Source organism: Hylobates moloch, unplaced genomic scaffold (genome assembly GCF_009828535.3).
Source record: "Hylobates moloch isolate HMO894 unplaced genomic scaffold, HMol_V3 SCAFFOLD_16, whole genome shotgun sequence".
NCBI classification, from domain to species: domain Eukaryota; kingdom Metazoa; phylum Chordata; class Mammalia; order Primates; family Hylobatidae; genus Hylobates; species Hylobates moloch.
In genome coordinates, this window is record NW_026652291.1 from 54,268,821 (window position 1) to 54,340,909 (window position 72,089).

A 72,089-nucleotide genomic window follows, 5' to 3' on the forward strand; every position below is an offset into this window, starting at 1 on the left:
GCCTCCCAGGTTCATGCCATTCTCCGGCCTCAGCCTCCCAAGTAGCTGGGACTACAGGCACCTGCCACCACGCCTGACTAATTTTTTGTATTTTTAGTAGAGACGGGGTTTCACCATGTTAGCCAGAATGGTCTCGATCTCCTGACCTTGTGATCCACCCATCTCGGCCTCCCAAAGTGCTGGGATTACAGGTGTGAGCCACAGCACCTGGCCAATTTTTTTAAATATAGGAAAACTGGAAAGGCATGTGTAAGAGTCATTCTATGCAAATGAAGTACTGGCAGTACCATCTTTCACACCTTTGCAATTGCTGTTCCAGATATTCAAAGCTGACTAATTAGCATCAAGACCTCAATTCTCATAGCCTTCATCTAGTCATTTGCTGGAATCAACGTCATATGTGGACATTATCAGTCTTTAATTGTTTTTAATGCCACTGCTTCTCCAGGTACCACATGACTTTGTCGACTTATGCTCACACCCAATAACAAAGAAGAAAAAAAAGGAGAAAAGGATCAGAAAGAAGAAGATGAGGCAGTGGCAGCAGAAGAGGAGGTGGCTGGAAAAGCTTCCGTCTTTTGTTGCCTTATATATACCAATCCAACCTCGCTCAACTCTGCCTGAGCTTCATGGTCACCTCTAAGCTTTCCCAAATCACAGATGATTGGAGGCCACCCCAGAATTACTGAGTCTGAATCTGCTGCAGTTGTGCCTAGGTGTGTGTGCAGTGTTTAAATTCTCCCTGGACCATTCTAATACACAACCAGATTTGAGCAAGACTGGATGGGGCAGTTTACCTTAGAAAATATCTTATTTCATTGTCATGACAACCACAGAAAGTATATACTTTGATTTTCATCTTACAAACAATGAATCCAAGTCGCTGAGAAGTTAAAAACTTGCTCAGGATAACACAGTAAGTGACAAAACTAAGGTTCAAATTCAAGGCTTTTTTAGCTATACTCTGTCTATAGTTATGGACCACTCCAAATCCTAAAGCACCCTGTCAGTGACAGGCCACGCTGAGTCCCCTGATGGAACTCAGCCATCATTCACTCTCAGAAACCTCGAAATGCCCATTGGAATCAGCATCTTAAGGACTGTCCACTGGGCACAATAGGCCCAGCAATCCTGCTCACCATCGTAGGCCCTTGTCCTTGGCTGTAGGCTCAGTTCCCGTTCCTGAGTCCTGCCTTCTAGCCCATCTCTGAATAAAGGTATGGGGTGGTCTCCCTCATTATAGGCAGATCTTTCAGGGAAAACTGCCTATTTCCTCAAGGTTGTGAATGTTACTTCCTTGTCCTGGAATCCCCATCTTCTTGCTCCACCTCACAATGAGACTCTGATATGTCATCTTGTAGAACCACTCTCCCCCACCCCAAGCCTGAAGGTTCACATTTTATCTATTTGTTTATTCATTCATTCACAAAGTATTTATCGAGCACCCACTAAAAACTAGAAACTAGTAAACTCGACAGTCATAGTACCTTCATGGAAGCTATGGAGGAGACAAGAAACAAGTCAACTCGCATTCATGCTTCCATTCTTGTAGTGTGTGTTTGGTCATTTGTTGTCAAGGCCATGGACTCCTCCACAAATATTCATCCATGGGTAGATACATGGTAAGTGCTTTGAAGGAAACAGGAGGGAAACAAGCAGTGGATGGGGAAATTTACCTATGAGAGGCTGGTACACAAAGGCTTTGCTGCAATGGGCTCATCTACACTGGAACACAGGATGGGAGGGAGTCAGGTATGGGAACAATGACAGGAAGAACATTAGAGGAAGAAGGACAGGGTGTACACATCTGCTGGGCAGGAAGGAGCTCCGAGTGACAGTGACAAGATGACCGGTAGGCATGGGGCTGGAGTCCACATGTGGCTTTCTGAATAAAGAACAAGTGCAATATGTATGTTTTGCCAACAGATACTACATTTAGACTATTTGACTCATACCAAGACATGAACACCAAAATGGGGCAGCAGGGAAGAAAAATAGGTAGGCAGGACGAGGCAAAAATAAAGCCATGGACTTCTTCAAACTCTTCATCCAAAAGAGAAATCCTTGAGCAGTGCTTTTAAAATCACGTTCTACAGGTTCTTTTATTCATCCTTTCAGCAAATGTCTGCTACATGCTTGCTCTGGATCAGGCACTGTTCTAAGTGCTGTGGATTCAAGAAAAGTCCCTTTCCCTCTCTCTCATCTCTAAATAGATTCTGAGTGCCCAGCTGGGATCTTTCCTTCCCTCTCTTTTCAGATTTCTCCCTGGGGGTATTTAAATACAGAATGAGGAGCAGAGGATAGAAGGACGAGAGAGACACAGGCTAGGACTAGTGGAGGATTCCTCACCCTGCTCCACAGGATTTCAAGAAAGAAATAATGCCACAGTGTTTGAGGAAAATGAATGGGAGAGAAAAGCAAGAAGTAAGAAGGAACAACATAGCTGTATTGAGCCCTTACTATATGCCTGGCAGTATTCTCAATGTTCACGTTATCATCTCATGTAAATCTTATAATGACACTATGAAGTGGGAACTATTATGACATCCACTTTACAGATAAGAAAACTCAAACAGAGAGGCTAAGTGATTTTCCCAGGGTTACACAGCTGGTAAGTGGCAAAGCTGCAATTCAGACCCCACCAGGGTGGCTCAGAGCTCACGCTCATTACCATTCCATGATAATGTCTTGACACAACTGCTCTTCACTAGTTAAGCCCTTTATGGCATTCATAAAATGTAAATTTAAAAATTGGTCTTCTTTTCTTCTACTCTCTTAACCCTTTCCATTATAAAATAAAACACAGATTAGGAAAACCATACAAAGTGAATTCATAGCTCAATTCATTGTTAAAAGGTGAACACCTTAGAAACCTCTGCCCAGGTCAAGAAATGGAACTTTGCACGGCACCCCCAAAGTCCCCTGTGTGTCTCATCCTGTTCAATATGGCTCCATTCTCACAAAGCTAACCACTGCCCTGAAGTGTTAAGTAACCATTCCTTGTGTTTCTTGTAGTTTAATTACCTAGGCGTGCATTCCTAAACACTATAGTGTAGCTTTACCCATTCGTAAATTTGAAGTGTCTTTTAATTCTCTTATATTCTACAGGGTCTCTCCTCCATCCCTTTCTTTTTTTCCGACTTGACTGGTAGACCTCCCATCATTTGGCCTTTGCTGATTGTATACTGATTGTCCTCTGTTTTTTCTATATTTCCTGCAAATGGGAGCTCGATCCAGAGACTTGGTCAGCCTCAGGTTTGAACTTTTGGCAAGATTCTAGGTGGTGATTTGTTCTTTCATCATGAGACATGTAGTGTCTGGTTGTCTCTTTTGTTGTGATAATAGCAGCTGTTGATGCTTGATGCCAAGATCTGTTCATTCAAAGGGGGTTGCAAAATGGTAACATTCTAGTTCTATCATTTCTTTTCCATTTATTAATTCGTCACTGGAACACTTTTCTAAAAATATACTTTCCCTCATCTACTATTTGATTACTCAGTGGCACGTTCACTTAGCAGAAGTAGAATAAATGTTTGATTCTTTCTTTTCATATACTAATTTTAACAAAGAATGGATTATTTCCCTATTATCCTCTGAAGATCAATTTTTAACTTACCATTATGAAGTCATGGATTTCAATTTATTTGATGGGTTTCATAATGATTACATTTATTATCCTTTTTGAAGCTCAAATTTCCCCCTCATCAGCCAGTGGAAGCCTCTTCGAGGTGACCCCTGAGTGTTTTCAACATGATCCTGGTGGTCTTCAAGACCTTCCTCATTATCGGGTATGGCATGGTGTTCCAGACACATCTTGTACATTGCCCATCCCAAACCTAGAAATAGCATTTTCTCTAGTTTTCGTCAGTGGAAAAATGGTATTTCAAAGCCACACCTGGGCACGAGGGATGCCCATTGCTACTGGGTCGGTCGTGGTTTCCAAGCCTTTCCAGTGAACAGAGCTAGGAAATACACACACACACACACACACACACACACATACACGTGTGTGTTCCCACAACTCGTATGCATGACATATCTTTTTGTATGTATGTCATAGTCAATAAAAGGGGATTTTGTTGTTGTTAAAATGATACATTTTGTCTCTTACTTTGCTAGCCTAGTCTCCCTCAGCATAGCCCACTGAGGGCTATTGGTATGCAACCCTCCTCAGTATTTTGAAGGCTTAGGGAAAAAATAAAGCCGTTCTTCAATGCAGGTTTGGGGAGTCCGCTCCCATTTCAATGTTATTTTCTCATTATATATTAATTCAGAAAAATCTCTGCTTGTCTATACCACTTTGCAAAGTGTATTTATATTTTCCACATGCCAAAACTTCATCAAATAGTCCTCTTGGGGGACTATTTGAGATGCAAGCTGTTGCTGAAAAGAAGAGGAAGCAATGTCCTCTAGGCCAGCCCACCTGAGCTTGGCTCTCGCTCCAAGAGTTTGCTAGCTGCAAGTCCAAACTAAAGAATGATCTGCACAGATTGCCAACAACGCACCTTCATGCAAAGGGAATTAACAAGCATATGGCCATGAATACTAATTTTAGCTTAAATGCTAGGATATAAAAGAAGAAGTACAAGGGGCTTTGGAGGAGCACTGGATTGAGGAAGAATTTAGTCTGTGTTGAAAAGCAAGAAAATAGGATGGTATCTGCAAAAGAGATCATGGCAAATATTCCATTTCTGTCACTTTTTTAATAGAAACAGAGGGAGACATTTGCTTTAACACTTGTATAATCATAAAAGAAACAGGCCCAATGTTTCAAGTACTATATAGCATCATACATGTGGAAGTCCTTTGCATGCTGCCATACCCTGTGCAAATGAACCAAGTATGTTATTACGAAGTATTATCTAATTAAATTCAAAAATTCTTCTTTTAAAATTATCTTGACCCAGTCTATGTGCCCCTACATGTTGTTTTCAAATGAAAGGCAAAGGAATGTGAGAGCGTTGGGCTGGCTGCCTCTGAGTGCCTGCAGGGAGGCCAATAATCTGACTCTGTGATCATCATTATCTTCATAAAAAGAAAGATCTGGAGGTTGAAACAGGGCCAGCCTCCTGGGCTTCCCAATGAGAAAAAGCACAGAGGCAAAACCTACTTCTGCCCACAAGTCCACACATGCCTGTCATTATTTACCAGAACTCAGGCCACAGAGTGTTTAGATAAAGGCATTATATCTCAGGAAAGTTCTAGAAAATGTGCTGTAATGCCCTGTGGGGGCCTGAGAAGGAGAGGAAGGCAAGAACATGTATGATATGCCAGGGAAACTGAACAAATGAGAGTTTTTAAAAGACAAACCAAGAGAAGGAATGTGAATCTCCTGCAGGCCTCTAATTATGCAGGTTTATGGGTGGGAGTCCCAGCCACACTGGAGATAAATGAGAGTTATCCTATTAGAGATGAGTCTTCTTTAGATGGGACAAAATGATGAAGTAGCTTTAAAATAAGTGAGGAATGCTATCATTATATTTATGAATTAAGTTGGAATAATATCTTTAAATGAGGCTCAAAAATCATTTTCTCTACATATGTATCTTTCTAATCTGTGGACCAGTGTGGCCTCTTTTTCATTATGTCCAGAGATCTATGCTTTAAGTTATACTAACAACTACTACCTTTTGCATGTACACAGGGGTTCACTGAATGTATCTATTCTAACGCTTTTTTTTTTTTTTTTTTTTTGAGGCAGGGTCTCGCTCTGCCGTGCAGGCTAGAGTGCAGTGACACAATCACAGCTCCTGCAGCCTCAACCTTCCAGGCTCAAGCAGTCCTTCCATCTCAGCCTCCCAAGTAGCTGAGGCCACAAGCATGTGCCACTGAGCACAGCTATTTTTTTAGTAGACACAAGGTCTCACCACGTTGCCCACGCCGGTTTCGAATTCCTGAGCTCAAACCCTCCCATCTCAGCCTCCCTAACTGCTTGGATTACAGGCCTGAGCCACGGCGCCTGGCTCTAATGCTATTAAGAAAGAATTGGCAAATGTGTCACCCAGGAATAGGAAATGTAATTATTCCATTTATACAACTCACTTGGCTTTCCTCTACTGTGAGAGGAATAGCAAATAAGATGGCTAAACCGAAATATCTGACTCATAAGACAGATCCCCTTCCTTTCCTAAACGGAATGTTAAGGAGACAAGCGGCTACACAAATGGCTAAATTTTAAAATATGTATTTCAGAGATAGGTTACCTCAGCTCCACAGCATCTCACTCACTTCTCTCTCTTTCTCTCGCTCTTAGTTCAATTCAGTGTACTGGGAACACCTAAACTCCTGCTAAAGAAAATGACATAAACATGCTGTCAGCACTATCACTTATGATATGAAGAACCCCTCATGCTGGCTCCAGGACAATGGGACCCTTTAATCCTCAGAGAATGGGGGTCAACCTGTCACTTCAGAAAAGCCATTGCTCTCTGAGAAAGTATCAGCATAGATGTCCCTGAGCCTCATAATTCTGTGTCTTGTAGCCTGCGCTTGAACCCACATCCAGCTTTTCCCTTGGCTCTCTACCTCTGTCCCCCGTCCCTCTCCTGGTTCCAACCTGGCCATTATTTCCTCAGTGTCTGTGCCAGAGGCCACCAGGAGCCACTACCTCTGTTTCTGACTGTAGGGCTCTGCTCTGAAGTCTCAGACTTACTCTGTCAGCTCTTTCCTGCCTATACTTGCCTCCTGACAGTGACAGCCCAGTCTACCCAGGACTAGCAGGACCTAAACCTTCAATTCTAGCAGGAATTAATGAATTGGGTTGTAACAGCTCTCCTTTTCTGTAGGGTAATATTTTTTATGCTACTTCCTAGTTACCATGCTATGGGCACCTGGTATGATGGGCTCCATGGATTCCTGGTATACAAGGGGATACAAAGACACACAGAGAAGAAGTTGAAGTGTGCCTCCGCTCAAAGGAGGGGCTATGTTAAAGGGCCAGTTGAAGTCTGCTCCAAAGAGAGACGTGCAGAAAGGCTTGTTTAGCTTTAGGAAGATTTCTTCAGTGACTTACAGGAAGAGAAGACAGTCCTCTCAAAGTTAAGAAAACATTTCACCAGAATCACTGAGAGCTTACAACTCTTCAAATTAAGAAGTTCATTGAAGTCATACTTAAATGAAATGAACAGTATTGGACTTTGGTTAAGGAACAAGATATGTGAAGAGAGTCAAGGTAATCTTATGTACAAGTCAGGAGAAGTGAGTCAGTGTATTTTTTGTATGGATAAAAAAAAGCCTCAAAAGTCTATCCAAAGCCCTCAGTCTTGCAGTACAGTTTACATCAAAAAGGAGCCGAGAAGGTGAAGAGCAGCCCCCAGCATGCTGAGCCCACCAGGATGTTTCCTGAGACCCTCCAGAGAAGGGACAGGGCACAGAAACATAGCACAAAAACAAGTAGGGGCCACATGTCGGGGTGAGCAGGAAAAAAAGGAATGATGACAAATTAGACACTAGAACAGAAGCCTCAGCATCCTGAGAAAAGAGGATCAGCCAGAAAAAAATCTAAGACTGAAGAGCTTTGCTCCCTGGTGGGAAGCAAAGAGCCACGGGCTCTGCTTCTCAGGGTAGCATCCTCAAAGGCAGGATTAGGGGATTTCCATGCTGTGTGCCCTTGTAGATAGAAGCAGAAGGAGAAATTCCCAAGGCCAGCAGCAGAGCATCAGGAATGGCTGCCAGTCAGTGCAGCTGAACAACCTCAGGGGTCATCTACTATTTATGGTGCCATTGAGGGTGTGGCTCAATTTCCTCATCTATAAAATGGGGATAATCATAGCACTTACCTCCTTTAAGATTGATGTGAGCATTAAAGGGTTTAGTACCTACAAAGTAATCCCTGGCACATAGTGAGCACTCAGTAAATATGAGCATTATAATTATGACTATTACCAACATTCACAGCTGGATCATGTACATAGATTACGGTATTTACACAAGTGACCCCATGGGTTAGTGTTTTATAGGTCCTCTCTCCAGCATTGGGTGTGGAAAGCATGAGCAGAAAGGGACCAAACTGTATAAAATGGCACTATAATAGAACAGGGTCATCTCTATGTGAGTTGAAAAGGGCAAGTACAGGAAAATGCTGTTTGAATCTTAAAGTATCAATGAATTAACCTTGTATGATATTGGAACTCTGACATGCTCACTAGTTAAATTCTGAATCGATTCTTAAATTGTGCAAAGTTAGGAGTGAGTCCCGTATAATTTTAGCTGGAGAGAAAAATGCCCAGTGGCTCAGACTCAGCTCTATGTAAGGGAGCCGAGCGTGTTATTCAACAGGCAGAGACAGCTGGGTCCTGAGGGTCAGTCGCAGGGTTTTCAGTAGGGGAATTCAGGGGCCAAAGTCTAGGCAAAGGTCAAAGCCAAATTTGGGAACCAAGCCAAAAAAGTCTTCCTTGCCATCCCAGATTGTTTTTATGAAGCCAATCATGGGTTTGACCATGAAGTATATTAAAGGCTACCCATCAATTAGTCAGGGTTCTCCAGAGAAACAGAACTGAATGGGTGGGTGAGTGTGTGTGTAGAGAGAGAGAGACAGATTGATTTTAAAGAATTGGCTGGCTCACATGATTATGGAGGTTAGCAAGTCCAAAATCTGCAGGGTAGGCCTGCAAGCTGAAGACCCAGGGACAAGATGTTGCATCTCAAGTTGAAAGGCAGCCTGCTGGTATAACTCCCTCTGCCTCAAAACAGCTCAGCCTTTTTTCTTTTAAGGCCTTCAAGTGATTGGGTGAGGGTCACCACATTTTGGAGAGCAATCTGCTTTAGTCAAAGTCTGCTGATTTAAATGTTCATCTCACCTAAATATAGCTCACACAAGCATCTAGAAAGCTTGACTGAATGTCATGGCCTAGCCAAGTGGGCACATAAACATAACCATCACAACCCACTCTCAAAAATTAACAGGCAGCCCTCCGAATCCCATCACTGAGACTTCAGTCTCTACAAATGATCTCAGGCAAAAGAGCTAAGGAAGTTCCTGTCTCTGTACCATTGATAGGGCAGAAATGTCCTATAGCAACACAGCCTCCTAAACCATATGTGTATTTCGAACTGCTGGCTCTGGTATTTCAACTTGAGATGCTGCAACGAAAAGGTTGGAAGAGGGCCAGGCGCGGTGACTCACGCCTGTAATCCCAGCACTTTGGGAGGCCGAGGTGGGCGGATCACAAGGTCAGGAGATCGAGACCATGTTGAAACCCCATCTCTACTAAAAATAAAAAAAATAAAAAAAATCAGCCAGGCACATTGGCGGGCACCTGTAGTCCCAGCTACTCTGGAGGCTGAGGCAGGAGAATGGCATGAGCCTGGGAGGCGGAGTTTGCAGTGAGCTGAGATAGCGTCACTGCATTCCAGCCTGGGCGACAGAGCGAGACTCCATCTCAAAAAAAAAAAAAAAAAAAGTTTAGAAGAGGATGGTAAAATGTCAGCTCAGCATGGTGATAAAGAAATTTTTTCATTTTTTTAGAAAATTTGTTTCTGAGTAGATATTGTCCCTTAACATTTTTAAATTCCTATGAATCTAGCTTAGTTTGGTGTCATTTACCACTTGCCAGCCTGGTTAGTCCTATGAGTTTAAGAAGAAAGGACAGATTGGCTCTGGCACATGTTCAGTCTACAAATATCCATCAAATATGGGTGAAAATTATTCTGGAAGGATGAAAATATATATTTACTTCTTGCTTATAGATCAAAAGGCAAAATGCATAGCAAAATGTCTTGCACATATTCAAATATTGAGTGAACCAAATCAAAATAATCTTTAGCAAGTTCTTTCCTTCACTGTACCTTAATAAATAGGTATTTACTAATAAAAAGCTTATCTAGAGGTGCCAGAATATTACATTTCTTTACATTTATTTATTTATTTGTTTACTTATTTATTTATTTAGAGACAGAATCTGACTCTGTCGTCCAGGCTGGAGTGCAACGGCGGGATATCGGCTGACTACAACCTCTGCCTCCCGGGTTCAAGCAGTCCTTGTGCCTCACCCCCATGAGTAGCTGGGATTACAGGCATCCGCCACCTCGCCAGGCTATTTTTTTCTTCTTTTTTTTTTTTGTATTTTTAATAGAGACAGGGTTTCACCATATTGGCCAGACTCGTCTTGAACTCCTGACCTCAAGTGATCCACCTGCCTCAGCCTCCCAAAGTGCTGGGATTACAAGTGTGAGCCACCGCTCCTGGCCCCATTTCTTAGAGTAGAAGTCACCCTGTGGGAAACCATTGTTTGATTTAAAATATGAAATATGAATGCATTAAGGTACATAGCCTTTTGTTCTAATTTCAGCAATACAGGCTTCCTGTGCCAAATTGTCAGTTAGGCCTTAAGGAAAACTTACATAGGCCTGGCACCAAGGAAAACACCGCTGCCCCATCTCCTGAGCCGCGGAAGGCGTGTGGAGGAGGAGCAGGCCTTGGCGCGCGCCTGCTCTCCACCAGTTTGGGGACGTTGCCGGGGCCCTGCGTTGCCCAGAGGTGCCACCTCTTTGAGCCGCAGCCGGGCGAGAAGATCTGCAAGATGAAGAAGCTGCGGAGAACTTGGTCGAGAGTTTCAGCCGCATTGCTTTGAAGAAAGATGACACCACCTTTGATAAGATGGAAAGCATTTCCTGTCAAAAGGTGCTGCTGCTCTGATAGGACTAAGAACCCCTGTTCTCATGAAGCAGCATGGAGTCAAGGCTTTCTACATTCTGGCCTTTGCTTATTTCTCTAGGCTGCTCAGCTAACTTTTCTGAAGTTGCTACATTATTACTGATAAGGGGCTCCTCAGAAAGGCAAACCGTCCACCTTCACTTGCATTTTCAGTTAGGGAGGACAGACCAACGTGGAGGAAGGGATTTGGCTATTGCTGAGAGTGATTAACAACCAAACCCATGAAGACTCGGAGACTGCGGAGACGCGTGTCTCGTTCAGCAGTTGGCTTGCATTAGGCTGCAAAGCGCAAAGGCTAAAGGGCTAAGTGTACACAGTTGGTGCTAAGAAAGGCTCTTGGCGGCCGGGCGCAGGGGCTCACGCCTGTAATCCCAGCACTTTGGGAGGCCGAGGCAGGCAGATCACGAGCTCAGGAGATCGAGACCATCTCGGCTAACACGGTGAAACCCCATCTCTACTAAAAATACAAAAAATTAGCAGGGCGTGGTGGCGGGTGCCTGTAGTCGCAGCTACTCAGGAGGCTGAGGCAGGAGAATGGCTTGAATCCGGGAGACAGAGCTTATAGTGAGCCGAGATGGTGCCACTGCACTCCAGCCTGGGAGACAGAGCGAGACTCCGTCTCAAAAAAAAAAAAGAGGCTCTTCACCAGGAAAGGTCGAGGCTGCTGTAAGCAATGGTCTCAAATCTGCACTCCAGCCTGGGTGGCACAGCAAGATGCTTCCTCGAAAAAAACAAAAAAGAAAGAAAGAAAGGCTCTGGGGACTGAGAAATGTGGTACCACCATGCCCAGCTAATTTTGGTATTTATAGTAGAGATGGGGTTTCACCATGTTGGCCAGGCTGGTCTCGAACTCCTGACCTCAGGTGATCTGCCTGCCTCAGCCTCCCAAAGTGCTGGATTACAGGTGTGAGCCACTGCGCCCGACCTATCCTGGAAAGCAATTTTTAAGACAAAACACTAGAGATGATCAGACTTCCTCACCAGAGAGAGAAAACTTATGTGTTTTATTACATTGGGGAACAACCAGAGGTTTTTGACTCTGAACCTTTTAAAGGCCAGTCCATGTTACAATGGAGAGTGTTGGTTTGGCTTTTCCACTTAAAAACTTTATTTAAAAACAGAAAAACTCATTTTCATATTTTTTTCCAGCATTTGGGGCTTAGAAAGTATGTTGTCATTAGAAACATGGTCAAAATTTGTTTTATGGTCTATATAGGTATGCACAGTTATGTAATATCATATCCCAAATTAACAAAAATGTGTTCATTTACATATGTACAGATACCTTTGCATTTTGATCCATAGAACATAGGAGCATGTTCTTAGTCTATCTCAAAGCTCCATGTGTTTACATATTATTTCAGTAGGTTATTTTCAGAAGTGAGTTTTGCTTCCATGGTAAGAGTGAGTGTTTTGCCAAGAATACATGCACAAACACTCAGAATCACACCACTTGGATTCACACATAGACACACCCAGTCCCATGCACAAAATCCCGCACCACCTAAAGGGAACACAGTTGATTCCAGGAATCTTAGAATATGGCCATACTTATTTATCTCGAAAATCAATTTCCACCATCCCAAGCTCAGTATTCCTTCATAGCAGGAAGCTGGATTCAGGGTGCTTTTCCACCTGAAAGCCAAAATAGTGCCACATTTCCGATCATCTAGATTATTCATCAACTGAGGGATTCGACAATACATATTATTTTCTGTGATGCCTGAGTGTGCCTGTAATTACAGAAAAGTCTATGAGCAACAGACCATGCTGTATCCTGTTTGCACAGGTCTTTTGTTAACTTATGACATTACAAAACCCATTGGGAAATAGTGGTCAAAGTAATGGCCCCAAATAAAGCAGACAGGACACTTGTGGAAAAGGCCCAGGATTTTTGTGCCAGATTTTGCAGTCCATTTGGTTGCAAATTGCAAACTCTTTTCTGAGAAGAAAAAATGTTTATGGTAGGAAAAAGCTCTCTTCCATACAGTTTGTAACTGATGTGCTTATCTATGGATGCCATCTTGAAATCTTAGTTGGTGATGAACTCCCACCTTATATCAATATAGCCCACCAAGAAATTCTATAAGTCATCTTTGATATACATGGGAAGATTGTCATATCCTAATTCAATTGGACTAGAAAGAAACAATAAAAAATTTCTGCCTCAGATAATGAAGAACTTACCTGGAAAAGAGTTTTGATGGTCAGCTCCAGTGAGCTGGTTGCAAATATTATCTTTTACTTGGACCTCAGAGCCATCTAGAAAAATGTAGAGTAATGGTCAGTACATTAGTGCTGTTAAAGAATCCTTCAGGGATCCTTGGTTGATGTGGACATTGGGTAGAGGGTATAGAGAAGGTGAGTTAAAAAGCATAGGCTGAGCTGCTGCTGGGCCATCCTCCTTGGTGAATAAGGAAGGAAAGGAAAAGATCAGGAAAGAAATGACAGAACCTCGTTTTTCTAGCTAAGGCAACTTAGTCAATGTACACATAGGTTAATACAAAAATTCATTGTTTGATTCCATGATAGTGTGTCTTGACTCCCCTGGTCATTTTGAAGCCCTGGAAAATGAACTTTTTCAATAATATACAATCTCTAACTTTCCTACAAAAAAAGAGTGAGCATTTTGGCTTATGTATAAGTTAGAAATAATTGTTAATTTTTAATACGTACTTCATGGTAAAATGTCTTAGACATATGCAAGCAATTAAATACCAAACTTACGGCCCGGCACAGTGGCTCATGCCTGTAATCCCAGCACTTTAGGAGGCCGAGGTGGGTGGATCATGAGGTCAGGAGATCGAGACCATCCTGGCTATAACGAGGTCAGGAAATGGAGACCATCCTGGCTAACACGGTGAAACCCTGTCTCTACTAAAAATACAAAAAACTAGCCGGGCATAGTGGTGGGCACCTGTAGTCCCAGCTGCTTGGGAGGCTGAGGCAGGAGAATGGCGTGAACCCGGAGGCAGAGCTTGCAGTGAGCTGAGATCGGGCCACTGCACTCCAGCCTGGGTGACAGAGCAAGACTCCGTCTCAAAAAAAAAAACAAAACAAACAAACAAAAAAAACACCCAAAAAAACAGACCAGTGGTGTTAACTAGTTTCTAAAATTTGATTTTTATTTGTAACAAGCCATTTACTTAAGGCCCAATGAACATAAATGGAATCACATTGGTTTATGTTTAAGGAATACACTGAGATTGCTGCTGTTCTATTTACTTCACATAAAGAATAGCCAGATTTTACTTTGGAACTTCCTGGAAGCTCTTCAGTGGTCTTTGAGCTAATATAATTTATCTTTCATCACTAAAAGACCATATTCTTATGTCATAATGAGAATAATCATTTAAGTACCTGGCATAATTGAGACTACACAACTGCGCTCCAGCCTAGGGGACAGAGCAAGACCCTGTCTCAAAAAAAAAAAAAAAAAAAGAAAAAAAAGTAAATATTTGGCATACTTGGCATAATAAATGCCTAAAGGACACCTTACTTTATAGATCTATTTTTTCTTGCTGTAATGGGAATACTGTAAATTATGCATTTGTATTAATGGTATTTCTTAAAGCAATAGATGTAACTGTGAACTAAATCAGTCTGCAAACTATTGTAGGCATCTGTATTCTGTTTTAGGTACTGTAAACTTTGTTGGAGTCTTTAGTTGGCAGATTATGTTGTAAATGTATTTGTATATGTTAAAACATTTTAAAATGTTTTGTTTAATAGAATAAATATCTTTATTGGAGTGATAGCTGTGAAGGTATAAAACTTCACATTTGGATAAAACTCTACTGTTTACAAAGTTAAAAAAATGAAGATCAAAATATTAGGGTTAATATAAACAGAAAGTTTAATTAGGACTGCATCTTTTAGACAATAAACAGATAATCATTGTATTGGTCTGTTCTCACATTGCTATAAAGAACTACCTGAGACTGGGTAATTGATGAAGGAAAGAGGTTTAATTGACTCACAGTTCCACAAGCTGTACAGGAAGCATGGGTGGGGGCCTCATGAAACTTACAAAAATCATGATGGAAGGTGAAGGGGAAGCAGGCATGTCAAACAGCAAGGGGGAAATCTGCTCCCATGATCCAATCACCTCCCACTAGGCCCTTTCCCTGACATGTAGGGATTACAATTCGCTATGAGATTTGAGTGGGGACACAGAGCCAAACCATATCATTTCACCCCGGCCCCTCCCAAATCTCATATCCTTCCCACATTTCAAAACCGATAATGCCTTCCCAACAGTCCCTCAAAGTCTTATTTCATTCCAGCATTAACTCAAAAGTCCAAGTCCAAAGTCTCATCTGAGACCAGGAAATCCTTCCACCTATGAGTCTGTAAAATCAAAAACAAGTTAGTTACTTCCAAGATACAATGGGGGTACAGGCTTGGGTAAATGTTCCCATTCCAAAAGGGATAAATTGGCCAAAACAAAGGGGCTACAAGCCCCACACAAGTACAAAACCCAGCAGGGTGGTTACTAAATCTTAACATTCCAAAATAATCTCATTTGGCTCCACGTCTCATATCCAGGGCATGCTGATGCAAGGAGTGAGCTCCCAAGGCCTTGGGAAGCTCCATTTCTGTGGCTCTGGGGTATAAGCCCTGTGGCTGCTTTTACGGCTTGGCATTGAGTGCCTGCAGCTTTTCCAGGTGCATAGTGCAAGCTTTCAGTGGATCTACCATTTTGGGGTCTGGAGGATGGTTGCCTTCTCACATCACCACTAGGGACTGCCCCAGTGGGGATTCTGTTGGGGCTCCAACCCCACATTTCTCCTCCACACTGCCCTAGTAGAGGTTCTCCATGAGGGCTCTTTCCCTGCAGCAGACTTCTGCCTGGACATCCAAGTGTTTCCATACATCCTCTGAAATTTAGGTAGAGGCTCCCAAACTCTTGCCTTCTGTGCACCTGCAGGCCCAACACCATGTGGAAGCTGCCAAAACTTGGGGCTTGCACTCTCTGAAGCAACAGCCTGAGTTGCACCTTGGCCCCTTTTAGCCACAGCTGGAGCTGGAGCAGCTGGGAAACAGGGTGCCATGTCCCAAGGCTGCATAGAGCAGCAGGGTCCTGGGCCTGGTCCATTAATCCATTTCTTCCTCCTAGACTACCAGGCCTGCAATGGGAAGGGCTGCCTTGAAGATCTCTGAAATCCCCTGGAGACATTTTCCCCATTGCCTTGGCTATTAACATTCAGCTCCTCTTTACTTAAGCAAATTTTTGCAACAAGTTTGAATTTCTTCCCAGAAAATGGGTCTTTTTTTCCTTTTCTTCCTTTTTTTTTTTTTTTTTGAAATGGAGTTTCACTCTTGTTGCCCAGGCTAGAGTGGAATGGCATGATCTTGGCTCATTGCAACCTCTGCCTTCTGGATTCAAGCAATTCTCCTGCCTTAGCCCCCCAAGTAGCTGGGCTTATAGGCATGCACCACCACACCCGGCTAATTTTGTATTTTTAGTAGAGATGGGGTTTCTCCAAGTTGGTCAGGCTGGTCTCAAACGCCCACCCTCAGGTGATCCGCCCACCTCAGCCTCTCAAAGTACTGAGATTACAGGTGTGAGACACTGCACCCAGCCTGGGTCTTTCTTTTCTACCATGTAGCCAGGGTGCAAATTTTCCAAACTGCTATGCTCTGTTTCCCTTTTAAATATAAGTTCCAGTTTCAGATAATCTCTTTGTTCACACATATGAGCATGCACTTGCAGAAACAGCCAGGTCACATCTTGAATGCTTTGCTGCTTAGAAATTTCTCCTGCCAGATACCCTAAATCATCTCTCTCAAGTTCAAAGTTCCACAAATCTCTAGGGCAGGGGCAAAATGCTGCCAGTCTCTTTGCCAAAGCATAACAGTGACCTTTACTCCAGTTCCCAATAAGTTCCTCATCTCCATCTGAGACCATCTCAGCCTGGATGTTATTGTCTATATTACTATCAGCATTTTGGTCAAAACCATTCAACAAGTCTCTAGGATGTTCCAAGCTTTCCCACATCTTCCTATCTACTTCTGAACCCTCCAAACTGTTCCAACCTCTGCCTGTTACCCAATTCCAAAGTTGCTTCCACATTTTCAGGTATCTCTAAAGCAATGCCCCACTTTCCTGATACAAATTTTCTGTATTAGTCCATTCTCACATTGCTATAAAGAAGTACCTGAGACTGGGTAATTTATGAAGAAAAGAGGTTTAATGACTCACAGTTCCACATGCTGGACAGGAAGCATGGTTGGAAGGCCTCAGGAAACTTGCAATCATAGTGGAAGAGGAAGAGGAAGCAAGCACATCTTACCATGGCAGAGCAGGAGAGACAGAGAGAGTGAAGGGGAAAGTGTCACACACCTTTAAACCATCAGATCTCGCGAGAACTCACTCACTATCACAAAAACAGCAAGAAGGAAATCCACCCCCATGATCCAATTACCTCCCACCAGGAGCATCCCCTCACATATGGGGATTACAATTCGACATGAGATTTGGGTGGAGACACACAGCCAAACCATATCCATCATAAAAAAAGAGAAAAGCTTCTATAGAATTGTGGTCTGGCATCCTGACAGCAAATGTCAGTTTCCTTATGAAGATAAAATCCTTTTAATTATCAGAGTAAGCACCCTCCAAATGCCCCACCATACAGTCTTCAAGTGTGGAAATATATTCCTTTTTCATTCTTTATGGAATAAACAGAGAGAGCAGTACAAGTTGTTGAGGAGTGGCCTTTGGTCCTCTGTGTCAGGAATGCAGAAAGGATAAGACTCCCAATTGTGCTATCAAGTCAAAGGATGCTGATATAACTTGTGGGGGAGACACAGCTTTCACCCTTGGGTTACTGATTCATTTTGCAGGAAGATGACCATCTTTTACTGCCCAACGACATCTCTCTACCAATGTGAACAGAGAATAGCAGCACAGTGATCACCTGCAGATAGACCTGCCTTTATCTGTGCATAACACCAAAAGAAAGAACCTGGATTCCAGAAGAAAATAAAGATTTTCAGTCCCTGCAAGAATTCTCAATGTTCTTTACATAATTTGGAGGTATTGTTTCTGATATATGGGTTATTTTAATGGTGGTATCTGTTTTTTACCCATAAATGTTGAGGGCATCTTATGCTTCTCCTATGTAATAATTTTCCTTGGGAAAAATCTCATACAGCCGTCATTCATAAAGTGTGTTCCAAGGAACACAAAGTCATCAGGAATCAAGGTTACCTGTGATGGTGGGGGAAGGATTCTGAGATCAATTGGAGAAGCACATGATTAAACAAAACTCAGTAGGTCTCTATTGTAGGACTTCTCAGAGACCTTAATATGCTTGCAGGGGTTGCTGTTTGTGTGTTTTGCATGTGTGTACTGTGGGTGTTTTATGTATTATGTGTCTGTTGTGTGAGTATGTGTATGTTTTCTATGTGTTGTATTGCAGAACTTTTTCAGAGCGTATACAGAGTATAACCTGGAAAATCTAATTTATTTAACATTAACTTTTCAGACATACTTCTTAAGCTGTATTTTGGTTTTTTGCACTTTAAAATGTCAATGTACTTTTACAGCAGATGAACTGATTCCTTATAACATAGCTTGTTCTTGTTTCTCAGAATTTTAGCTAAGATTGTGCAAAAGAGACTTCTATTAAATAAATATAATTCCCTATCAAGTCCGTAATCAACTTGAAAAGCGTTCATCTAGAAACTGAATACATTAGGCCTTGATATTAATAATACAACATAATGTGTATTTTAGATAATATTCAAAGAGGAAAAAAGCACTAATGAAAGAGTAGCAATCATACTTCAAATATTATAATTTTAGATTAAATGCTCTTATTTTATTATACACAAAATAAATTACAAAATAAGAGCATTTTAATATAGACACAACATAAATGAAGCATATTTATTCATTTTACCATAATTTAAATGCTGACATTGCACAACAATTCCTAAAACTTTTGTGATTCATAAGTTAATTCCCATTCATTAAGTACCTAAATAATGTTAATATTTTATCTTCTTTTTCTTTCTGGGCACTTCCCTCCTTCACTTGAACTAACAATTTTCTTTTCAGCCATTCTCACCCATCCAGCAATACCTGAGCAAATATGCTGGCATATAAAGGCAAATCATGATTGCCTTGCTTAGCTGCAGAAAGTCACCCAATGCCTGTTTACCATCAATCAGCGAATGCTGTGGTTCCAAATGGTAGTCTGGCAAAGTTCAACAATTCATTTCTTAAATTTCAAAAGTTAAGGGAAATTCTACTAACTATAACACTAATGTCTGCTTTTAGCCAAACTACATTAATTATAGTTAATCTATTAAGAATATCCCAAGCTAATCAGAAGCTGTATGTAGGTCATGAATTAGAAATAGATGGGGAGGGCTGGGTGTAGTGGCTCACGCCTGTAATCCCAGCACTTTGGGAGGCCAAGGCAGGCGGATCACTTGAGGTCAAGAGTCCGAGACCAGCCAGGGTAACACGGTGAAACCCTGTCTCTACTAAAAAAATACAAAAAATTTATCTGGGCGTGGTGGCACGTGCCTGTATTCTCAGATACTCAGAAGCCAAGACTGCGCCACTGCACTCCAGCCTGGGTGACAAAGTGAGATTCCATCACAAAAAAAGAAAAGAAAAGAAAAAAAATAGATGGGGAAATGAAAATGATTACTTAATAAATACAATCAGGTAATATGATAAATGAAAATCTTCAAAACATGAGCAACGTGGAAAAAAATAACGAAAAAAACATTTAGGATTGTGGAATTTAAAATGTCCAACCTCTGATGACAATGAAAAACATGTATTGAGAAGTTACTATGTGTCAGGTACCACGTTAAGTGACTCATGTACCATTTCAATCCCTCTTCATCATCCTAAAACAGGTATAATTTTTATTCCTATTTTACCATAAAGGTAACAGATTCAGAGGGGTTAAGTAATTTGCCATGGTTATACATCTAATAAGTAGCAAAGCTGAGATTTAAACACACTCTCTTACACTCCACCCTGAATATGGAGACTGTATTAAATTTCTGTCATTTCATAACACATCTCAGTTTAGTGGCTTAAAACAACACCCATTTATCATCTCAGTTTCTATAGGTCAGGAGTTGAGGCACAACCTAACTGGGTCCCCTGCTCAGGGTCTCACAAGGCTACGATCTAGGTGTCAACACAGCTGCATTCTTTTCTGGAGTCTGGAGTTTGGGGTCCTCTTCCATGTGTATGTGATTTCAGAGAGTTCACTTCCTTGAAGCTGGAGGACTGAGGTCCCTGTTTTCTTGCTAGCTGTCAGCCAGGGGCCACTCTCAGACTCAGGAGGCTGCCCACAGTTTCTTGTCACATGGTACCTCACTACTTCATGGCCAAAAGGAGAATCAATCCTTCCAGTCTGCTATAAATGGCAGTTTACATAGCAATAACATAACTACGGGAGTGATGATCCCACCATCTTTGCCATATTCTCTTCACTAAATGCAACTCATTAGGTCCAACAACACTCAAGGGGAGGAGATTATACAAGGGTATGACTCGTTGGGGTTTATCTTAAAATCATGCCTACTGTAAGTACCAATGTTCTGTTCCTCTTTTATTTACTTAACTGATGACTGTCTTCTGGATTGGAGTAGTATTACCTGGGAAAACACCAAAGCAATCAAGTTAGCCATGACTTGTACATATGCGAATGACAGAAACAAAATGATAGTTTCAAGTAGACAATAGGGGCTCCCAAATTCTGTAAGCTTGAGGACTATTGTGTCTACAGTAAATCTATGATTTCATTGTTGAATAATTTGAAGTCAACATTAGATGAATTCCCCCAGTAAATGAAGAACATTACTTAGCACTCGACACTAAAGGCCAATTTTCCAGAGGCCGGTTTCTCTATTGTAAACTTGGCTTGAAACAAGTAAGGACCACTTAAGTACTCAATTTTTCTAACTAATAACCAAAAAAAAAAAATCAACATCATGTTGAACCTGATCCCCCTGCCCAAAAAAAAGTTTTTAGTGACAACTCTCGGAATTGGTGAATTTCGGACCCAGCTGCTTATAGGCATTACCACTGGCAGGATTATCAGGGGGTACTCCCTTCTGTAAAGCACTATTGTACTGGCTCTACTAGTCATTCCTTCAGGGTTACAAGGAAGTAATATGCACAAATTGTTACCCAACATAAAAGTTTATTTCAAAGAACCATGGGAAAGGCCAGCAAAAGGAGGCATTATTCATCAGCAGTGTAGGTATACAGGGACATTGGTTTACCCATTAAAATGTGCAGCCAGCATCATAAACAACCAGTGATATTTGCTCACTATTGCTCCAGAAAAAAAAACAGCCTAAAGCTGAGTCATCAGCTTTCTCTTTAATCATCTGATATATATTCTTCTAAATAGAGGATTTGATTGGGCCATTTAGCACTGCATGGTATGGAGGGATTTAGTGGGCACAGTCTCTGCCAACCTCCCAAGGGTGATTGGCTCCCTTATAGCCAGCCCAGAGTTGCCTTCAGCTTTGAGCCTGGCCCTGGTCCTGCAGGTGGTACCCAATTAACAGGAAGCTCCACTCCCTAAGAAAGAATGAACATGAACCAACTAATGATTATAACAATACTGGCAAAAAGAGTTGGGCCATTTTTCTTAAAAGATGAATGTGTAAGTAAAATGTCTTTTAAAAAATGTATGGATATACCCTTTGGCCCATGTGATTCAAATGAAGGAAGTAAATATATCAAACACCATAAAGATATTTAATCGCTTGGACATTTTGAGAGTCTTTGATTCTTAAGAATTTACACTAAAGAGAAAATACTGATGTGAGGGGAAAAAATATATGTTTGAAAATAGACGTTACAACATTATTTATAATACCCCCAAATCAGAAACAAACTAAATGCCCAATAATGACAGATCACGAAATAAGATTTTCTAATACTGGCCATTAAATATAACTATGAAGTTACGCAAAAACTTGGGGAAAAGGCAAACCAATTCTTAAATAGGAAAAAAGGTTATATAACCACATATAATCTTTAGGATTTGAGTTACTGCCCACTAAAACTTTGACTCCACCCTTAATTTGCTTAACAAACAGCAAAGATGAACCAGGTCACCCTTTCCTTCAAGTCACCACAAATTCCATTTGAGCAACAACTGAATGAATAGGATTTCCCTATTCATGCAGCACAGGCCAGCACTAGGATAAGCGGTAGTAGATTGAGTTGAATCTATCTTTGGGAACATATCCCAAAGAAACAATCCAAGATGTAGGTGAATAATTATGTACAAAAACTTTCACTATCCCAGCATTTACATTAGCAAGGTGTTTAGAAAAGATTAGAAAATGGGATTTCCATAGTTATTCATTCATTTAAAAAGTATTTACTGAATGCTTACTCTGTACCAAGTATTTTAGTCATAGAGGATACATCAGTGAACAGAAATAGCTTATGTTTTTGTGGGTAAAGACAGGTACTAAAGAAATCAACCAGTAAATACTTTGTATGCTGTTATGGGTTGAATGGGTCCTCCAAAAATGATGTCTTGAAGTCCAACCCCAAGGATATCAGAATGTAAACTTATTTGGAAATGAGATCATTGCAGATGTAAATAGTTACATTAAATTCGTCATGATAGAGTAGAATAGGCTCTTACTTCAATATGGCTGGTGTTCTTATAAGAAGAGAGAGACACAGGGTGAAGATGGCCATGTGAAGATGGAGGCAGAGACTGGAGTGATACATCCACAAGCTATGGAATGCCAAGGTTTGCCAGCCATTTATAAGAAGCTAGGAGACAGGTGTGGAACACATTCTCCCTCTGAACCCTCAGAAGGAACCAACACTGCCGACATTTTGATTCCGGACTTCTGACCTCCAGAAAAAGGTGAGAATAAACTTCTGTTGTTTGAGGCCACACAGTTTGTGGTACTTGGTTATGGCATCCCTAGGAAATGAATATATATGCCACACAGAAAAAGCAAGATGCAGAAAAATTAAAATAGGTAAGATTGCAGGGAAAGGAGTATTGGGTAGAGAGATTGCTCTTTATAAAGACTATGTAGAGAGTTTCACAGGTAAGATGGTATTTCAACAGGAACCTTAAGCAAGGAGGGAACAAGATAGGCAGGCATCTGGGGACAGAACATATCAGGTCAGGACACAGCAAAGCAAAGTTCCAAAGGGAGACGAAGCTGGACACCTGTGTGGCCGGAGCAGAGTGAATAAGGGCCAGAGGGGTGTGGGATAGAGGCAGTGGTGGGAGATAGAGGCACTTACTGGCAGTGACATTGCAATGTCTTTGAGGGTTTGAGCAGATCCATAACATTATCTGGTTACTTTGTTGAGTATAAACTGTCATGGGACCAGGATGGAATCCAGGCAAAGACCCCTCAGGGGGCTCCTGAAATCATCCAACCAAGAGATGAAGATGGCTTGGGCCAGTGCGGCTGCAGGGAAGGTGAGGTGAGATGGGAATCGTATCTGATTCTGGAACTACTCAAAAGGTGAGACTGGCAGGTTTTGTGAAGGACTGGATGTGTGATGTAAGAGAAAAGAGTCAGAGAAGACCTCAGATGAGGTTTGAGGCTTGGAGGTTTGAGGTCAAGGATGAAGTTGCCATTTGCTGAGAAGGGGAACCTGGAGTGCAGGTTCATTAGAAGTTTAGCTTAAGACACAGTAAGTTTAGTATGTCATTAATCATCTCAGTGGAGATGTCAAATAGGCAATATTCGGGGGAAAGTTGAGGCTGGCGACAGAATCTGGGAGTTGATGGGGATGGGTGGATGGTATTTGAGGCCATGGTGCTTGATGGGCACTCCTGGCAAGTGAACGCAGATGGAGAAGGAAGAAGAGATGTTTGGGGCCTTAGGACTGAGTTCTGGGACACCTCCTCCTATTAGAGATTGGGGAGAGATGAAGAGGTTCTGCAAGAGAGACTTAGAAGATTCTAAGGAGGAGAACCAAGAGAGAAATGTCCCAGCAGCCAAGAAGAAAATGTTTCAAGAAGGGAATGGGAAAATATTTACACAGCCAATAAAAATAATGTATTTGATACAACATAGTGACTATAATAATAATGCATTGTATAACTGAAAGTTGCTAAGAGAGTAGATTTCAAGTGTTTTCACCACACAAAAATAATAAGTATGTGAGGCGATAGATTCGTTAATTTGATTTAATTATTTCATAATATGTATCTATCTAAACATCATGTTATATACTATATATATACAATTTTTGTTTGCAATTTAAAAAAATAATAATACATTTGAATCTTAATATTACAAAAATAGGATGATATAACCTTCAGTGGAAAAAAAATTAGGACTCCAAACTGTATGCAGCAAAATCTTAATTTTGTTTAAAGAAACATATGTAGGCATAGAAAAGAAAAACCTGAAGAAGTATAGGAAAGTAAATAGTTATTTCTGAATTTTTACTTTAGGATGACATTTGTTTTCTACTTTTATAGTAATTTCTAAGCTTTTTACTATGAGCTTATTTCCCAATAAATGTGTATATAAAAATTTTAAAAATCGTAATAGCAAAGACTTTTAGATTCAGTGTTTTAAAAGCAAAAGTACATAACACTTGCAAAGTCTTTTAAGCAAGACAGTAGGAACTGTTGAAACATCATGTAGTTAAGTTTTTTTGATTTCATAATTTTGCCATCTTCCCCTCCAAAAAAGGAAGCAGAGAAGTATTAAAAATTTCTTCTTTTTTCACTTGTGTTATAATGATCTCTCTTCGGAAAGAAGCAGCATAATTAAAATAATGTAATATTTTTCATTTAAATAATTATTTCTAAAGAAATGTAAAACCTGGGTTTCTATTTCATTGTTAAGGATCAAGGAGACCTTGGACAGGTCACATAATAGGTCTGGGTCCTGGTTTCCTCATGTATTCAATGAGATCGACGGATGCTCCATGGCTCATAGTGTAATTGTGAGACTCTCAGACTACATTAAATTAGAGACAGTGCAGTTGTGCGAGTGAAGAGAGGCCTTAAGGATGACTCTTCCCCCAGCATCCTCCAGATTCTGACTTTGTTGCCAGCAGACAACACTGGCAGTGAAAGATGGCTTAAACCAGTTGGCTTGCTTTGAATGCCCATAATTCGCCACACTATCTCTGCAGATGGTCCCTGAGGGCACAACTCCTGCTTGGCAGAAGAGTCAGTGGTTTTCGACCAGGCCCCAGAAGTGTAGGTTTAATTTCTGAAGCTGGTAGTAAGATGGGAGCCACGTTGCCCTGTGATTAGCTTGCTGGAGCCAGCAGTCCACCTGAGCTCCGCCCACCCTGAGGCCCTGCCTGGGCATGTGCTGGAAGTTCCTTTAAACAAATTCAAATAACAAGTTTATGTGTCTAGATACCAAAAGCATATGAGGGCAGTCTGGACTCAGCAGGCTGCACATTTCTCCAAACAAATAATTTATCACTGATTCTTTTAGCAATAAAACAGGGGAGGGAGAGAAGTTGAATAATAGAAGTAACAGATGCAATTATAAAAGTTCCAATCATACTCTTTTGTTATGAAGTTAATTCCTCAATAAAACATGCATACAACTCAAGAACAACAAACAGAGCTAATTTCTACTCTAGGAATTTGGAATAAAGTTAGATTCCTGTCCCATAGACTAGAAGCTGGTTGTTTTCCACCCAAGAGCAAGGTAATAAGCAGAAAGAGAAAACTCTTTTCATTCTCTTAAATAGTAGGTACGCTCAGGAGACATTCTCACTACCAGGGAAAAGAGAACGAGATTTGGAATCTGTAATGTGATCAGCCACTTTCATACCTGGATGAGTTTGTTAGCCATTCTGAGACCCCAGTCACTTCCTATTTTGGTAAAGATTGGACTAATCATATCCACTCTCAAGGTGGAGTTGGGAGGATGAAATGCTGAAAGCATAGCTGGTTTTTTTGGCTAACATTTATTGTGGGCCTACTTTGTTTCAGCAGAGCCGGGCTTTGGGTGACCCCATTGTCCATATGCCTTCCAAAACCGCAAGTTACCTCTCCCATCACTGTTCAATAAACATCAGGCTCTCTCCTCCCCACAATGTGCCCACTCTGCACTTTGTGCAGCCACGATCTCCAGCTTCAATTTGTGCATCTTTAATTCTGTAAAAGTAGTGACAATCTACTGCTGCTTCCCTCATGATACCTTTCCACAGTAATCTTCCCCCCTCTCTCTCTCAGTCAACTCTTGCCATCCCCTTACCTAATGGCATTTTCCAGCTCTCAGGAATTCTGAATCAATCTGCAATTTCTTCTCCTAGAATCCTTCCCCCAAGAGTCCTGATCACATGTGAAACAAGTTTAGCCATTGTACAAATTAGTTCTGTGGCCAAGTTCCTAATGCAAAGTCTAGCAGAAGCCAAGGGTGGGACTGGGAAAATGAAGTCAGTGTGACAGCCCCATGGTGAGTGGAAGGGTTAGAAAGCTTTGTGATCCAAAGGAAAAAAAACACTAGACCAGGAGTCTCAGCCTCTCTCCCAGATCTACCCCTGAGTCCTGTGGCCACTGTAACACTTTTAATATCTATGGGCTTCCATTTCCTCACCTGTGCGATCAGGAGGTTGGGATCAAATCAGACATAGTAAATAGGTGGTACTGGTGCCATCATTCACTCATTCACTTACCTCCTCCCACTCCACGCACACACACATCCATGGCACGTATCATTAACCAATCAGCACCTTATTTCCTACAGAACCCAGACCAGCCCCAGCACTCCAGGCAATCACCACCAAACAATCAGAGTTGGCACAAGATACAAGATTTCTGTCCTTCTATGACATGGATTTCTTCAGCATCCAGGTTTGCAGACTAGTGAGCATCACCTTAAAGTAGGGCGGTGTAACTTCCTGGAAATCAACAACATGTACGGTCTAATGCCTCTTTACACTGCAGCTCTGGGCAGACTGTGGAATAACCAGGCTAGCCTGCCATGTAGGGAAACCAATTCTGAGTATAACCCACAGCTCCTTGTCCATGCAATGGGAGATGGTCTTTTAATGCCCAGCACAGATTTTTTATTGGAATTTCCAAAGAGCATATCCCATGAGCCTCGTTTCACCATGGATAATCAGACTAATTCCTTAGACTCCACAGTGCCAAGTCTTTCCTTACTTGCTAGCTTCAGTGTCTGCTTTGGCCTCCTGCCCTGCTTATGAAGCTCTGGCCCTCTCCACTGTAGATTCCACAGCCTGTGACCTTGACTCAACTCTGTATCTGACTCCAACCACCCCAGACTGACTTGCTGCCCCTTTCCCCTGCCAGCCAGGGCCCAGCAGCCCCAGAATTGCCTGCCCTCTGTTGCCCCATCTGCCCCTGGCCACCCATCTCCAACGCTGAATCTCCCCAGATGTGTCTGATGTCTCAGCACTTTCCCTACTAGCAGCGAGTGGCACTCAGCGTTGGGCACTCCTCTGGCCCTGAGAGGACTGTGGAACAGTGGGATCCTTGCTACCCCATGGCCTTCAATAGCTTCAGTAGCTCCCTTTTCTTGCCTGAATTTCTCTGCCTGGTTTCTAAGGTCCTTCGCAATCTAGCCTACCTTTCCCACTTCCCATCATCCCTCTACACTAGCCACCTTGCTCTTCCCAGTGCAGCACCAGCTCCCAAGCCCACTCCCACCTGAGGCCTCTGGACATCATTTTCCCCTTGCCAGCAACTTCCTTTCCTCTTTCTCAAGGTCCCCACACCTACCAATTCTTCACAATCCAGCTTATGTCCCATCTCCTCCATGAAGCTTCTCCTGATTATGCCACACTTTGGTTTTTACCTAACATTTAACTTTCCTACCAGGTAATTTAGTACTTAATTATATGTTACTTCACAGGACTTTACAGAGTGGAAGTTCTCTGAGGGCAAGAACCTGCCACATGGCCTGAGCGTCTCTCCCTGGTGACATTACAACAAATTAACAAGCAATACAAAACATTACTGAGCTCCTCTTCTATGACAAAAGTGCTTAAACACTTGCTAATTCATTTTTTGAACCACTGAGTAAGTACACTGGGATGCATCAAATTCTTGCCCATCTATGTCCAATCTGGATCATAACAGATCCTTCTCTCCCTGAATTAAAGAAAAACTTAGATTATGCTGGAGTCCAAGAAAGTATTTGCCTATTAGACTTTAGCAGTGGTTTTCAAACTTTTAATACCAAGAATCATCTGGGGTATTTTCTACAAGAGTAGATTTCTCAGCTGCATGGACAAAGTTCCTGATTTCATGGGATAGGGCCTGAAGTGTGCATTTTAATAAGTGGTCTAGGTAATTTTAAAATAGATAGTTTGTCAATCCTACTCTGAAGAAAAAATGGGGCTGTGGGAACTTCATTTTCCAGAGACAATCTGCAATGGGTGGGGCAAAGGCAAAGAAGGGGCCACTACCCCCAGAAAGATCTATCCAGATTTTCCTCACCCTCTTCCTTGGTTATACTCCAACTCTGATTACCAAATCTTTGAGACTCTCAGCCAACAGGCCATTTGGCCTTGAAGAGTCATTTTTATCTGCAGGGATCTCCCGCCCACAGGCCTCCACTTGGCCTGCCCTCACTGGAGGAAACAAACACACCAGTGCTCTCTTAACCAGCTGCAGTGTTGGGCTTACAGGTTATTTTAACTCCACTATGAATCAGAACAGAATTATGAATAATTTACATGAGACTTGTCACATCTTGTTTCAGTCTTTCTTTGGCTCATAGTTTTCCTTGTTTGGCCTTTCAAACACTTATACGTCTGATTATTTTCAAGTCTGGAAGACTACATAGGTAGCATTACACAGAATCTGGCTTCTCACGGCTGACATCTCAGGAAGCTCTCAAATTTACAACCCCACATGTCAAAAGTAAGGAAACAGAGAAAGCTTCCAAAAAGGCAGGGCAGAGCTGGGTAGAGCATCTTAGCTGGCTCCCAGGCTGAGTAATTCTTCTCTGTGTCTTAGCATGCCATATACAGAGGCCTGAGGCCAAATGGATTTCCACAATAACTTTTGCAGCCTTATTAACACCCATCCTGTTTGCACATGGGAACTTTGTAGGGTAGACAACTGTTAATAGGAAAGAAATAAAGTATTTTTTTAGAAAAATACTCCTGCCCCAAGGCAGATGAAACAACCAGGCTCCCAAAAGAATCTTGTATAAATGATTCTCTAAGCATGAGTTAGAATCTCTACTTCAAATGAGAGAAATATTCTCTTGAGATTTCCCCTAACTGAGGCAATGAATGCTCCCATGAGCTTCCTGGGCACAAAAGATACCCCAGAACACCACTGGTGTTTCTTCTAAGAAGGTAGAGTTCAAGTGCTCTGTAGAGTAATAAAACTTACCACGTTCTCTTCTCCCTCCGATGCTTGATTCCACCCAGGGTTCACAATAAGTCTGTGCAATGTGTTTATTGAAAAACTGGTTCTCACTTTCTTTCAGGTGTGCAGGGTTTCTGAGCCAGGAGCAGTTGAACAGTGGGAAGAACATCTGGAAAGACTGGGAGTAAGGACACCCCATCTGATGGAAGAAAGGAAGCACATGCCCACCCATTTTTGCACCTAGATCTTTAATTTGCCCTTACACTGGACTCTTGCAAGCCCTAAGCAGGACATTGCATCAAGCTGATGGGCTTGTGTTGAGTTCTTTTTCAACTCACCCCAAGCCTTGGGAGAGTCATATTTCTGACAATTAAATTCATGAAGCCTTCCTAAGCCTCTTTTAAATCATGATTCTCCCTTTGGAACAAGAGCCACAGACATTAAAGTCCAAATAGTCATTAACCTTTATCACCATTCACTAGGAGGTCAGAGGAGAAGAGCACCATGTAGGAATGGACAGCCTTGTGGGTGTCATGGATGCACGATCCCATCTAGAACCCTGGGGCACAGATATCATGAGCAGAGGAGGCAGCAGGGCCAGGGGTGGATGGGAATTCTGCCTCTACCACTTCTAGCCAGTATACCCTGGGCAGTGTACTTGACTGCTTTGTTCTTCAGTCTCCTCCTCTGTGAGGTTGAGATAATGATAGCAAATAATTTAGGAGATTATTGTGAGAATTAAATGAGATTGTCTATGTCATAATAGGTATGCAATAAGTGCCTAATATATATTGATTTTTGACTCTGTTTTCTAGAGAAGATAGATGTAGAATTTAGTCTTCATGATGGGTGGCTTCTGAAGATGTCAAAAGGAACAATGCCTCAGAGGCTGGCAGCCCCCTGACATGGTGAAATAGGCAGCCGTGTGGTCAGGCCAGGGCACAAAATTCACACACTCCCTCTCTCCCTCAGTAATGCTCAGGTTGTCTACAGGAAACATCCTATAGTCCTACATATCTTGTTCCCCACCTTGGACAAAGTGAGGAGAAAGACATAAAAGGATTTCTCTGCTCTTGCTTAGTTTTCATCTCATGAAAGAATAAGACTTGCCTCAAATTTCATGAGTGTACAGTCGAGTTCTTACCTGGCAGAACTAATCTTCTGGGGGAACAATAATAGGTCATGTTAATTAAGTACTTATTCTCCTAAGTATATTTTTTATTATCTCATTTTTTTCTCACAGCAACCCTCTAAGGTGGGTCTATTATCATCTCCATCTTACAGAGGAAACTGAGCACAGAATGGTAACTTGCCCAAGGTCATCATTTAGCCAGAACTTAAACCCATTGGGTCAAACTCCAGCACCCACTATACAAAGCTATGTCTCATCTCAACGAGCCCTCTCTCCTTCTGACTCACTTCGGTATTTCATTTTTTAATTGACATTTGCTAAGAAGGTCAAATGGATGATGAAGGATGTTGTTGAGCACTCATTTTAGCAAAGTTGTATCTAGCACTTAATCATGTGACCACTCGCTGTACTAAGACTAGGGGATAAAGGGAGGGGAGGACATGCAGTCCATGTCCCTAATGAACATTCCATCTCCTTGATTGGCGGGGGAGACAGAGAAAGAGAGTACAGAGGAGTGATGATGCGGTGATTCAACTCCACAAGGAAGGTCAGTGTGTCTTCTTTGCATATATGGTAAATGGAAGAAACTGAAGCTTAGAGATCTTAAATAGCAAATCCTGGTTTGCTTAGCAAGTCAGTGGGGGGAGGTAGGAGTCTAGTGTCTGACTCTGAAGCCCACACCCTCTTCACTGCACGTATGTCTCCCTGAGCCTGAAAGGGTAGTTTACGACCATGTCCTTAAGGGCCTGAATGTTGGACTAAGGAGCTTGGGCTTTATTCTCTAATGAATATAAGTACCCACAATGCTCCTCTGCTCCAAAATTAAGAGCATCATCTAGGGATTGCTGGGCAGAAGGCAAATCCCACTGGTTTCCTTCTACGCACACATATATCCCCTCCAGGGGTGTCCAGTGAGCCAATCAACCACTTTCTTCACTTTTATGCAAACACAGCAGCTGGATTAGCTGCACCTGCAGCCTCTGCTCTGTCACACATGATAAAAGGATCAAAGTCTAGAACATGACTTGAGACTATAATTTAAGATAATTAAGATTTTTAACCTAAATTACATTTTAACATTTCATAACAGAGCTGTCAAGATTCTATCTTCAAAACTCTATCAAGCAAACAAAAGAGGATAATTATATTTTCAGACACATGCAGTCATCACTCTGCTTAAGTTCTCATAAAAAAGACTTCTGTCTTCTTTCACATTCTCATTTTCAATTGCTCTTCCTCTTCCCACCCACCCTTGGATTCTGAGACTATGCATTCTTAAACAAGAGGAAAATATTCCAAAGGAGTTTATAACTCAGGCCATGAAAGTGTTTCTCAGAAGCGGCAGTTCTAATTAGAACTGCATCTAAAGGAAATATCTCTTCGTTGGTAGGGACATCTTGCCTCACTAAATAGACTCTGATTGGGGATGGGGAAAAGGCAGCATATGAAACTCTTCAAATCAAAGAGGACAATGAAATGCCAAAAAGCTTCCTCCTAGAAGCTGAATTTGCTTTCATCTTGTCCCATTAAGATATGGAGATTGTTGCAAAATCTTTGAGTTGCCACAGGAAGAATACTAACTATTTTGGGTATTGCTGGATGCCTGCCCGTCATCCACTTCACCTCTCCCCTGACCACTAGGAATCGGCCATGTCAATGGTGTAAAAATGACCCTACTCCCCGCTGCAGTGGCCTGAGGCACTCAATGTAATCTTATCCTCGTTAAGACTGTGATTGATTCAGGAATACACAAGGAACACAGGCTGCAGCCAACCCTTGCACGGCGTCCCCCAGTTCACGTGACTGCTCAAGACAGGGGCACAGGATCTTACTTGGCCCCATGGCCAAGAATGAAGCCCACAAGTTTTGTTGGACAGTAGAGAGGAGAGAAATGTTCTTCCTTTGGACCTTCTTTTGGCTCTTCTTTTGGACCTGTGTGTGCAGACATTGGACCCAGAACTGTTGCAGGCATTAGGGAAGCCTGAGGACAAAGCCTACACAGAAGGGGGATGAAGCCAGGACTGTTACAGAGAAACAGAGCAGGAATCCTGATTAAAACTGTGCGTGAACACTGACACAGCCAGTCTGAGTTCAGTTCTGCTTTGTTTGCAACCAAGAGCATCCTAACTGATCCACCAACTCTAATAGTTGAGTACAGTGTTCTTAGATTTGTGGGATTGTAGCCCTTTGAAAATGTGATATAGACCAGGATCCATCTTCCCAGAAAAACACATGTACAAAAGGTCACACAGAATCTAGGGGTGACAGGGGCATGGACTCCAGACTGAGTCTCCAGCAGACTGGTTAGGCACTTAGGCTTTGAGGTAGGATAGATCTGGGTTCAAATCCTAGCTCAGCTACTACCAACTTCTTGTCACTTTATGTAACTCTTCTGAACCTCATTTTATTATGCCATAAAATAAGAATAATAATATCTACTTCACAGGGGTGTAAAATGTAAACGAAATCATGTATGTCTAGAGATTAGCACAGTACCTATCTCACAGTCACAACCCACAGCCTATGGCATCAAGCAATTAAGAATAGTCCTTAAAGGGCCAGGTGCGATGGCTCACACCTGTAATCCCAGCACTTTGGGAGGCCGAGGCGGGTGGATCACGAGGTCAGGAGTTCGAGACCAGCCTGACCAACATGGTGAAACCCCATCTCTACTAAAAATACAACAATTAGTCGTGTGTGGTGGTGGGCACCTGTAATCCCAGCTACTCAGGAGGCTGAGACAGGAGAATCGCTTGAACCTGGGAGGCGGAGGTTGCAGTGAGCCGAGATCATGCCGTTGCACTCCAGCCTGGGCCACAGAGAAAGACTTCATCTCAAAAAAAAAAAAAAAAGAATAATCCTTAAAGGACTCCAGAAAGCCCTTAAGATAGATGTCCATGTCAAGTGTTAGAATATGCACAGAACTGAAGCCACCATCACTGATCTGAATATGTAAAGCAGTTGATCAGGAATTCGTCCTAGATTCGGGGAAAACTTGTCACGAGGACAGGAATTTGGGCAAGACATAGCTTCTTAATCTGAAAAGTGCCTAGCTAGTTCTCAAGACTATAATGGAGTCAGATGAGAGAAAAAGGATTTGATCCACCTGGGGCAGAATAGGGAGGGTTTTGTTAACTGTAAAGTTTTAAAAGGAAGAGTAAAGGAGAATAAAAAAGACTTATGGTTGCACATCTGCAGACTTTCAGAATCATAAGACCTAAAACTAGTAATTTCCCATCCCAGCCCAGGAGAAATGACTCACTGGGCTGCCCGTCATAGGCCAAAATCCCAAAGTTTCTTATAAAAAGGTGAAATTTTTGACTCCATGGGCAATGGCCACCCTGCCCAATATCCCTGCCTGCTGTTCAACTCATGTCCTGCCTGCCCACCTCCAGCACCTGCAAGTCCTACTCCACCCAGAGGATGTCCTGGCTGCTCATATTTCAACGAAATCGTATGGCTCTTCGAGGATTCCTCCTTGATTTATGACTTGGAAATGTCAGCAAGAATGGAAAATCCAGGACATGGCCAGGAAGAACACAGTCCAGGGACATTTTAGAGCTGATACAGCCCATCTGCTTGGTCCTTCACTGCAGTTCTCTATTTCTACCTTCTACTACCTTATTTTTCTTTCTGCATCAAAACATTCCTTTTTTTTTTTCCACTCCATTTTTCTAAGTAGGCCAGTCACAAGTAAGCAGGTTTTCAAAGGCTAATGCAATCCCATCACTGCATTCTCTACACTTAACTCAGTGTGAGGATGCCAAAGTAAGTCCCAATGAAACACCACAGTGAATTGACCCCTCCCTTACCACCAAGTGGACAGCAAGATTGGACTGGAAGTGTGTCCCATCCCAAACTATTATCCTAGTTAAATTTGTTTCTTCCTATGAATCTTCTCCTTCAAAACACTCTCAGCATTCTAGAGGGAAGAGATCACAAATAAACAAAAGGTAAAGAACTGTTCTGACTTCCCACATCACAGCCAGTGATGACTCAGCAACCAAGTCCTGCTCCTTCTAGAAACAACATAGACAAAGAAAGCAAAAGGAAAGAAATGCTGACAGAGAACCACAAAGGCCACTGCGATTTGGTAAACCACCAAGCCTGCCAGCACGTCCTATGGAAAGGGAGGGCAGACACAACCACAGTTGGCAGGGAGAACAGCCGAGCCGCAGCACAGCTAATGACAGTCACTACTCTGGAGAAATGCTCCAAAGGGCAGCTGCAGAGGTGGCAGCCAGCTCACTGAGGAAAACGTAAGTCACAGGAGAGGAGAGGGGAGGTGGGGATGCTCTCAGGGAGTGGCTGTGTTCTATTTTATTTGCTGCACATGCTAAACCAAGACTTCAACCAGAAAGCAAAGGTTCCAGGAATCACGGGCAAGCATTTGAAGCAACAGGGCTCAAAGTCCTCAAGTGATGTTAAAATATTTGCCTTGATAGACCCCCTCATGGCTTTAGAATATGATAATTTTAGACACAATCCCCAGAGATGTTGTAAATTGCTGAGCACCTAATATGTATCTTTTTTTTAAGTAGGATAATAGTTCTGCAAGGCTGACATTCTCACTTTTTACAATAGAAAGTTGGAGCTGAATACCCTTTATTTCCTTCTCCTGCCTGATTGCTCTGGCCAGAACTTCCAGCACTATGTTGAATAGGAGCGGTGAGAGAGGGCATCCCTGTCTTGTGCCAGTTTTCAGAGGGAATGCTTCCAGTTTTTGCCCATTCAGTATGATATTGGCTGTGGGTTTGTCATAGATAGCTCTTATTATTTTGAGATACGTCCCATCAATACCTAATTTATTGAGAGCTTTTAGCATGAAGCGTTGTTGAATTTTGTCAAAGGCCTTTTCTGCATCTATTGAGATAATCATGTGGTTTTTGTCTTTGGTTCTGTTTATATGCTGGATTACATTTATTGATTTGCGTATGTTGAACCAGCCTTGCATCCCAGGGATGAAGCCCACTTGATTCTGGTGGATAAGCTTTTTGATGTGCTGCTGGATTCGGTTTGCCAGTATTTTATTGAGGATTTTTGCATCAATGTTCATCAGGGATATTGGTCTGAAATTCTCTTTTTTGGTTATGTCTCTGCCAGGCTTTGGTATCAGGATGATGCTGGCTTCATAAAATGTGTTAGGGAGGATTCCCTCTTTTTCTATCAATTGGAATAGTTTCAGAAGGAATGGTACCAGTTCCTCCTTGTACCTCTGGTAGAATTCGGCTATGAATCCATCAGGTCCTGGACTCTTTTTGGTTGGTAAGCTATTGATTATTGCCACAATTTCAGAACCTGTTATTGGTCTATTCAGAGATTCAACTTCTTCCTGGTTTAGTCTTGGGAGGGTGTATTTGTCGAGGAATTTATCCATTTCTTCTAGATTTTCTAGTTTATTTGCATAGAGGTATTTGTAGTATTCTCTGATGGTAGATTGTATTTCTGTGGGATCGGTGGTGATATCCCCTTTTTCATTTTTTATTGCATCTATTTGATTCTTCTCTCTTTTCTTCTTTATTAGTCTTGCTAGCGGTCTATCAATTTTGTTGATCTTTTCAAAAAACCAGCTCCTGGATTCATTAATTTTTTGAAGGGTTTTTTGTGTCTCTATTTCCTTCAGTTCTGATCTGATTTTAGTTATTTCTAGCTTTCTGCTAGCTTTTGACTACCATCAGAGTGAACAGGCAACCTACAGAATGGGAGAAAATTTTTGCAACCTGCTCATCTGACAAAGGGCTAATATCCAGAATCTACAATGAACTCAAACAAATTTACAAGAAAAAAAAAACAACCCCATCAAAAAGTGGGCAAAGGACATGAACAGACACTTTTCAAAAGAAGATATTTATGCAGCCAAAAAACACATGAAGAAATGCTCATCATCACTGGCCATCAGAGAAATGCAAATCAAAACCACAGTGAGATACCATCTCACACCAGTTAGAATGGCCATCATTAAAAAATCAGGAAACAACAAGTGCTGGAGAGGATGTGGAGAAATAGGAACACTTTTACACTGTTGGTGGGACTGTAAACTAGTTCAACCATTGTGGAAGTCAGTGTGGCGATTCCTCAGGGATCTAGAACTAGAAATACCATTTGACCCAGCCATTCCATTACTGGGTATATACCCAAAGGACTATAAATCATGCTGCTATAAAGACACATGCACACGTATGTTTGTTGCAGCACTATTCACAATAGCAAAGAGTTGGAACCAACCCAAATGTCCAACAACGACAGACTGGATTAAGAAAATGTGGCACATATACACCATGGATTACTATGCAGCCATAAAAAATGATGAGTTCATGTCCTTTGTAGGGACATGGATGAAACTGGAAAACATCATTCTCAGTAAACTATCGCAAGGACAAAAAAACCAAACACCACATGTTCTCACTCACAGGTGGGAATTGAACAATGAGAACTCGTGGACACAGGAAGGGGAACATCACACTCCGGGGACTGTTGCGGGAGGGGGGGAGGGAGAGGGGAGGGACAGCATTAGGAGATATACCTAATGCTAAATGACGAGTTAATGGGTGCAGGAAATCAACATGGCACATGGATACATATGTAACAAACCTGCACATTGTGCACATGTACCCTAAAACCTAAAGTATAATAATAATTTTAAAAAAAAGAAAGTTGGAGCTGAGAGACCCCATGCTGCAGCTCAGAGCCACTAGCTTTTCCTCCAGATAGCAAGGATCTAGGAAAAAATCAAGCCACAAATAATTACTGGTATGCTTGGCCCTGAGAACTATTCCACGGCCAAGACCTCAAGCTGGAAAATCCCCTTTCCTGACCTCACTTCCTTCACTTCTTAGCCCACAGCCCTCTCATCCCTGCTGATCTGTCCTCACCTTCACTGAGTCTCCATTTTCTAGATTCTTCTCTTGTCTCCTCATTCATCAGAGTTTTTCTGGCTTCTTTTGTCCTTTACCCAGCCTGGAATCCATTAGCAATGATTTAAATAGGGCTTTCGCAGGAATCTTAGAATTGCTTACTCCCAAACTGCCTCCTATGGCTGGATTGTCAATCATCGAATCTGGCAAACCCATACTTATCTTCCCTCTATCCATAGCTGCCAAGTAGTGTGGGAAAAATCACCAAAGCACACAGGTTGTATCCCACAAGTCTATTTTCTCTAAATCCTGGCTGGGCCCTCCCTCCTTCTTGACAATCCTTTCTGTTAACTTTTCTTGTTGCCCTTCAGCACTTCTAACAGCATTAATCTCCTTAGACAAATAACTATCTGACTGCCTTACCTGCAAAGACAACCCATCTCTTGTCATTCTAAGAAGAATAAATCATTTCTTGGGTCTTCTCTCAAGTTTTTTACTCAAAATTTTCTGTGTTTTTCATCACAGTTTTACCTTCCCTCCTATTGAAAAGAAAGACATATTCCTCTTCCTTTTTATAAAGCTATACTATACCTGGGCTCCTCATCCTTTAGCTTCTCACTTTCTCTAAGTCCTTGCTCCATTCATTTTGTCCTTGCTCACTTGGGATTTGTCTCTCAGTGGCTGCTAGCTCTATCCTCTTTGTTGTAACCAATAGCAAGAAATACTGAGCTTTCCGGAAACCATGTGTAAGCTATTTCTTGGAGGGACACTTAAACCAACTGAGAACACAGAAATCCCACAAGGAAAAAAAAACCCTGCTGATAATGAACTCTATTTAAAAATAAAGTATTACAATACACACACACACAGACACACACACACACACACACACACACACAAGAATAAAGGACCAAGAGGGAATGGAATGCCAGCAGATGTAATTAATACATGAGAGAATTATCATTCCAAGTACTGGGAGAGAAGAGAACTGAAACAGACTAAAAAATATGTATATTTAAAATTATTAAAACTTTGTTCAAAATAATAATAAAAGTATGAAAAAGGACAGATTTTTTAAAAAGCAGAATTTATAGGAATGAAAAATATAGTGCTTAAAATTAGAAGCTCAAGGCCAGGCACAGTGGCTCACACCTGTAATTCCAGCACTTTGGGAGGCCAAGGTGGGTGTATCACTTGAGGCTATGAGTTCAAGAATAGCCTGGCCAACATGGCAAAACCCCGTCTCTATTAAAAATACAAAAATTGGCTGGGCATAGTGGTGCATGCCTGCAATCCCAGCTACTTGGGAGGCTGAGGCAGGAGAATCACTTGAACCAGGAGGCGGAAGCTCCAGTGAGCCGAGATCATGTCACTGCACTCCAGCCTGGGTGACACGGTGAGACCTTGTCTCAAAAATGATAATATTAAAAAAATAAAATTAGAAGCTCAAAGTATGTGGCATATTAAACAGAGTTGAAGAGAATATTACATAAATGGGAACTAGATCTAAAGAAATTACGCAGAATGCAGCTGAGAATAATAAAAAGATAGGAAATATGAAAGTAGTTAAGAGATATAAAGGCTAGGGTATGAAAGTCCAAAATAAATCTCCAAAAAGAGAAAAAAGAGAGAATGAGGGTGAGGTAATATTTGAAAAGACACTGGTTAAGATTTTTCCAGAACTGAATTGTAATTCCTCAAAATGAAAAAGTACCCAAATGCTGAAAAGGCTAAATGAAAATGAATCTGCTACTAGACACATTGTGGTAAAATTGCAGAACAGCAAAAACAGCAGAAAATCTCCAAAGCAAACAAAGAGAAGAAACAAATTGCCAACAAAAAAACGACAGCTGGATCCCCAGTAGACTTCCCATTAGCAACAGAATATCCCACAGGAAAATCACATTGTATTTTCATGCTATTGTTTGAAAACGACTGTCAACCTAGAATACAACACCTAACTCAACAAAACTCCAAGAGAGGAGAGTAAAGATGTTTATGGGCAAAGGAAAGGAGAATTTGCCATTCGTCACTGAAATACCTACTAAAAATACACTTCATTAAGGAAATTTAGTCCAGAACAAAGAAGTAAAAAGCAAGATGCATTGATGAACACAAATATCAGTACATATGATGATAAATAGAAACAGAATTGACTGTAAACAAAGCATAATAATAATTCAGACAACTAATGAGGAAGTTAGAACTAGATAAAAGACAATAGTAGTCACTAATAACATGGAAATGGAAGAGGAGCTGAGTTTAAAAAGTGAGCTCAGATGAATGGATAAAGAAAATGTGAAATAATCCACAAAATTACATATATATATAAATTCCATATATATAATGGTATATCTAAATTATTCCACATAAATTTCATATATATGTATATATAGCATCATTATATACATGTATGTATACATAATATCTCATTTTAGATATATATATACACACACACACACACGAATATAAAAAAAGAAGGAAATTTTGCTATTTGTAACAATATGGATGAACCCAAAGGACATTATTCTAAGTGAAATAAGCCAGACACAGAAAGAAAAATACTCACTCATGACCTCACATATGACCTCACTTATATGTGGAATCTTTAAAAAGTTGAACTCCTAGAAGCACACAGTAGATGGTGATTTCCAGGGGCTGGATGGGCCGGGAATGGGAAGATGGTAAAATAAAGGGTACAAACTTTCAATTATATGATGGATAACTTCTGGGAATCTAATGCACAGCATGGTGATTATAGTTAATAATAGTGTATGGTATACTTAAAATTTGCTAAGAGAAAAGATCTTTAGTGTTCTCAGCACACAAAAAAGTAACTCTGTGAGTTGACGAATTGTGTTAATTCACTTGAATCTGGTGATGGTTTCACAATGGATATGTATGTCAAATCATTGCATTGGACACCTTAAACATATACAATTTTTGTTTGTCAAGTGTAACTCAATAAAGCTGAACAGACAAGTGGAAGTCCTCACATTGCTTGGGAAACATTAACTTTAAACTTAGTCAAGTATTAATCACAAGAATTTAAAGATTATCACTATAATTTAAATTTAGAATTTAAAGATTATCACAATAGAAATAAAAAGTATAACTCCCAAACTAGAAAAAGATGAAAAACAAAACTCAAATGGACCAAAAGGGCGGAAAGAAAGGAGAATGATGCAAAAACAGAAAATTAGATGGAAGAAATAGATCCAAATATACTAGTAATAAATGTAAAAAAATTAAAAGGACTGGTTATAGTCTCAGACTGGAATTTTTGAAATTTGAACTGTATGATATTTACAAGGTACAGATGAAAAAAGATATGCCAGGCAAATAGTAAGTGCAGGAAAGCTAAGACAGTCTTATTATAATCAGACAAAATGGAATTTAAGACAGAGTTATTAGTATTAAACACACTAAATGAGAAGGGAAATTTTTTTTTCAGGAAGAGAGACTGACTTTGACTGTTGTGCTAAACAATATGGTCTCAAAATATATAAAGCAAAAAGCTGCAAGATTATAAAGGGAAAAAATGAAAAAATCCTAGAGGCAGATTTTAACACATCTTTGTCAGAAAGCAATGTCACCTAGACCAAAAATTGGTAAGACATAGAAGATTCAAATAATTATAATAATCAATATTGACCTATATGACATTTAGAATTCTGAGATGAAACAGAAAAACATAACTTTCAAATAATGGGACGCCCGTGCCAAATGAAAGGTGTTTTTTCCACCTGACATCAACAGATTCTGACACCAAATGTGTAGGGGATTTTCCACACCCACAACCAATTCTACAATTCCTTGGCACCAACTGGGTGTTCCACAATTCAGTTCAATTCTGACACTAACTAACCAGAGTTAGTATCAGACATCAAAGGTTTAAGGACTCAGTACCACGAATCAGTCACAAGCATGAGGTTCCCAGATTACTGATGCCTCCATCTTACTTAGCTACAAGGTTGTGGAATCCCATAATCCCCTCCTTCAGGTTGTGAGCAGCTACAGAACTCAGGAAAGCACTTTACTTGCACTTACTGGTTTATTATAAAGGGTACAAATGAGCCAAATGAACAGGTACGTAGAGTGAAGTCCAGATGTGGCCCAAGCTCAGGAGCCTCTGTCCTGTGGAGTTGGGATGTGGCACCCTCCCCGTATATGGATGTATTCACCAACCCAGAAGCTCTCCAAACCCCATTGTTTAGGAATTTTTATGGAAGTTAAATCACAAAGGAGTGGTCAATTATTAACTCATTCTCCAGCCCCTTCTTCCTACCTGGAGGTTGAGGGATGGGGCTGAAAGTTTCAGGCTTCTAATCAAGTTTTCTGGTCGGTGACCAGTCCCCATCCTGAAGTGATCTAAGGGCCCAACCAAGAGTCACTTCATTAGAACAAAATATGCTCCTATCAGCCTGGCGTGGTGGCTCACGCCTGTAATCCCAGCACTTTGGGAGGCCGAGGCGGGTGGATCACCTGAGGTCGGGAGTTTGAGACCAGCCTGACCAACATGGGGAAATCCCGTCTCTACTAAAAATACAAAATTAGCCAGGTGTGGTGGCACATGCCTGTAATCCCAGCTACTCAGGAGGCTGAGGCAGGAGAATTGCTTGAACCCGGAAGGTGGAGGTTGCAGTGAGCCAAGATCACGCCATTGCACTCCAGCCTAGGCAACAACAGCGAAACTCCATCTCAAAAAAAAAAAAAAAATATATATATATATATATATATATATATATGCTCCTATCACCCCATCACTCAGAGAATTATAAGAGATTCAGGAGCTCTGTCAAAAACCAAGGGCAAAGATCAAACATATTTCCACGATGCCACACAAAGAAAACGTATTTCCAAATAACTTGTGAGCTAACAACTCATGATAGAAATTATTAGCATGACATGTCAAAACTTGTATGATACGCCTAAAGCAGTATTAAAAGTAAAAAGTACATATACGTATATATGTATCACAATGAACTAGAAATAAGGTGAACTAAATATTCAATTCAAGAAGTTAGAAAGAGAAAGATGGAACCTGAAGAAAGTAGATGGATGCATATAATAAACATAAGGGCATTTTGGGAGGCCGAGGCAGGTAGATCGCTTGAGCTCGGGAGTTCAAGACCAGCCTGGGCAACATGGTGAAACCCCACCTCTATCAAAAATATACAAAATCAGTTGAGCATGGTGGCATGCACCTATGGTCCCAGCTACTCAGGAGGCTAAGGTGGGAGGATCAAGCACTTGAGCCCAGAAGGTGGAGGTTGGTTGCAGTAAGCCGAGATGGTACCACTACTCTCCAGTCTGGGTGACAAAGTGAGACCTTGTCTCAAAATAATAATACTAATAATAAACACAAAGGAAGAAACAATAGAAAAGAACAATAAAACCAAGTTCTTTTTCTGAAATGGAAAATTAAATAGATGATTTTCTGGTAAGATGGGTCAAGGAAAGGAGATTGTACAAGTTAGACAAGGGTAGCAGTAGAAAAGAGAACAGCATTTTAGATGAACTAGGGATTCAAAACTAATCTTAAGTGAACACTATGAACCCACATTTTGAGAAATAAATTTATAATTTTTCGATAAATTTGCCAGTATTGACTAAAAAGGAAATAAAAACATGAGTAAGTTTATAATTTTAAAGACTATCCCCAAATTTTATCCATATAAATTCCTAAAGCCAGATGATTTCTACTAATGAGTATTACCAAAGCTTCAATAAACATAAAATCTTAATTTTATATAAGCTATATTGAAACGTAAAATAGAAATCTCTCAATCTTCCTTTAGGTACCATTATAACCTTGGCACCAAAACTAAACAAGGGGGTCTGAGAAATAATAGTAATAGGAAGAAGAAAATGGAGTTGACATACAGTAAATGTTCAACAAGGCACTGAGAACTGTTTTAAGTTTTACTTGGATTATTCTTTTCTTTTTTTTTTTTTTTTTTTTTTTTGAGACTAAGTCTTACTTTATCACTCAGGCTGGAGTGCAGTGGTGCAATCTCGGCTCACTGAAACCTCTGCCTCCTGGCTTCAAGTGATTCTCCTGCCTCAGCCTCCTGAGTAGCTGGGATTACAGGTGTGCACCATCACGCCTGGCTAATTTTTGTATTTTTAGTAGAGACAGGGTTTCACCATGTTGCCCAGGCTGGTCTTGAACTTCTGACCTCAAGTGATCCACCTGCCTTGGCCTCCCAAAGTGCTGGGATTACAGGTATGAACCACCGTGCCCAGCCTTATTTGGATTATTTCATTTAATTTCTTCAAAAAAAAAAAAAACACTATGTGGTTGGTGTTATTATTAACTCCATTTGGAGATAAGGAAACTGAGTCATAAAGAATGTCTGTAATTTACTCAAGTTAGTAGTCAGAAGTGATAGAACAAGAATTCAAACTTTGAACAGTCTCACTTCAGAGCATGCGCTATTAACCACTATGCTATATTTCCACCAATATTTGCATCTGTGACCAAAGAATGAATATCAATTGAACACAGATGCCAAAAAAACTAAATAAAATATTAGCACATCTAATCAAGCATATTTTTAAAAAGCATTTAATCAAATTTGAAACCTATCCATGATTTTAAGATACGAAAAACTTAGAAAATTACAATACAAGGGAACTTCCTTAATTTGATAACAGGCATCTATTGAAAGCAGACATATTATAGTGAGATTTCAATTTCCTATTAAATTCAGGAAAAGAAATAGATACTTCTATCATCATTTCTATTCAACATTGTACTGGAGATTATATCAAATAAAATAAGCCAATAAAGAAAACTAAATGCATAAAGATTAGAAAGAAAAAACAAACCTCTGATTTTTCAGACCAAATTACTATATACACAGAAAATCCAAGAAAATGTATCATATTATTAGAATAGAAAAACGTGGGCTGGGCACAGTGGCTCATACCTGTAATCCCAGCACTTTGGGAGGCCGAGGCGAGCTGATCACCTGAGGTCAGGAGTTCAAGACTAGCCTGGCCAACATGGTGAAACATAGTCTCTACTAAAAATACAAAATTAGCCTGGTGTAGCAGTGCATGCTTATAGTCCCAGATACTTGGGAGGCTGAAGCAGGACAGTTGCTCGAACCCGGGAGGCAGAGGTTGCAGTGAGCTGAGATTGCACCATTGCACTCTGGCCTGGGTGACAAGGGTGAAACTCTGTCTCAAAAAGAAAAAAAAAAAAAGAATAGAAAAACATGCTTCAGAAAGGTTCCTAGATAAAAAAATCAATACACAAACATTTGTTGAACTCTTATTCCATTCACACTAGCAACAAAACATATTTATTCAGTAAAAAATTATTGGATATCTACTATATAGCAGGCACTGAGTTATGCACTAGAATAATATGTCCAGGACATTCATGGGAAAAAATATTAAACTTTATGGAACGGTATGAAATAAGACCAAATTAACGGAGAGAGATATCAGGTATGGGAAGACTCAAGACTCTACAAAGGACAACTCCAACTCTCCAAATTAATCTATAAATTCAGTAACTACAATCCACCCAAAATACTTTTGATTAAAATTTGATAGTATGATTCTAAAATTAATATGAAAAAGCAAAGGAACAAGGATATCTGAAATAAGTTTAAAGAAGAACAAGGTGCAGCCTTTTGCCCTATAATATATCAACATTTTCTATAAAGTTATACCAATTAAGAGAGTGAGCTCTTGGCACTAAGGTGCACCTTGAGGTGGGAGTGGGGTGCCACACCTGGGACACAGTTTTATGGGTCCTGCATTGCCCAAGGGTACTGGCAACACATCTGTGTCAACTAGGTTTTGCCAAATTATAATACTGAATTCTCTGCTACCATTCACGGGAAAGCCCCTATATAAAACAGAAAATATGTACAGTTATGTGTCTGGACAATTTAAATAGCTTCTTGGCAATGGTCTGTAAAACTGAATATTAAATAGAAGAGTCTTTCCAAATCCTATGCAGAAAAGGCAGCCTTATCAGGAAACAAAATAGAAGTTGAGATTTGCCCAGGCATGGTAGGAAGAGACACTTCAGAATGGTGACCTTAAATGGCCTTTGTTAACTAGAGGTGGTATGCTTCAGATAACTCGATGAGCCATTTGCCACAAGACAATTCAGGGCTAGAAGGCAGTGGCATTAATTAAACTCCTTGGAAGGCAGAATCAGCCTTTTCATTTTCTCTACCTCCACCCCCTTCTCTCCAAATATTTGGAAGTGATCCCATTGGAATAATCCTTTCCCTGGGGCTGAGAAGGAACAGTCAGCAAGCCAGATTAGGGCAAGAACTCAGTTTATTTCGGGCATGAATATTAAATGGGATTTATGACAGATGGAGTACTTGTTAATTCTTTCTATTAGTAGAGCTATTCATAACAGTAAAGAAAGGGCCATCCCAGAACAGAAAGGGATGTCTTTAATCCTTTCTCTTGGAAAAGGCCAATTCTCAATATTTCTCATTCCCTCTTTCTCCCCTGACACATGTACAGTTTCTCTATCACATACAGACTCACACTCACACACACACACACACACACTCTACACTCCTTATCAAAGGAAACCAGACTGCCCTCAGCTTGTGGACCCACAGCTCCCACTGATTCCAGCAGGAATTATGGGCATGGCATTGTGAGCCAGAATGTGACCTATCTCCTATGAATGGGTCCTACACCATAGGAATGGAATTTGAAGTTAACAGAAAGAGTCCTGTGCTCCAGCCATCTGCTCAGGGATTCCAGTTTTTTTACAGGACAAGAAGAGCACCAGAGCCCTCACAGGGCTAGCTCTTTATTAGCAGGGCCCCTCCTTCTAGCCCAGAGCCCATTCTTTGCCATTCTTTGTGCTGCCACGTAAGAAACAATGCCCTCTTTCCCTGATATCTTTTACTGTATGGTTGTTCTTTTATTAGGCTTTTGAGGTCTAAGAACCCAGCAGCCTCCCCCAACCCACCCCAAAAAGACAGTTCAGTATACAGAAACAGATCAGCTCCATCACAGAGCTTAGGACCAAAAAATGTCGGATGCTGAACCACATAGCAGGCAGCCTCCTGGCTGCTTAACAATTCTCACCTCAGATATGCGAGAGCTAATATAATCATACAAGAGCCAGCCAGGGAGAACAATGTCGGGGCAGTGCATGAAAAACATTCACCGAGGTTGTACTGACACAATCCATCCTATAGCCTCACTTGAGCTGCTTCTCTATTAAGCAAGGCTGATATCACTCCATCAAGTCCAACATACCGACTTCGGTTTGCTCAGGTATAGGGGTTTCAGGGGTAATTGAGCAATGTTGGCATTGGATTAGTCATTCACTTCTCATTCATGCATTCAAAATTTTACTGAATGCTATAAACCAAGTACATTGGTAGGTTCCAGCACAATCCAGGAGAGAAAAGAAACAAACAATAGCAACACTGTGTAATAGTAACACACTATACTGGATTTGCATTTGTGGTGCTAGGATAAGATGCAGAGAAAACTTCCCAGGAGAGTTGACTGCTAGGCTGAGTCTTAAAGAACAAGTGTTGAGGGTATATTGGTGATGCCTCCCCTGCTTCCTTGATGGGCTTGCTTTCATCAAAAACACTCCAAAAACATTCCTGGTATCACTATGAAGGTGAGAATTCAACCGATGTTTGAAGCACTTCACTTCACCAAAATGAAACAATTCTAATAAAAGGTGCTCCATATCTCTGAAATTAATAAACCATCTCAAACATGCTTAATTGCCCAAAACATTTTTTAGTCACAAAGGCAGGAATCCAGCTATTAGAGAAAACAAATCATATTTCCGTATTTTATTTTCTATAAATAGTTTTTGTTCTGTTTTGTTTTCTATGAAATAGGGATCACATGTTGTACACATAATTTTGTGACTTGTTTTTTTTTTTTCACTTAACATTCTATTTTAAGCAATTCCCACATTCTTAAATACTCTCTGAGAAGGGTATTTTTAATGGCTGAAAAACATTCTACCATATGGATGAGCCACAATTATTTCAGATATTTCCTCACTGTTGGAAATGTAGGTCATAGCCATTCCTTTGCTCTACATGCTGCAATGAACATCTGAGTACACAGGTCTGTTTGTGCATATACCATTACTTCCTAGCAATAAATTTCTAAAAGCACAATAACTGGAACAAACACCATACATATTTTCTGGATTCTTGCTATATATTACTGAATTTCCCCAGAAATACAAACACAGTTCCTACTACCCAGTGGGTACTTAATAAACATTTATCAATCAATGAATGAATAAATGATTTTTAAGATTCTTTGTGATACTCTTGTGAAAAGTTGCCATATTTGAACTATAAGAAACTAAGTAAACTTTGAGGGAGTAATAAACACTTGGATTGGAGGAACCAGTAAACTAATAAATGTTTAAATATCTCAGAAGAATACAGACCAAAAATTACATCTACAGTATATTTATATATATTCATTGGATGGAAAATTGTATACCCAAAATAATATTGCAGAAGAGTAATTACTGTCATAGCAAAATGTGCACCTTGTGACGCTAAACAAAATAAACATCCACATAAGTATGTAAGTGTAAGCTATATTTACTGCTTTGGAGTATAGTATGATCTTATTTTAGTGGAATACGTGTGCGTGTGCGTGTGTGTGTGTGTGTAATACATACTGTATTACATATACTAGAGGACAAACACAAATATTAACAGTGATTCTGTTGGGTTATGGGTGATGTTTTCATTGTGAGGTGTGTGTGTGTGTGTGTGTGTATGCATCCCAAATCTTGTATATCAAGCATGTACTACTTTTTTTTAATTTAAAAATCCTGTTGTTAAATGTTGAATTACCATAGAACTAAAGGGAATACTTTCCAGAGCTAGAAATCTAACATAAAGATAGTAAACAAAATGATAAACAAGCAGTTCTTCCCCTGAGGGTTTATAATTCTGCTGGGGCTGCCATAACAAAATACCATAGACTGGGTGGCTTAAGCAACAGAAATTCATTTTCTCATAGTACTGGAGGCTAGAAGTCTGAGATCAGGTGCCAACATGGTTGGGTGTTTGTGGGAGCTCCCTTCCTGGCTTCTTACAGACAGCCATCTTCTCATTGTGTCCTCACATGGCCTTTTCTGTTTGTGTGCAGAGAAAGAGAGGGAGAGAGTGTTCTGGTGTCTCTTCTTGTAAGAGTACTAATCCCATCATGAAGACCCTATCCTCATGACCTCATCTACCCCTATTTACCTCCAAAAGGCCTCATCTCCAAGTATCAGCACATTGAGGGTTAGGGATTCAACATATGAATTGTGGGGACACAAACATTCAGTCCATAACAGAGGGGATCAATATTAAGAGGGGCTCAAATTCACATTTTTTAAAATAAAGTATTTAGGCAAGTCACCTTGATAGATGATATAATACAGAGAATACAACCATGAACAGGATGCAGTCCTGGCCATCAAATAAACACATTCTTATGAGAGGAGACAGAAAATTGTTACAAATCAGTGCAATAGAATTCTAACAAAAGTGTATGCTGGGATATAGTTTGAGTGGAGAGAGGGAACACAGAAGAAGAGATCTTAGTCTGGAAACAATCATGAAATGTTTCTAAAATAAGTGAAACTTAAGCTGCATTTTGGGGGGAAAAAAAAAGAGGAATTACTGAAGCTTGCAGAAGGCTGTGCCAGGCAGAGGCTACAGCCTGTACCAAGGCAATGAGGTGCTGTGGTGCTATAATAGAAAACAGCTCAACACACATAAAGGGACGAGGCAGAAGACAAGGTTGGAGGAAGGACTCTCATCTCTAACCTGGTTCCTGAATTACTGGGGGATCTCATCAGAGATTCAATAAGCTGAACTGGACGAAATTGGTATGCCATGTTAGGAGGTTTGAACTTTATCTCCAGGACCACTAAAATTTAAACAGGGAAGAACAAAAAATGACTCATGATTCAGGAATACCCCTCTGGTAACAAAGTGGAAGGGAATAAATTCACTATCAATTTCAAGAATAAAGGCAGAAAGCTAGTGTAGAGGTTCTCCTAATAGTTCAGATGAAAAGTGATGAGATCCTAAGTGATAAGGCCCAGATATTTATTAAGAAAATCAATAAGATGTGTATTGCCAAAGAGACAAATTGGTTATAGAAAATGTCTACCGTGAAGCTATAAACTGCCTATGGTTGACTAAGAGGGTGAATGATGTGAAAGGCCTGAATTAAGAAAAAACTGCAAAACCATTAGAAACAAGGCTACTTAATCAACATGGCAACCAGCCAGTGGGATTACTCAAAGCATGTATATTGAGTTATATTTGTAGAAATTGACTACAGTTATAATAATTAATGTTCTAAGACACACTGTTACATATCAAACAATCTGAATCAGGAATTTTCAGGTCATGTTCAAGGCTATTGCATGAAGACAGGAGGTGGCATAAAGAGGGTCAACAGTAAGACTCCTGCCTCTCCCTCACTTAGGCTAGAGTCTCTGCCACTTTAGGAGAGAAAACATGCTTGAAAGCCACTGATCTAAATAAATGTGTATGTGTGTATATGCCAATGGGGATGTATAACCAAACTTTTCATATGACCTAAACCTAACTAAACATATACCACCTTGGCATATTAATCAGCAATGTATATTTTTGTCCCATGTGGAAACTTAATGAGCACACCACAACTAATGGGTTTTAGGTTCTTCCACTAAATAATAAGTTCCTTAAAGACAGAGATTCCCTCCCTCCCACTGTTTATTATAGTCTTTACAAATAAGGTGTCCGATAAACATTTGCTTGTTAAAAAGAAAAGGCAGGATAATTTTTAAAAATAGATAACAAAGAAATTCTTTTGTGGACCCAAAAGCAATTTGTCTGAAGAGGAAGCACATCCCAGGTTAAACTTGTAATCTACACACATACGGAAAGAATGCTAATTATTATCCTTAATGATTTAGCTATAAGGAATGAAGTCAGTATACCATAACCCCAGTTTACAACACAACCATCTTAGGACGTGGTAAAGAATAGCACATCACAGTGGTGGCTTTATGTTAAGGAATATAACAGCTCATTACCTTCCAAACAATTATAGTGAAAAACTGGTCTCTTCCCAAAGCTGTATTTTTTATATATATATATATATATACATATATATATATACACATATACATATATATATATATATACACATATATATATATGTATACATATACAGACACACACACACACACAGCCAAAGAGGCAGGTTAAGCAAACCTTACTGTCTCTGCAATGACTACTTAAGCAAGAAGGCAACCAATCAGTAGGATTATTCAAAGCATGTATATTGAATTATCTTTGTGTAAGTTATATCTATATATCTATGCATATTATATATGATGTTAAATACAAATGAGATGAGATGCCTATCTTTTGCAGTCTGTAAGAATTTTTTTTAAAGGAAGCATCCCAGTTGTGTTGACTGCCTCAGACTCATTTCCCTATTTTAAGTTTTAGAGCCTAAGAGAAAACAGCACTTGCAGTGATTTTTGTGGGTTCAATGAAATGGTCACATGAAGCATGCACTTGTTTTAAGAGCTTGAGAATTCTATAGGAAAGACAGACAAAACTCATACAAGAAATAAACAGGTGAGCTGAGGCCGGGCGCAGTGGCTCACGCCTGTAATCCCAGCACTTTGGGAGGCTGAGGTGGGCAGATTACCTGAGATCAGGAGTTCAAGACCAGCCTGGCCAACATGGTGAAACCCTGTCTCTGCTAAAAATACAAAATTAGCCAGGCGTCGTGGCAGATGCCTGTAATCCCAGCTACTCGGGAGGCTGAGGCAGGAGAATCATTTGAACCCAGGAGACAGAGGTTGCCATGAGCTGAGATCATGCCACTGCACTCCAGCCTGGGCAACAAAGCAAGACTGTCTCAAAAAAAAAAAGAAAGAAAGAAAAGAAAAAAAAGAAAAAAGAAAGAAAAGGTGGGCTGCTGTTAGCTGTTTATTTCGGGCACCTGATTGATGTTGTGAGGGAAAATGTTATACATCAAATAGTAACTTGGTGATTATTTCTCCTAGCATAATTAAATTTATAACTAAATTCTGTACATTATTATTTTATAAAGTCTTTCAAAAGCAAGTAAAGGAAAAACTTGGCTTGGCTGCCTGTAGATAATTTTGTTTTGATACCAGTTTGAATAAAACAAGAACTCTCTGATGGATTTATAACATGATAGTGCAATTCAGGCATGGGATAAACTGAAGGTGACAGGAAGGGTGGCACATAGGCCATGTACAATGAGCGTCACATTGACAGGGCAGCCTACAGGAGAACCTAGCAGACGTGGAAAGTGACTGGGCAGAAAGGTGGTGATACCTCAGTTCAGCAATGCCCTGAGTATATGTGAAGAAGAATCACTTGATGAGCAGTATAAATCCAATTAGTAACATTCGAATTTTCATATTTTCATAAATTTCAAACACTATTTTTTGAAAAGTGCAGTCACAGTAAATCTGAGACCGCAATGTATCCAGTGTAGGATAGCACAGCAAGAGCAGCAGTGTGCACACTGCCAGTCCAGCATGACAGGTCCATGAAAAGGTCTGTCCCGGGAGCAACACCACTGGCCCACTCTACAGCTTCTCCTGCATCACTGACATTGCTAAGTTACTTTATACACTTCATTCTCATCACAGCGAGTTTTCTGACTCAACATTCATAAGTCTCTCCATGTTCTTTTTCCTGCACAAGCAAATTACTTCTCAATCCTCTTTCCTAACTTCTCTCTTGAGGGTAGGTGTCTGTTCTACAATCAAGTATCATCTTCATCCTAATCATGGGAAATGCTGAGGAGCTATTCACCTTTCCTCAGTGTGGATAGTGTGAGAAAAGGATCAAATCCAGGAAAAATGAGTACCAAGAAGGAAGGGGGGGAAATCCACCTTTATCCATAGAGATAACTTCAGATGCAATCCCGGAAAAGGGCAGTCATGTTCCCATGGGTGTTTAAACATGGCTAGAATATAGCTAAATAAAAGCAAGCTAATTATCATTGATGAGCACACATGCTATTTACCTTTGGTGAGCCTTTTTCTGAACTTGAACCATGGATTTCCAATATTTACCATTGGAATGATTCATAAAAAGTTAAGATATTCTGGATCAAAATTGCAGTGTCCACTAAAAATACTCGGTCCTGACTTCCTTTTCAAATAAATGTGAAAGGCCTTACAAGGTAAGTATACAATTCCACACTCAGTTTGAGATTCCAGAGTGTTACTTGTGAAAATAGATAGATGAGATTGTGAGGGGGGTTGCATATTCTAGTAACAAATGCATCTCTTCTTCGTAAGACCTTCTGGGGGATGTGTCACTATCCTACACTGCATTGCTTCTGTTATGTTTCCAATTAGTTTCTGAAGCTACCACAGCCACAGTACACAGAGTGATACAGCCAGGAAGCTAAGACAATTGTATACCTCTCTTGCATGGCTGATAATTTAAGCAGTAGAATGTCCAAGACTGTACCCATTTTGGGCTTTATTCATCATGAACAACAAGGTTTTTTTCCTGGCCTTATAGTAAGTCTATCATCAACAACTACAGTGAACAACACAGATCCAAGAATAGAGTTATTCTGTGTGACAGCAGAGAGAAGAGTCAGATGCATGATCCAAGGAAAATTCCCAGAAGGCGTGAAGCCAAACCAAAGTGGGAGGGAGCATGTGGTGGAGTGGGCTTGAGTGAGCAGCTGTTTCCCACTATTTTCCTCTCAGTCAAAACTCTTTTTATTGCCACTACCTTTAAGCCACATCAAGAGCCTTGCCATGATTCTCTCACCTTGACGCATTTCTATTCTTGAAATGAGGTGGAAAAGCAGAAACTTGAAGAGCCTCTTTCTCTTCTCCATAAATCACCAACTAGATTAAAAAATAGAGCCCATTCACCAGTTACTCTTCTCTTCTCGTAGGACTCTATTTACATGGTTTTGTCAAGTGTATTATAAGGGAAATGGCTTAGGGAAATTGGCAGACCTCAATAAACCATCACATGGTTGTACTGAAGTTGAACAGTTAGAATGGGCAGGTGGCATATTACCAAGAAGAATGCCAAAGGAAAACTACAAAACCTCTTTGTGAAGGTCTTATTCCTAAATACACAAACATTGAACCCCAAAGAATGAACAAATCTTCAAGATTGCAGATTGATTTAATAAACTTATTCCAGAATCCCATATACAATAAATGATTAAAAGAAAGGAACAAAGTTTCTACTAGGATGTCTTGAACACAAATAGCTCTTTCATTGTGTATAAGCCTAGTGAAATTTCATTCTGATGGAACAGCCTGTTTGCTGTTCACCTTCATAAAGCTTCATCTAAGAATAATAGCAATTCAAGCAATCAAATTATCCACTGTGGTTTCTTAAGAAAGGTGCAGTTCTGTGTTTCTAAAATGTTCATTTATGTAATTAATGACTTTGGACTTGCAGGGAAATATCCACCTGATTATTTGATATAATTGTAGGGCATGAATCTACTGGTAATGATCAAATCTTAAACACAAATGTGGAATAATTGCTCAAAATACACGTAAAAGTCCTTCGTGATTAAATTAGCATGGGACTGAGAACCAAAAGTACTGTATAAGAATCATTGCTTTACCTGAAATTTTTCTGAGAAAATCAACATACCTATCATAGAAATCACAGAATCTCTGAGGGGGCAGAGACCTTAGATAACATTAAAGCAATCTTCTTTGGTAGGGTGACCAATTCTTCCAGGTTTGCCTGGGATTTTTCTGGTTTTAGCATTGAAGATTCTAAGTCTTAGAAAAATCTCTGAGTCTTGGGTAAACTAAGTTGGTCACTCTACTCTTTGGATTCATGAATCTTCTCTGTGACATAATATACAAGAAACTTAACTGAGACTTCACAGAGTTCTGTTAGAACACAGAATAACACAGACATGGACTTCACAGAGTTCTATTCTCCTTTGTGTCAAAATCAGTGCTATGATCTATCCTTGCTCTGCCTTCCACAGCAAGACAAAGTTTATTCCATCTTCTACCTGGTAGCTCTATGAGCACGTGAAGACTGCCCTTCCCATCCCACATTTCCCCAATCCAGTCTCTCTATTCTCTAGGATAAGCTGGCCTAGCCCTTTCATCTGCTCCTTGAGTGTTCTCATTCCATTGGTAACCTCACTACTCTCCTCTGGGCAGGCTCATCTGTCAAGGTCCCTCAAGCACTGACAGGCCAAACTTAGCTCAAGGCTCTGCACAATGCCTGAGCAGATTTCATGAGCCCCTCCTTCATGGGCCTGGGTGTCATGTTCCCATGCAGACAGACATTCCTTTAATTCATTTGTCCACCATATCCCACCATCAGATAAGAATACAATTCATGTCAACATAAAAAATCATGAAGACTTTTTACATATGCTATTATTCAAAGCTCTGCCATCTTGTAGTTTTGTAATTGAATTGGTCTTTAGACCCAAACATCACACATTTATCCTTTACAGTGAACCCATTATTCCAGCCCATGATCCCAGCTTTGGATCATAATTCTATCACCCGAATTATTCATTCCAGTAATTTGGTTCCATGTTCATGTAGTATGCGAATGTTTTCTGCATGTCAACATCTGTAATCATGCAAATCATTGGCAGAAATGTTGACTAGGTCAAGTAGAATACCAGATGATTAGTCAGTGCACACCTATTTGCTACATAAAGGCAGGTATTCATGTGGGTCCTTTATTTTGAAATATTCTTTGGGGCTTTCCCTTCCAGATTTTAGAAAAGAAATTGAAACAAGAAAGAGTACAAACACACAGTAGCCACACTTTCTTCTTTTCAACCAGTAACTGTCTTCTCTTTACCTTGAGCCCACATATATTCCTTCAGGCATTTCCAAACTTCAGTGAAACAAGTTATGATAGAAATCCCATCATGAGCTGGAACTGAGCAGCACTGAGTGTGAATCATGAGTGCAGAGCTGCCAGTATTCTTGACTCTCTTCTTTCCTGGCACACAATAGGGCTGCATTTGCCCACCACTTTTGAGGTTAGGCATGGCCGTGTGACTTGTGTTAGCCAATGACATGCATGTGGAATGATATATATTACACACTGGCAAGAGCTATGAAATCCAGCTACGGGGTTTGTCACGTTTCCTCCTCAGTGTTGTTTTAATCAGGGAAAGAAGTGTCAAGACAATGCCTTCATTAGCCTGGGTCCCTGGGAGAACACAGCTCTTAGTAGGGTGAATATGAGGGTGATGGATGTGTCAGAGTTCCCCTGTGGACCCATATTGGACATGCAGGTTGAGCAGGAAACGAAGCCCCTGAGATGTCGGTTGTTTTTTTTTTTCACTGTTCTATGACTTTGCCTATTGTTACACAGGGTAACTACAATGCAGAAGTAGAAAAATACATGAACTCCTGTTTACAAGAAGCTTACAGTATAGTTGGGATAAATCATACCCACAAAATACAAGTAAGGACTCAGTTAGCATGAAGTAGGATGCTAAACTGAAAAGTAGAGATAATCAGCCAATAAGATGTGGTGCTAAATGTGAGTCACTGAGATGACGCATTAAAAGGGAATTAGTAAAAGGGGAGCTCAACGTGGGCTTACAATTCTCAGAACACATTTCATTTCCGCTAAGCAAAAGTGCAAATTATTCAATTTATTGAAAAGTATTACAGGAAATGGTTCTACGAATATGTTGACTCTTCTCTTTAAAAACTGTAATAAAAGTGTGGGCTTAAGTTATAGGGCCATTTTCCATGTATTTGATTTTAGTCTTTTCTAATAAGGTACTTAGTGTTTTTTTAATGGACATATTATAGAACTTTGTCCTCCAGAAATGGACAGATTTAGCACTTTATCAAGACACAGGGGTCACCCTTTCCAGGAGTTTTATAGAAACCTTGGCAATTATTGTAATGCAGACAAAATGGGGCTGATCATAGCACCCACTTAAATATGATTGACTTTATTTCGCAGAAAGGTCCGTTATTACAACTACACAGGTAAATATTTGCCTGAATACCCAATATCAATTTGGCTGACCTAGCAAAAATATGGCCTTGTTTCTTTTTAAAAAATATTCAGCCTCTCCTTTCTGTCCTTCTATAGGGATGAAGGAAGTTTGGTATTAATTGGAAAAGTCATTCACTCATTTAGCAAGCACCTACTCTCTGCCAAGGACTGTGCTATTATGAATAGATATTGGTTATTCATTAATGAGCACAATAGTCTAGGGTCTGTCCTCAGGGAGCTTACAATGCAGAGGGGGAAAAGATAGACAGCAGAGAGGGTGGGGAGAAGGACTTTCTAGTAGAAGAAACACCATGTCTTCCCTACTCTGAACCAGAAAAGAGTTTTGAGTATTCAAGAAAATCAAAGTCCAGCATGTATCAAACATGCAGGGTAAATGAAAAGGAAAGTTGCTTGAGATGAGGTTGAAGTTGGGTAATGGGCGGGCCACATGGGCCTTGGACCCTCTCTTTTTTTTTTTTTTTTTTTCATTTTATCTCAAATGCCCTCAGAGCTTTAAACAGGGGGTATAATGTGACACAATTTCCATTTTAAGAAAGTCACTCTGGCTGTATGAAGAATGGACTGGTGGGGTTAGTGTAGAGATGGTGGAGTAAGAAGAACTGTTGTAGACGCCCAGGCAAGGGGTAGCAGTGACCTAGACTGGAGTGGTAGGGATAGTAATGGCATGAAGTAAATAGATTGAAACATATTTGGAAGTAAAACCTTAGAGGGGTGAATATGGATGTGGGAGCTCCTGGTTTCTGGCATGAGCAAGTCTCCATTTTGCACAACAGGGAAGAGAGAAGGAAGAGCCAGAATGAGGAAGCAGAGTAAGGGCTCCCTGTTGTTGAATGCAGCTGTTATTGAATGCAATTGGATACATTGGTCTGAAGCTCAGTGGAGCAGAGTGGGCAAGAGATGCAAATGTGGGGGTCATCCGCTTAATGCTGGTATTAGGCTGTGAGTGCAGGACAAGGAGGAGATGTGGGCTTGGAAATGTGAGCAAGAACAATGAAAGTTCTTGGGAGCGAAGAGGAAGTTGGATCAGAAGCCTAATAAGTTTAAGAGAGTAATTCTTGACATTCCTTGATCTAATCGCAGATCTATATGAGAATATGGAAATACTTCTACCTGCTCCCATTATGCCCCTAAATCACAGATCAAAACAGTAGCATCTCTGTGCCTATCTCTACATCACAAGTTAACTTCATTTTCAACTTTTACTATAAGTTTCCTCTCTCACTCGACTATTTTTCAAAAGAGAATGACATTTTTATCACGGCACAAGTTTTACTATCTAAGAAATCTTGGGTAGAGGAATGCTTCCCAAATACCAAACTGTGACAAAATGTTGTTTACCAATCCATGACAAGATAACAAAACTAGAACCACAGGACATAAATAATGTCAAGATAAGGTGGCCAACAATCATTTCCTGGGATAGATGCTCCATTATTCTGAAATCATGTCAGTTCTACCCTTTTAGTATTAAAATATCCTTTCTTTTAAGAAATAATGGTGATAGATTTTTTTTTTTTTTGAGACAGAGTCTTGCTCTGTCACCCAGACTAGAGTTCAGTGGTGCAGTCTTGGCTCACTGCAACCTCTGCCTCCCAGGTTCAAGTGATTCTCCTGCCTCAGCCTCCCAAGCAGCTGGGATTACAGGCATGCACCACCACACCTGGCTAATTTTGGTATGTTTAGTAGAGACAGGGTTTCACCAAGTTGGCCAGGCTGGTCTCAAACTCCTGACCTCAGATGATCCACAAGCGTCAGCCTCCCAAAGTGCTGGGATTACAGGCGTGAGCCATTGCACCCAGCCAATATTTTTTTTCTGATGTCCTTACTCAGCAAAATAAAAGATTAATAATCCTATGTAAAACTCTACTTTTTAATTGTACAAGTCTGTGAAATCCCAAATCAGGGAAGAATAAGAAAAGAGAAGAACAAAGCATCATTGAGGAGCCAAGTGCCAGCTCTCACCTAGGTTTACTCTCTAGCTGAACCACTCCCTCCCAGATACAGCCTCAGGAGTCCCTAGGATTCACTTTTGTGCCTCAGCAGACACTGCTAAATGCCATGGACATTTGAAGTTGTTTCTAGACAGTCAAAACCACAAACATCAGGGTGCACTTTATCAGTAAAACTGACTCATTGTACACTAGGCAAAGAAATTCCTGCACTCCACTCTTAAGAACTGTAAACGGGGCCCAGGCTAGCTGTTCTCTCTTGTGCTACTTACCATGCTTAGACCTTGATTTGAACAAATCAACTATAAAAAGACTGTGCTGGCAATTGAATACATGCGACTATGGTGTGGGTATTACTTACTATTAAGGAATGACTGTTAATTTTTTTAGGTGTATTAATGACATTATGTTATGAAAATATTATTTTCTTTTTTCTTTTTTCTTTTTTTTTTTTGGAGACAGGGTCTTGATCAGGCTGGAGTGCAGTGACATAATCACAACTCACTGCATCCTCAGACTCCTGGGCTCAAGCAATCCTCCCATCTCAGTCTTCCAAGTAATTAGGACTAGAAGTGTGTATTAGTCTGTTCTCAAGCTGCTGATGAAGACGTACCCTAGACTGGGCAATTTGAAAAAGAAAGAGGTTTAATGGACTCACAGTTCCACGTGACTGCGGATGCCTCACAATCATGGCAGCAGACGAGAGAAGAGAATGAGAGCCAAGTGAAAGGGGTTTCCCCTTATAAAACCATCAGATGTCGTGAGTCTTATTCACTACCACGACAACAGTATGGGGGAAACTGCCACCCCCATGATTCAATTATTTCCCACCGGGTCCCTCCCACAACATGAGGGAATTATGGGAGCTACAATTCAAGATGAGATTTGGGTGGGGACACAGCCAAACCATATCAGTGTGCCACCACACTCAGCTAATTTTTTTATTATTTTTAGAAACATGGTCTCACTATGTTGCCCAGGCTGGTCTGCACCCCAGGGTTCCAGTGATCCTCCCATCTTGGGCTCCCAAAGCACTAGGATTACAGGCATGAGCCATCACACCTAGCCAAGAAAACATTGTCTTCTAGATATGCACACTGAAGTACTTGATATAAAATGTATGATATTTGGGATTGCTTTATAATATTTTAGCAAAAATAAAATAAATGAAATACAGCAAGCTGCTGAGCATTGATAAGTCTTGATGATGATGATGATGGTATATTTCACTATCTTACTTTTGTGTCTGTTTGGAATTTTTCACAGTGAGAAGGAAGGAAGGAAGGGAGGGAGGGAGCGAGGGAGGGAGGGGAGGGGAGGGGAGGACGGACTCTGTCCAACACCCTTATTATTTCATAATGACTTTAAATGGAAGGAAGATAGATTAATAGGAAGGAGCAATTCCTGCTAGTATTTGTGAACACCTATTTTGGGTGATCTCCATGACAGGAATGCACATGAAGGCACACAGTACAGTCAGATAGGGGTTACCACCAACGCTGTGGAGATGAGGAAAAGGAAACTCAGGTTAGCCTACATTTCCTTTTTTGTTTGTTTGTTTTGAGACAGAGTCTCACTCTGTCACCCAGGCTGGAGTGTAGTGGCGCGATCTTGGCTCACTGCAACCTCCACCTCCGGGGTTCAAGCAATTCTCCTGTCTCAGCCTCCCATGTATCTGGGACTACAGGCACATGCCACCATGCCCAGCTAATTTTTGTATTTTTAGTAGAGATAGGGTTTCACCATATTGGTCAGGCTGGTCTCGCACTCCTGACCCCAGGTGATCCACCTGCCATGGCCTCCCAAAGTGCTGGGATTACCGGTGTGAGCCACTGTGCCCGGCCTAACCTACATTTCCACATGGAAAGTAGAAAGCGAACAAACTGGCTAAATGGAGCTACTTGGCTGCTAAAGAAATTCGTTTCAGAGCAATTAAAAACAAAAACAATTATGTTGATACTTAAGGGGCTATCTCAAAATCCAGGGACAACACAGACCCTGCGGACACATGGGCTCTGCCAGGATTGGGGCAGCCACTTCCTCCAGGCCCTTTTGTTAATTGGACCTGGCAATAGGTGTCACTCCCAGCCATCCTGACTCTGGTCCTTTCCATTTCCCTGCCACTCAGATAAAGGAACATGAATTCTGATGCGGGGCATATGAAAAGGAAAGACAGCTCTTCCATAGTCACACCCAGAAGAGGGCAGATGAACCTGGGAAATAAAAACAAAATCCTAAGCTCTGCAGCTGACTGAACAGGCCCCCTCTTGGCCAAGGGGACCACAGAGAAACCTTGAAAACTGAGTTCCGAGCCACGATTGGATGGGAGTTTGGACAGGCCTAGTTATATCTCCTCCCTTGCTTTTCTTTCCTAAGGGTTAAACAGAAACTAGTCCTTGGGAAAGGCTTGCTCCACCACTGATTTCAGCCAACCCCGTGACTGCCCCTCGCTTTTTGTGCCTTTGACACAACTGACCATCATTCCTTCTGACGACAGAGTGGTTCTGGCCAGTCTACAGAGGATGCACACTGAGGATTTTTGTGTCCAGTGCTTCACCTTTGATGCCAGAGGGCTGAAAATTCTACCTTCAGATCATGCTAACACAGCCATTTGTTGAACATACGACCCATGGAGAGGCATGAAGTCCAATTGTGCATGTGTATGTTTTTCCTTTCATATTTATAACTCCTCTTACAGCTTATTAAATATGTATTTCAGCCACCCCACTTGGCATAAATTTCTGTTCCCTTTGCCCCTCCCTTGAAGTATCTGTTTCTGGCTTCTGGCCAAAGGCTGTGTTTTCCAGCCTGTCAGAATAGCCACCTGCAGGCTGCAACCCTTTATGAGAAATAAAGCTCTCCTTTCCAAATGTATAAACCTCATCATTCTGCAGCTGACAATCCCATCTGATTGATATGTGGCTGAGAGCCTCTTTTCGCCTGCATTTAGTGGGAGGTGGAGCATGCTAACTGAATGCCCTGCAGAGAGAGCCGCAGATTCCCCCAGCTTTTCCCCACATGCCTTCTATCCAGCACATCCAGGTTCCCCTCTCCTAAATATCACTTTCTTCAGAGTTTATCCCTGCTCCAAAAGTCAATGGGTTCTGGAGGTCTATGCTTTAGCACAGTATGGTGGGTCAAAGGGCAGGCTCACAGCCATACTACAAAGGGTCAAATCCTGGCCACTTAGGAGCTGGGTAACCTGGGACTAGTTCTTAACCTCTCTCTACCTCAGCTTTCTTCTCCTCTTCAAAAACAAGATCACAGGACTGTTGAAAATGGAATGAGTTAGTTCAAGTAAAGCACTTAGCACACACTAACTGGAGCACTTAATAACATTAGCATTATTATTCCTATAACCCACCCTTACTTGGTTTCACTGCAGGCAACCTATTATTGATCCCAAAGTGCAGTTAGATCCCCACATCCCTTTAATTTTTGCTCTGCTTGATGTTCTTCTGGCATGTTCTCTTTCTGTTGTTTCTGCAAATCCTCCCCACATGTCAAGGTCAAGCTGAAGCCCTAACTTCTCCCCATATTCTGACTGTTGAGGCCTCCCAACCTCCTCCTTCTATAGAGTTTAACAGTATCTACCTCTACCTGAACATTTTTTAGGAAATGAGTGAGTGAGTCATGGCCTCATTAGGAAACAGGCAGCACCTAAAAATGATAATCAAAGACTATTTATAGAGGAGTGGGCAGGGTTGAGAGAACCAAAAAGAGATGGCGAGTCACCCAGGGACTAGCAACAGGGGAAGCAGTTATCACCCAGGCTTAAAGGGATAAAGAGAGGGAGTAACTACTCCCTACTACCAGACACCAATGAGAGCCATCAGAGAGGCCTCCTAAGTTGCAGACTTAACATAGAGAAACACCACTACTGCCAAACCATTTGGAAAGTGGTGAATGAATACCCTAGCCTCTATCTCTTCCATGCTTCACAGTCTCTTGTAGGCAATTCCTATTAGCCAGACCCAACTGGAGGCCAGAGCCCATGGAGAGGTCAGTCCCCTCCCCACCCACCCGGAGACACAGAAAAGGGTGGGGAATGCATATGGAAGGGTGAAGGGAGATTAGCTAGCATGGACAGGTTTGTAACAAGCTACATTCACATGGACAGGTTTGTAACAATCATCACTCCATTGGGACCTATCTTGTATTCATTCTGTGGTCTCTCACATGCAGGCCTCTGCAAGAGTCAGCATGAGTAAGTGGAAAAAAACATGGACTTTGAAATCAGAGACCTCGGTTATTATCAACCAAACCCTGTCATCTTCTAGCTATATGATCTTAAGAAAGTAACAACTTCCCTGAGTTTCTGATTCTCAAATTCATTATTGGTAAGATGAGAGTAATCTAGGGTTGTTATGAGAATTAAATTAGAGAAGTAATTCCCTATTCCCTGCTTCCTAACTACTTATAATCTCCTTAATACAAAGCCTCAGATGATGAAAAAATAGCTCAGATGATGAAAAATAGGAATGTGCACATGTGCTGATGGACAGAAAATTTCTGTGAATTCTAAGTCACACTGGGAAATTCGAGGGCTTTGTTTGGCGTTTGTCTTAAGCTGGCTTGTCTAATGAGAAAAGCAGAAAGATATCTAACAGCTTGCAGACCTTCAGAACCCCGCAAATCAGAGCATGGTCCAGCAGCATCACCAACACCTGGGAGCCTATTAGAAATGCATGTTCTGTACCCCTTCCCGCCAGAATCTGCATTGTAACAAGATCTCCAGGTGATTTGTACATGTGTTAAGGCCCAAGAAGTCCTGCTTTAGAAATAAAGGAAGCCCAGAGGTCATCTAGATTCTGGTCAAGCCACCCCAATTTATCAGGACACTGACATCCAACACTATGTAAATTGTCCAAGGACACTGTGGCAGATGCTGCCTGTTGACTAATCCTACAGGCTCCAACCTCTCCTCTCATGCTAGTTTCCACTTCACAAGATGGAAAAGCTAAATATCCTCCCAGTCTCCCTTGCAGCTAGGAGTGGTTACATGACAGTTCTGACCAGTGGCATCTGCTGAGTGGGTTTCTTAAAAATCTTCTGCTTTCTTGGGAGGCTGAGGCAGGAGAACCACTTGAAACTGCGAGGCAGAGGATGCAGTGAGCCAAGATCGTGCCATGGCAGCCTGGGCAAAAAGAGTGAAACTTCATCTCCAAAAAAAAAAAAAATTCTTTCTCAGTAAAGAGGGGCATGTATGGAGACATCAACCTTCCCTGTTTGTCCTGCCTTAAGGGAAACACTGCTCTGGAGCTGAGGTGGGCATCTTGTGGCAATAAAGCCACAAGAGTAAGGCTAAAACAGCTACATGCTGAGGGCTGTAGAAGGGAAAGACACAGGGAACCTGGTCCTGGAGGACACCGTTCAGCTGAGGCTGAATCAAGCCAGCAATTTCCTTCTTTCAGCCTTCTTGTTATGGAATATACATAAATAAATCTCTCTTTATGGAAGACTCCACTTGTCAAGTTTTCTGTTACTTGAAGCCAAATTCATCCCACATAATGTCACACAGCTAGCAAGTGGCTAAGCCAATGTTAGGTCCCAGGGCCCCAGAGATTTTTCCTATGCCTTTTATTCATTAAGTCAGATAAATCTTTCAAAAAAATTTCTATAAACACATATGGAATCAAGGAGAAGTGCTAATGTGAGAATGCATCTGCGCATGGGAAGAGAGGTGTTATATAAACTCTTGTAGTGCTGGAAATAATATCTCTAGGGCAGATAACCAGGTTCAGTTTAGAAATGCTGCGTGTGTGTGTTTGCCAAACCTTTAAAAGGAAGACAAGGAAGAGAGGTGAGGGTGAAGAGCAGACAGATCTTCATTTCATCAAAGAATCTCCACTGGCCATTTGTGAACCACACGGAATTTGATATATGAAATTTAAATAAATGTTAGGTACAATTCCTCATCTGTGACACCACCAAATGTCATGTTGATGCATCAATCTCTGCGTATTCCATTAATATAGATTTACTGAGTCATAAAAAATGCATGTTTGTCTAACCAAAGGTTGCTATTCTCAAACTTACTTTAAAAAAAAAAAAAAAGGTAGGGGGAGGAGCTAGAATTCATTGACTCAGAGAAATCACAAAAGAAAATGAAAGAAGTAGCACAGCCAGAAAATGAAAAAAAACAGCTTCCTTCCAGAAGTGGGACAGCCTGCTGGAGGAAATGCCCCCTCTGACTAAGCCCAGAGAAGATGCTGAACAGGCAAAGCCATCAGGACCAGGACAGACTCACCTCCCTCCCCTTTACCATGAGGTTTTTTGAAAAGCCAAGGGGGATCTCGACTGGGCTCCTGCCAAAATCATTCTATCCTTTTCAGGTGAATTAAATATGAGCTAGCAGACACTGAGCACTCACAGTAATTCGGTTTCTGTACAGCTACATTCTACAAAGCAGCTTTAATCCATGCTGCTACCTTGTTGAGCTGGCCCTGTCCCTCATTTTATAGATGAGGAAATTAGGAAACTTCCTCAAGATCACAAAGCAGCAAGTGGGAAGAAAAAAATCCCTAAGATCCTAGCAGGATCTTATGCTGCTTCTCTCTAAATTCACTGTGACATTTACCTTTATGTTGCCCTGGCCAAGCCTTGACACTCTCACCACCTTCCATGCCCATTCTTACTAGTTATGTCTGGTCTCTGTTTAAAAGTTACTTGTTTAAGAAATCTCTGCCTCATGCCCTGCCCTGGACTGGTTGTCCTTTGATGAGCTCCCACTATGCTGTGTACCTCTTAGCACTTTCAACTGTCATTAACTAATCAATTGATTGATTACATGAATTAAATAATGATTTGTTTATTCTGATGGTGGCACCAAGGGGTAGCTTGGTGTTATGCTGTGTGTGGCAGGACTGCAGGAGGGGGCAGTGAGGGAGCATCTTTGACTGCTCAACAATCTCCATTGGCTCTTCCTCATCGTCATCCACTCCAAATAAACAGTTAACATGAGAGGAGACAAGTCATTTTGCAATATAAGATCACCTTTAAGTCAAGTCTCTTTGCCATTCCCTTTCTGTCTCAAAACCAGACTGAAGTCCCAATCCCCTCTCCTGTAGAAACTTTAGAACCATTTTTGAAAGCCTTTCACTTTGATTAGTGTGAAGGTTCCATGAAGGCATGCACTACGTCTTGTTCACCCTTGAATTCCAGCACCTAACACAGTACTTAGCACACAGTAAGCAACCAAGTATTTGAGTGAATGAATGAATGACTTAGGACTCCCAGGTTAGTGCTCTTCCACCATACCACTCTGCCTCCCCTAAGATTGAAGCCCACAGAAACTTCTACCTTTGGACATTCTCTACTTCAGATCAAAGCACAGCCTTGCTGGGGTCAGGGGCTTGGGAAAGCACAGCCCCGACAGACAATTCTCAGTCACGGTTTTAGCTGAGATGTTTCATCTCGCACGCAGTGCCCTTTCAGAAGGGCAGGGCTCCCCTCTTAAGCCATTCACAGAAGATAAGGAGAGGACTCAGACCCAACAGAATTAACACAGGAAAGACAGAACAGTTGAGAGCCCAGATGTCCTTCTCTTCATCCAGGCTCTCAACACGTGGAATACCAAAACCTTTTCCAGCCCCTTTCTCCACAATCACCAGGAGATGTTGGTTTAAAGATGCCAATTCCAGGATTCCACCCTAGACCTACTGAATCAGAATCTCTGGGGGTGATTTGAGGAAACTGTGTTTTGAATGAGCTCTCCAAAAACAAATGCTTGTTTTTAACAAGGATTGGAGATTTTTTAACAAACATCTCCAACGCTGATACCTGCTACTCTGAAACGTCTTGACTCTCAAGTCACGGCCCAGCCTATGATGTTCAGAGGCTGACCATCAGTTTAGGCCATGCCAGGCCCATGAGGTAGAGGAATTCCATGGAACTCAGTAAGACTCCATTCAACCTGACCTTTATTTTTTTTTTTTGCATTTTTAAATTAGAGTATAACAGTCACCACCAGTGGCAAATGGCCTGGATAGCTGCCCCTGCAGCCTCCCCCAATTTTATCCATATCACAGTCTGGAGATCTCTGACCCTGTCAGAGGGAGAGGAAAACTCAAGGATTGGGACCTGGTTTCTGTCACTTAAAAAAAACAAAGTTCAAAGTTCCAGATTGAACCTCGGTGGCACAGGAATGCAGGGGCTTTTCTTTGTTTATTTTGAGGAAGAGCAGGGACACATTGGCAGCCAAATCCCAAAACCAAGACGGAATCACAAAGCCATTTCCCGGGTGTCTTGTTGCTCAAGAATCTCCCTCTCCCTTGTTGCTGGGTCTAGACGCAGCCTCCTGTTAAGGCAGAACACTTACTCACTAAAAGTTCCCATTTTCCATCTAGGAGGGGCCAAGGGCCAAGTCACAACAAATCCAAAATTCTCAACAGTGGTTGATGGATGCTTTCATTCTTTAAAATATGGGCACTTTTAGGAAATATATAACAACCAGAATACCTCTCCCTACCACCACCAAAATGCCCACAGTGCTCAAGATTGTTTATATAATTTCAAGGGTACACGGGTTCCCTGTAGCCTATCCATGGAACGCTGGCAATGGGGCCCAGATTAAGAACGATCATAAACATGTTGAAGAATTAAAAACGTGGAATGTCTAGAACGGTTTATCCACACCTGAGGAAATTCAGGGTGGGGATGGGATGGGATGGATGAGGACACAAAGCTTGCAAATATTCTTTTTACTCACGTCTTGATTGTTAATAGAAATCTGGCAGAAATAAAAGAGACATATGTAATATGTGTTTCTGGTGCTTTTATTAATCTGAAGTAATTTTGTTATTTTAGGGACATTAAAAATTCATCATACAGAATTTAAGGTACTCATAAAATAATCAGGCTTGGTAAATTTAAAGGTATAATCCTAGAGATGATTAAATATTTACTAGTTGAATTTACTTTAAAACGTTTTATATTTGTTGTAGGGTGTTGAAACTGCTAGGCTTTTTTAAAATCTAGGGTTAGTTTTTGCTGGTTTATAAGAAGCATTCCCAAACTGCAAATTCTTTCTTTAAATAAAGAACTGTACTCTTTTAAAAAAAATCCGTTGTCCATCTCACATTCATATGTCTAGAAGGAGGACAGGTCCTGGACACTTGCTCTATTCCTCCACACTCTTGAGACCTGTCCTATCTCCTGTTTGTTCTGAGTCATTAGGGCAAGTAGCACCACAGGCACACAGTCCCTGATCAGCCATGTGCTGACCTCTGTACTGATTCTCAAAAGACTAAGCCCACCAGCAAAAGAGGCAGTAGGTCTGTCTGCCTTTTCCTTTAAAAATGGTAGTGGCTCCCTGAATGTTATAAGCTTACATTTGTACCATTTTCCATTGATCCTAAGACACACCTTATGAGTCACCAGGAAAAACATCATCCTTTAGATGACATGATACACTGCCTTAACTATAGTTATCCACAGTCATGCAAGCCTCTGATTGCTTTGACGTTTCTTTCATCCATCCAAGATGTGCCAGCAGTTTCTGCTGTCACTCAACTGGGCTTGTGATGGCCAATCCTTCTGTGAAACTCATTAACAGTTTCTTCTACTTGAGGGATGGCTCTTCCTCTCTTAGGCTCCAGAAAGCAGTTCGGTTGTTACTTTGCAAAATTATGCACTATTGTGTTCATTCCTCCAACCATGCGTATCTGCTTCACTAATACCAATTAAAGTCCTGCAGCTCTGTTTCTACGCCCTTTTGCACACGAGGTAATTTTTCATTTTAATGTCAAATCATAGTATAATTTTTTGAGGATCATCTAAATGGCAATTCAACACCTATACCATCAACAATGCATCTAATTCAATTGACACGATGACAGTGTGAACTGCTACGGCATTATTAACAACTGTATCTCCACAGAGCCTGACCAACACCATCAGCTGATCCCCAGAGATGTTGGGATGTGGCAAATGTGCATTCTAGAATCAATTAAATAGAGCTCCCACACTGTAACCCTGTGCTCTTGTCTTAATGTTCTGGCCGACCCATGGTTACAACTAAAATGAAGAGGAAAAGAATTCCAACTAAGAATAGGATAATGATGAAACGAATAGTCCTTTCACTTCCTGCAATGTTCTGGCTCCTTTCCATTACATGTCTTAAAGTGAGGCACTCAGAGCTATCTTTCTTACCTACTCACCAACAGTTTGTCCTGTTAGTTTGCTATGATCTTAATGACAATATCCTGCTACATCTCTTTTTCCTCCCTCAATCTGTCTCTTTTTCTCCTTTAATAACCTGGAAGGGGAATCAACTCCTATTTCATCTAGCTATACTAATACCACAACTTCGAGTTTATAAATTTCCTTCCTCTCATTTTTTAATTGTAATTCCCCATAATAACTTTATTGAGTAGTAGAGAGGGGAAGAGACTATGAATTTGTGGATGATGTAACTGGGACAAAAAAGAGTTGGTAGGAAAACCAATACTAGCACTTAGCCTCCCAAACTTGTGTATCTTGTTCTCTGTTTTTTTTTTTTTTTTTTTTTTTTTGAGAAGGAGTCTCACTCTGTCACCCAGGCTGGAGTGCAGTGGTGCGATCTAGGCTCACTGCAAGCTCTGCCTGCCTCAGCCTCCCAAGTAGCTGGGACTACAGGCACCCGCCACCATGCCTGGCTAACTTTTTGTATTTTTAGTAGAGACAGGGTTTCACTGCATTAGCCAGGATGGTCTTGATCTCCTGACCTCGTGATCCGCCCACCTTGGCCTCCCAAAGTGCTGGGATTATAGGCATGAGCCACCGCGCCCGGCGTGTTCTCTGATTTTAAGACCCCTTTGGGAAGAGCCATCCCACAAACAGAAGAAACTGTTAATGAGATCCCCAAAAGAATCTCTCATCACAAGCTAACCTTCTGGATGGGAGGAATGTATTGTGGATTCCTAAAAGTTGAAGGCTGCTTCTATGTGTTCAATTTAGTAAGTACTCCTATAAAGACAGTACACAAAGCTTGCCAGGCAGGGTACTGCCGGGTATTCCGGGAGGAAAGTCATTGCCCCAGCCTCCTCTGCCTGATATTCTAGAGCTGTTCTCAATTCCGGGATGGGGGAAGAGGCAGGGAGGGGGCACTTCATCTTGTGAATCAGCTTACATTTACAGGCCCTAGAAAATTGTTCCAGATCCCTCCCTGACAACACACACACACACGCAGGATATTGCAAATCATTTCTTGGGATTGATACAGTTCCTGGACATTAGAGGAGTAGCTCATGTCTGTACCCCGTAACATCGAGCCACAAAACTCACACAGATGAGCTTTTTCTCATGGTTAGTCCCACCCAAGTACAAAGAGACCAAGCCAGTCAAATAGTTTCAGGAGGAAGCAATAGCCTCCCTTGGTGTTCAGGTTTTCTTGATTAACATCTGTCAAAGAAATTCCTTGATCCTTCCTTCAGACCTGGTGTTTTGTGAGGCCTTCTTTCCTGGCAGGGTTGATGGTGAATATCCTCCAGAATGCACAGCAGGCCAGGGCAATTTTGAATAATCCACGGCCCTCCCTGAGGGGCCCGCCCATGGTACCCCCTGCTCCCTGCATACCCCACCCTGTGCTCCACTCGTCTCTTCACAGCCCCTGGCCAAGACGCTGGAGCCTCAGATTGCCTTCTGAGCCCTCAGAAAGGAGTGCTCCTCTTAAAGAGGTCAGGGGACCCCACTCTGCCAGAAAAATCTCTGGCCAGGGCTATGGCTGCAGAGTTTCTGGCATTTGTGAGTTGGCGAGTGGTCAGGGAGTTTCCAGTCTTTTACAACTCTCAAAAAGCAACCTGATTTTTCATTTGAAGTCAGGAAGTTGAAGTGTCTCTGAATCGCTGGGGACTGACATCTGGGATCGGAGCCTTGTCTTGGTGGAGCCAGAGTCTCCGTATCACTTAAGGACACAGAAATCCTGGTTTCTTTCCCACATTAACTTGTGAATACAAATATGAAGCTTTTTATCAGATTCCCCACATCCTCTCTTAGAAAAGGAGAAAGAGTTCCAGTTCTAGAGCCACAAAGAATCTGTTGAAACTCTGGCATTGCAGCCACTTTCTTGAGTTTATTATTCTTCTTCTCTGGATGTCAGTGTTTCAAGGCCCTGCAGGGGAAGCTCAGATGTGGCCTCATTTAAATTATTACTACTATGAATTATAATATATAGTTAAAAGGGTTTTTACCTTTATTATTATTTTAACCTAATCTTCATCTGACCTCCCCAGTAATTCCATAGTGTATCAGCTGCAGTCCCAGCAGGGATCAGACGGCCATTAAAAGAGTTTAATTGAAAATTGTTTAAAGAAGGGACTATTTACAGAGATGGATCAGTCAGAGTCCAATCAGGAAAACAAAAACTGTGCCGATTATTTTAATAAGGTGAATTAAATATAAAGAAAGGATTGGAGATCTTCATATGAAGTATCTAAAGTAGTCAATTCGTAGAGACAGAGAGTAGTAGAATGGTGGTCATCAGGGGCTGGGGACGGGAAATGGGGAGCTGTTTCAAGGGTAGAGAGTTTCAGTTTTGTAAGATGAAAAAGTTCTGGAGATCAGATGCACAACAATGTGAAGCTACTTAACGCCACTGAACTGTGCACTTAAAAAGGTTAAGATGGTAAATTTTATGTGTTTTTCACAATAAAAAGAAAAAAGAAAGGAGTTGGAGATCTGAATATGTGAAAGGAATCATAAAAGTAACACAGAAAAGCAACTGTGAAGGACAGGCTAGCACCGCTCAGGCCAGGAAACAAAGGGAAGAGCTTAGTGTTGTCACCCAGAAGCTCGGAGCAGGGCGGCAGATGTGGGTCTGAGGCCTCTGAAGAGGGGCTGCCTGGTTATTACAGGTCCTTGAGAGCAAGCACAAGGACGGCCCTGAGAGTGCCAGAAAAACACGGGAGGCTGCATCCCAAGGCTGCTGTGGGAAGGATGGCTGCTGAGGAGACTCTAAGAGGAAGCGCAAGCAAGCAGAGGAATGGGTCCCTGCTCCTCCCTCCAGTCTTGCAGGCTCCCCACAGCACCTGTATTGGCAGAACTGACAGAGAGCTGCTGACAAAGAGGGATGTCTTTTGGAACATCACAGCCCAGTACCAAAAAGCAGGGCATAAAAAAGGGTGGTGAGGAGCTGAGCAATATCAGCTTAGTAATGGGCAGGGTAAAGGGAATGGTAAAACAATCAGCAACCAGGAACAGCAGGAAGCAATTATTGCCCCTAAGTCTAAGGGGCAAGAAGAAGGGATGATGTTATGGGAACCTTGTCAGGGCCATTAGGGATATGGGTGTGGGAGAGGGGCTGCCCAGCAGGATCTGTGGCCACCGGCTTAAACCCCAGCCAAGCAAGGAAGGAAGGGGGCAGAGGTGGGGGAAGAAACCCCCTGACTTCTTTCTCTCTCCCTACCTGCTGGTCACCATAGCTTAAGAAGGAATGTTTAACATATATTTAATCAAAATGGGACCTACTAATATGCCTTTATCTGCATCTTCATCTCCCCATCTAAGGATAATAGTGACAATAAAACTGAAATCCCTCTAAGTTAATATACTTCAATTCATTCCTTCTGAACAGTTTAGCAGTAACTTGGCATGAACAAAATTTGCTTTTAAGCATGAAAAATTGGTGATTTTTACCAAATTTATTGAAAGCCTAACGTGCCATTAAAAGACTTGGAACTGATTTTTACAAATACTAGGAATATAAAAAGCAGAATAAATGTTTATCACCTGCTTCTCTTGCTGATTGTTGAAAAATTGCTTTGGATTCAAGTTCTCTAAAATGGGAATGATCATAATACACATTGCACAGGATTGTAGTAAGGATGAAATGAGAAAAAAACAGGTGAAAGCACTGTGGAAAGGGGGGTTTTATTTTCTGTTACCTTCAGCTTTCCCTGGATCTGGGTGTTCTTTAAAGCAGGGGTCCCCAACTCCCAGGCCACATACCGGTACTGGTCCACAGTCTATTGGAAACCAGGCTGCACAGCAGGAAATGAGGGGCAAGCCAGCAAAGCTTCATCCGTATTTACAGCCACTCTCCATTGCTCATAGTACCACCTGAGCTCCGCCTCCAGTCAGATCAGCTGCGACATTAGATTCTCACAGAAGCATGAATCCTATTGTCAACTGCGCATGTGAGGGAGCCAGGTTG

At 41.2% G+C, this 72,089-nt stretch overlaps 1 long non-coding RNA gene across 1 annotated transcript; it reads left to right on the forward strand.

Moving 5' to 3' along the window:
- Positions 1 to 10,436: 10,436 nt before the first annotated feature.
- On the forward strand, positions 10,437 to 17,668 carry LOC131381581 (uncharacterized). The gene is made up of 2 exons (XR_009210417.1): positions 10,437 to 10,621; positions 17,504 to 17,668. It is a non-coding gene; the product is annotated as an uncharacterized LOC131381581 (long non-coding RNA).
- The last annotated feature ends 54,421 nt before the right edge of the window (positions 17,669 to 72,089 follow it).